The following is a 72,089-nucleotide window of genomic DNA, read 5'->3' as shown; positions in this document are numbered from 1 at the left end:
GAGATTTGCAAGATCTCTCCAAGTCTGATAATTTATAGGTTGAGTTTTGTAAGCTCCCCCTAAATTATATTCAAGTTTATTTAACATTCTAAATAATTTAAGAAATAATTAATCACAATTACTTAAGTTGATTATATAGAGTTCAGGGTCTTAAAAATATTATAAATTTTTTTACACTACAACGAATAACACTTTTTATGACGAAATTTTCGTCTCCAACATGCTAAACACCGAAAAAATATATCATATGAGCTCAATGTTTTATTTTTTAATAAGATAAACAACATGTTACGTCGGTGTTATAAAAAGTCGAGGTAACACAGCTATAAGTTAGCGCCTTAATTTATCCAAAAAAATTAATAAAAATGTTATATCGGTTTTCTTGAGAACTGAGGTAATATAGCTATAAAAACCTCGTGTCGAATTCCCGTTTCCGCATTTAAAACTGTGTTATCAATAAATAAGAATAGACAATAATATAAAAAAGAGATATTTCATTAACAATAATAAAAAAACATCACAACAAAGAAAACTACTCAACAAATTCAAACTTCTCAGTCCACTCAACTTCAACATTACCGCTAACTATCCCTAACTTATGGAAAAGTTCAGAAAGAACTCTTCCATAAGGTATGAGGAAAGTTGGTTCCTCCCGAGAAGTATTTATCATTTCATTCAAAAAGTTGAAAATGGTAAGCAAAAGATTAACTCTCATGTTATAGGTGAGGAATAACAAGAGATGCTTCTTATACCAAGTAAAACATGACTATCAACGCTGAAGATATTACCATTAGTGATCCGCGTAAAACATAAATAAATTCCATTATAAAAGCATTATGAAACATCATAAATCCCTTGAAACTTCTCCACTTTAAGATTTGCAATAGTCTTCAAGAGAAACTTCTCCATTTATTTATCTAACCCTTTTTTTGTTCCCCAGAATTATCAAGGATTTGAATATCCAACATCATGAAGAGTTTAAGGTTTGCAAGAGTGTTTGCCATGAATAATTCTCTACAATGGATTGCAAGAGCAGAAGATTAGTTGGGTTTAAGGTTTGTGTTCTTAAGTATTTATTTGAGCGAAATTTTTTTATTTATCTAACTCTTTTTTTGTCTAACCTTTTTTTTCTTCATATCAGAAACAAATGCAAGCAAAAGTCATAGAGAATACCTTTTTTTTTTAGAATATCAAGGGATTGAAGGTCTAACATTTGATCTTCATGGACAATTAATTTTTTATGTGTAAAAAATATAATATTCTAAATAAACATTATAGTTTGTAAACAAATTATTTTAATAATGTTCTTTGTAGACAATGTAACGAGTTTTATTATAAAAAAACTAATCACCCCTCAATTTTCTTAATAAACCGATATAAAAAAGGCGTGAGATTTTGTAAATAATAAAAGTGCAGAAGTTGGAGTTCGAACTCATGCGCTAATAAAATTAGACCTCGATATTTTAATCACCAAAGTCTTTATTTTTTTTATGACAACCTCGTTTAGCTCGCTTCTAATGTCGAGGTAAAATGAATTTCACGTTCGACGTTAGATGCGTTATTTGTAGTAGTGTTATAAAAAATTGCTCTCATATTTCTCCATTATACTAGGTTCAGGATCTTAAAAATATTACAAATGTTTTTATTATTCTCTTTAAAATACTCCCTTATTTCTCCCCCTTTTTATCATCAACAAAAAGTAAAATAAAAAAGAAAGAAAAAGAATAATAAAGAAAAAGTACATAGCAGAGAGAAAAGACTGCTCTGAAAGACCAATTAAAGTTTTTCTAGAGAGAAAAAATAGTAGCCGAACATTAAGAAAACATGTTGATTCATTAGCATGCAGACTACAAATTTCCAGATGGTCATGACGAGATGTTGATAGAGTAGCATATGTAACAAGGCTTGAGAAGTATGGCCACAAGATTATGAATTTATGAGGATCCATTTCCAAGAAAAATTTCTCTATAAACATAGGCCATACATCTTAACCAGCTCATCCCTCTCTTTTAGGTTTATATCGTTCACTAACATGATTAGGGAAAAAGCATCAAAGCTAGAGATAGATTCTAAGAAGATTGTGAAGCAAAAGAAGCTAGTCAAAAATGAGAAGCAAAAGGCTAAGGATGCTTTTGCTTTTCTAACTCATGTTTATTTTGTTATTGTCGTAGCAGGTACTTATACTGAAGTTACTACTCAGAGCAGAAGCAGAGCTATTGAAGCAATACAAAGGAATAGGAGGGAAGAATCACCTCCAACTGAAGGCAAAGTTGACCAAGACTATTTGGATTATCTAGACGAATTGATGAACCATCTAGAAAGCTCCATAGATAGTTCTTAGATTTCCTTGTCTTTATTATGTAATAGCCTTAAGATCCTCTTTGTACTAGTTTTCTTTTAATGAAAGACAGTCCTTATGTTACCATTATTTTCTCATTTTTAACACTCCCATTAAATTAGGAAAAACTACTTATACATCAATCAATTTTTTTATTTAAAAAACCTTAAATAAGAATAAATAGTAACAGAACATAAGAAGTTAAAACTTATTGGTTGGAGATGGAGGAAAGGCAAGTACTATGTTCATAAGTTATGAGATAGATAAGATTAGATCTTAACAGACCAGCTTCTTAATGCAATTTGTAATGCTGATTTGAACGATACCCCATATTTTCTTCTATAAATATATACATTATGTGTGATCATTCTCATCTCATTTTTTTCAAAGAAAATAATGGAAAAGCAAAGTAGTTCAAGGCACATAAGAGAGCTTTTCAGAAGGAGATAACAAATCTGATGAAGAAGCAGGCAAGAGAAGAGAGGCTTAAGGAGATGGAAGCTTCAAAACCATTGGTCTTATTAACTGCAGGAGCATCCACATCATCAGAAGTTTTTCATGTGAAAAGAAATTCAGAGAGACTTATGAAAAATATCGAAAAGAAGAAGAATGACTCAGAAGACGAGTGGGACGAAGATTGGGTAGCTTATGCAAATTCATTAAGCATAACATATGATAGATTTTAAGAAGGGTATTCTTAAGAAACTCTTGTAATAGTATTTGTATTACTTCCTCCCCTTTTTTAATTAAGAAAAGAAAAGTTTCTCTTGTCTTTACTTATATTGTCAGGATTTTAATTTATCATATTCATAACTTGTGATTAAGTTTGTCAAATACCCAATTAATAAGTAATAAAGAAAGAGTTTATTGTAAAACACAACAGATACAAAAAAAAACTGTTGTGAATTCAATACCAAGAACAAAGTATAATCCAAGGGAAGAATAAAGGACAAGGAAGAAGAGGAACACAAGAATTGGTTATAACTGCTATTCTTTCACTTTCTCTTAAAACAAGATTACAAGTTTACAAGAATAACAAATAACCTCTCTCACCCTAAATTAGGATTTGCAGCTTAGCAATGATGAGAGACTAGTATGCTATTTATAATAAAACCTAACATACTAACTAATGGGCTTTTTCAGCAAGGCCCATTACACAAGCCAACTTAATAAACAAGCTAACTTAACAAATTAGGGTTTAAACACTAAAACCTAATTTAACATGCTAACAACCCTAGCATCTTCGACATCTGCATGCTAGACCCATCTTCGACTACAGCATGCACACTTCGACACCAGCATGTGAACAATCCTTCGACTTCATGCTTAACTCTGTCGAACTGTCGAACCAAGAAACTACCCTTCGACAATACTAGAGTTCGATCCAATATCTCACAAATCTCCACCTTGGACCTAACTCTACAACGTCTAGGAACAAACTAGCTTTCTTCATGCAGCTTTATCAACTGCATACAGTGGAAAAACTTGCAACTCGGCAATGTCTTGGTGATCATATCAGCAGCATTGTCTTCAGTCGAAACCTTCAGCACTTGGACTTCTCCACGCTCGATTACTCCTCTGACGAAATGCAGCCTCACATCAATGTGCTTAGTTCGCTCATGATAGGCTGAATTCTTCGACAGGTGTATTGCACTTTGACTATCACATTTAACAGTGATACCTCGACCTTGAAGTTTCAGCTCCTTCGCAAAACCTTCAAGCCACAATGCTTCTTTCACAGCTTCAGTTAGGGCAATATACTCCGCTTCAGTGGTTGATAGAGCAACAACCTTCTGAAGTGTTGCTTTCCAACTAATTGCAGTGCCAAACATAGTGAAAACATATCCAGAAATAGATTTTCTGGAATCCATACAACCTGCATAATCAGAGTCGACATATCCTTCTATTACTGCTTTACTATCTTCACCCAAGGCTCCACCATAAATTAGGACTCTATTCAGAGACCCATTTATGTACCTTAAAATCCACTTCAATGCTTGCCAGTGAGCCTTTCCAGGATTCGCCATGTACCTGCTTACAAGACTTACTGCGTATGCTATGTCGGGTCTAGTACAGACCATAGCATACATCAAAGAACCGACTATATTAGCATATGGGATGCTATTCATATAGGCTCTTTCGACATCAGTACTGGGACACTGATCAATACTCAGCTTGAATTGAGGGTTTGTTGGAGTCACAACTGGCTTCGAATTCGACATACCAAACTTTTCAAGAATCTTCCGTAGATATGCCTCTTGAGATAGACATAACTTCGACTTCTTTCTATCTCTTCGAATGTCAATTCTAAGAATCCTAGAAGCAGCTCCCAGATCCTTCATATCGAACTCCTTATTGAGTTCAGCCTTCACCCTCATCACATCTTCAACATTGTTGCTTGCTATGAGAATATCATCCACATAAAGCAACAAAATAACAAATGAATTACCAGGTCGAAATCTGAAGTAAACGCAGTGGTCGAACTGACTTCTAATGAAACTTATGTGTGCCATGAACTTGTCGAATCTCCTATTCCACTGTCGAGGAGATTGTTTCAGACCATACAAAGATCTCTTTAACTTGCACACATAATCTTCCTTCCCCTTTTCGACATACCCTTCAGGTTGCCTCATCAGGATCGTTTCATCTAAATCACCATACAAGAACGCAGTCTTCACATCCATTTGTTCCAGTTCAAGATCGAACTGTGCCACCATGGCAAGCAACATTCGAATGGACCTATGCTTCACAACAGGAGAAAACACATCATTGAAGTCGACACCTTCTTTCTGAGTGAAACCCCTTGCAACTAACCTTGCCTTGTATCTTTTCGACGTCACTCCTTCAATTCCTTCCTTAACTTTGAAAATCCATTTACAGCTGACTAACCTTGCCCCAACAGGTTTCTTGATCAGTTCCCAAGTATGATTATCATGAAGAGATTTCATCTCATCATCCATGGCCTTCAGCCATTCAGTCTTATTTCGACTCCTCATAACTTCCTTATAGTCTCTAGGTTCTTCGTCTAGAACCTCACTTGCAGAGATTAAGGCATAAGCTATAAGATCTGCATATCCAAGTCTCTGAGGTGGCTTGATGACTCTTCTCGACCTATCTCTCGACAATAGGTAGTCATCGTCAGTTTCCTCAACTTCAGCATCTTCTGCTTCTTCTTCGACTTCATCTGGGATATGCAATTCAGCATCAACATGCTCCACCTCAACAGGAATCTCTACCTGTTCCAGCTCTTCGTCAGATGTTTCTGTACTTCGACCAACATCATCAGTTTTCTTAAAAGCCATTTCAGCTTCATTGAAAACTACATCTCGACTGGTGATACACCTCCTGTGACCTGGCTCTAGGCACCATAGCCTATAAGCTTTGACTCCTTCAGGGTATCCCATGAACATGCATTTCAGAGCTCTAAGTTCGACCTTGTCTTGCCTAATGTGAGCATAGGCTACGCAGCCAAATACTCTCAGTTTGTCGAGATCTGGTGGATGTCCCGACCAAACTTCTTCAGGTGTCTTCATATCTAACGCTGTCGAAGGACATCTGTTTATCAGATATGTTGCTGTCGAAACAGCCTCAGCCCAGAACACCTTTGTTAACCCCGCACTAGTCAACATGCTTCTGACTCTCTCCAAAATAGTTCGATTAAACCTTTCAGCCAAACCATTTTGTTGTGGAGTACCTGCAGTAGTTCTATGCCTTGCAATACCAGAGGCAGCACAAAAACTGTCGAATGCCTCATTGCAAAATTCAAGGCCATTGTCGGTTCTCAACCTCTTGACCTTTCTGCCAGTCTGATTTTCAACCAGAGTCTTCCAACTTTTGAAATTCTCAAAAGTTTCATCCTTAGTCTTCTGGATGAATACCCATAATTTTCTGGAATAATCATCTACTATGGATAGAAAATACCTTGCTCCTGAATGTGATGGACACCTTGCAGGCCCCCAAAGATCAGCATGGATGTAATCAAGGGATCCATGTGTTCTTTGTTTGCCTTTGTTGAACTTCACTCTGCAAGATTTTCCAAGTACACAGGGTTCACAAAACTTCAGCTTTTCGACTTTGTCTCCACCAAGCAGATTTTGTTTCCCTAATTCGACCAGACCCCTTTCACTGACATGGCCCAATCTCATGTGCCAGATTTCTGTTTTCGACAAAGGTTTCGTGGATGCAACATTTGTCGAACCACTTACAACTTCAGCCTCAAGGGTATACAAGCCTTGTTTCTTCACGCCTCTCAAGACTTCCTTCGAACCCTTCATGACTCTTAGGATACTTTTCTCTCCTTGGAAAACATATCCTTTCTTGTCGAATTCACCAAGAGAAAGCAGATTTCTCTTCAAATCAGGAACATACCTGACTTCAGTCAACAACCTTATTGACTCATCATGGAGCTTGAATCTCACAGATCCAACACCTGCAATCTTGCAAGCCTTGTTGTTTCCCAGCAATACTGATCCACCATCTTGATCACATAATTCCTCGAACAAGTCTTTGTTTGGAGTCATGTGCCAAGTGCAACCTGAATCCATAATCCACTCCTTCTTAGAGTCACTGCTTGAAACCACAAGAACATCAGATGATTCGAAATCATCTTGAACAATGGCAGCGTTGCCATTATCCTTACCTCCATGATATTTCAAGCGTTCAGGGCACACCTTTCTTGTGTGACCCTCCTTCTTACAATGGTAGCATCGAATGCCAGATGCTTCGCCACTGTAAGTCTTCGACTGGCTTTTTCCTTTCTTCTTGTCGAACTTACCATCCTTTCGTAAGAGTTTTCCTTTAACGGCCAAACCTTCGCCAACGGTCGAAGGTTTATGCTCCTTTCGTTCATTCAAGTCCTTAGAGTACAAGGCTGATTGAACTTCTTCAAACGTCAGGGACTCCCTTCCATACAAGAGAGTTTCTTTGAAGTGAGCATGTGATCGAGGCAAAGAACACAATAGTAACAGCGCTTGATCTTCATCATCGATCTTCACATCAATATTTTCAAGATCAAGAATCAGCTTGTTGAACATATCCAACTGCTCAGCCAATACTTTGTCTTCAATCATCTTGAATGAATACAAAGCTTGCTTCAGGTAGAGTCGATTTACCAGCGATTTGGTCATATACAAACTTTCAAGTTTCACCCATAACCCTGATGCCGTCGTCTCCTTTGATACCTGCCGGAGAACCTTATCACCAAGGCTCAGCAAAATTGCGCTGTGTGCTTTCTCGATCATATTCGTCTTCTCCGCTGCCGTCAATTCTGCATTCATGGCTGCCTCTCCCTTCAACGCTTCCAAACAACCCTGCTGAACCAGTAGAGCTTTCATCTTCAAGCGCCACAGACCGAAATCATTCACTCCGGTGAACTTTTCAATCTCATACTTTGTTGAAGGCATCTTCTCCACGCTCACCGCACCAATTTGTTGTGAATTCAATACCAAAAACAAAGTATAATCCAAGGGAAGAATAAAGGACAAAGAAGAAGAGGAACACAAGAATTGGTTATAACTGCTATTCTTTCACTTTCTCTTAAAACAAGATTACAAGTTTACAAGAATAACAAATAACCTCTCTCACCCTAAATTAGGATTTGCAGCTTAGCAATGATGAGAGACTAGTATGACCAAGAAGAGATAGTATCCAAGCTTTAGAAAAAATATCCTTAGAGGTTAACACTATGACCAAGAAGAGAGTGGAGAGGAATCAGAAGATGAAAGTGACTAAAAGTCTCTTATGTGTTTCCTTGTGCTTTTTATGTTTTGCTTTTATGTATAAGTATTATACTAGTATCATGCTTTTAACTTTCCGTTTAGTTATCGTTTTAGTTATGTTTTGTATTATACTTTGGTATGTAACTCTAAGACAAGGTTTATGTTATGTTATGCTAAGAAGTTTATGTTTTGATTTTATTGTATGTTTTTAAGTTTCTATTTTGGTTATCTTATGCATCAATTTAATCTCTTTCCCCCATCCTTTTTGTTAATGACGGGATATATTTGTGCTTGTCTCTAACTTTTGCAACAGCAACAAAGTCTTCAAATTCTCTATTTTGATCAAGGAGGAGCATTCTCTTAAGAGCTTTTCAATAATTACAATGTTCTAAGAGATTCAAGCTTCTCAAATTTTCAATGGTTGTCATCATCAAAAAGAGGAAGATTGTGAAGATAAGCTTCTCCAACATTGTGTCACAAGCAACAATGTCAAGATAGCTCCTACATTGAAAAGACGGGTTTAATCTCTCAATATCATGTGCATTATCAAAGGATGAGAAAAATATCCATGTTCAAAGCTATATGGGAACAAGAATTGTGTCACAAGCAACAATGTCAAGATAGCTTTGGGCCTTAGAAAATTGATCAAATTGTTAAGGTACAAGTTGCAATTTCATCATGTGTTCTACCACAATGCTCAGAATATCTTGATCATTTCATCTTAATGCATAAAATAGTTTTTAATATCAAATGGTTTTGCATCTCAATTATTTTTAAAGTATTTTTTCGGTTTTGCATCAGGTGTAACCAAATACACTATATAGTTAACCGGTTACACAAACAAAATTTTAACTATTTTTTAAAATTGCATCAGGTGTAAATGGTTAACCAATACCTATAACCGGTTACACCTTTGAAAAATTTGAATTTTTATAACTTGCTTCAGTTGTAACCCATTACGATTATGTGTTAACTGGTAACTACTGAAGCATTGACACTTTTTGGTATAAAATATGATTCCAACGAATTTTAAAATGCATCTATCAATCATGGTATTGTTTCATGATATTAGGCTTCTTCTAAAAGTATTGTGCTAGTATAAATACATGCGATATCATATTTTTCATTCCTCGCCTCTTTTATTATAATTCAAACTTAAACTTTCTAATTCAACCAAGTGTCTTGTGTCATAAATTTTGTAAAACTTTCTGCATTCATTTTTAGTGCATCATTAAAAGGTTTCATCAATTCATTTATGAGCACTTGTGTAACATACTTGTGAATTGCTTACTTGAAAGAAAAAATTAATTCTAGTCATTGATAAAAGTCATATAACTTCAAACTTCTTACAAAACTCAGATTTGTGTATATACCTTGTTGCCCAGGATTGTTGGAAACAAGAGAGTGAAAGAGAGAGGATTGTTTTCTTTTTCTACTTTGTAAATTCATAAGGTATTTGGCCTTGTTGATTTAGTTAGCAACTTGTGTATAGATGCTAGGCTTTGGCTTGTACAAGGTTCTAGAAGTACTTTCGGACTGTGAAATGAACTAGTATAATCCATCGGTGTTCTTTACTTTTATATATTTTATCGTTTTCATAAACACCATCAAACCAGAAAATCAAAGTAAGACTTTTCTAAGATCAAAAATTGTTCAAAGCACCTATTTCACTCCCTCTCTTATGTGCACTATGTACTTACAACATGATATCAAGTACATGCTGATAAAATTGATAGGAAGATTCAAGAGAAGCTAATACAGAAATCAGGCTATAACTGTGATTAGTTTATGTGGTGATTAGTTTGTCAAACACGGGCATTAAATAGAAAAATACAACGGCCAAAATTCCATACTAGGGACTCTTAATTTAATCAGTGTGTATTTAATTGGTACGTATTAAATCAGTTTAATTATTTTTGGGCTTAAATATTGGATCAGTCCGTTAACTCAAAATATATGTCTGGATTAACCCTAAACTGACTCTTGAATTGGACGAAAATGGATCTCCTATTGCTACTCACGGTTTGGGCTGAATGGAGGTTTTGGACCTGAAACTGCCCAGCCCGCCCCATTATCCCGTCCTACGCAAACACCGATTTAAAATTTCTCACCAACACACGTCTCATTTTGATTCCAAAAAGAAATTATATATTTAATTAAAACTATTTATTTATTAGTGACTTTTTTAAAATGTAATAATTATTTATTCATTTTTTTATATTTTATATTAGTTTATAAAATTTTAAATTATTAAAGTTAATCATTTCAAGACGGCAATCTTCTCACTTAAATATGATATATATCTTGATATTCTATGCATGTAGGATTTATTATCATATGTAGTTTATATTTTATCATGTGCTAAACGGGTCCTTATAAGTTGTTACACATGATTCAAATCTCAGTCTCACAGTAATAATAATATCATTGAAGTGAAATATCCATAAAGGATAAATGAGTGTCCACTAATTTAACAAATATATCATAAAATAAAATTTGATAAATAATGGAAGAATCTTTGTTCATAATTGTAGGTCTATGTTTTCTCTATTAAAATTTGAATGTATGGTTAGTATGATTGCGAGAGACAAGTGAATCATATTGCTCTAGCTTAGTATGATTGCATGAGACAAGTGAATCATATTGCTTAGTCTCTTATACGACAGCATCACTTTCAACTAGTCCCCTTTTTTTTTTTGTCATGTATTGCATAGTTGATTATTAATAAAATGCATTGATTCATTTGGTGTTTTTACACAATTTTCAATATATAATTTTTTATTTTTTATTGTAAATTGAATAATTTAACTTTATAAATAATATTAAAATTTTGTTTTTTATTGATATAGATAAAATTTGAAATATTAATCGTCTGATCTTAAATCAACAAAAGAAACTATCTTTATTATTAAACTGAGTGAAATAAGACGACTCGTTAGGACCGCTCCTTTTTGCTCCAGTGTTATACCTCCTATTAATAATATTTTAGACGATTGCATGCTTCTTTTTTATTCTTAGAATCTTTTGATGAAACTGTTGCAGGGGATTCAGAAGAGGTTGTTGAAACCATATACATCATCGGGAAGATGGAACCAAGATTAGGCCTTAAGTTGAATATTCAGAAATTTGAGATCTTTTGGTACTCATATGATGCAAGTAAGCATTTGCGGGGTACCTTTGGACAGTGTAACACCAGTTAGGGGTGGAAATAGGCTGGGTAGAGCTAGGTTTTGCCAAACCTGAGCTGGCCTATCAAAAATTTCAAAGCCTAAGTCTGACCTGTGGCCTATCAAAGGCTTATTTTTAGGCCTAAGCCTGGCCTTTTCGAAGACCTGTTTGACCTAAGAGCCTACACAAAAGCCTATTTTATTTGAGCATTTGTAAATAAGAAATTTAACTAATGTTTAAATAGACTAACAAATTAAAAGATCAACAAGACTAAATGCTTCTTTGCGTTGACTTATTCAAGTTTACTTATTAACATAAATTTTTTGATAATATTTGTTTGAGAGAAATTAAGAAAACAACTTATGGCGTTCTTCATAAAGTTTTTGCAGTTAATTCTCATTCGTTCATCAAAATGACTAAGCTTGATTTTTGTATTTTAATTCAAAGTATGAATACATTATTATAATAATAGTTAAATGATTCATATGTATTTAAATAGGCCAGCCTACTAGGCTTAAAAGACTTTTTGTATGGCCTGTGACCTGGCCTTTTTAGCTAAATAGGCTTTTAAAAAAGCCTAGGCCTTTTCTATTTGAAAAAAAAATCTGGTCTGTTCTAGGCCTGTGTAGGCTAGGTCGTAGACCTCTGTTAACATCAGTAATGGAGATGTAATTTCTTAGAGGTGTTATTAGTCGGGATAACTGTTTTTTCGAGGGATTTCCATGAAGACAGTTGTTAGAGTTGTTGAGTTTATACATCTTCTTCCATGGTTAAAGCAACCATGGAGTGAATGTCTTCTACTTCAATTGCAAATTAGTATTGTACTTACTAAAAAAGTACATATATATGGTTCTCGTATGTTGGTAAGGGTGGCCAGAGACTTGAGAGTTTGTGGTAGTTTAGGGCAAGCTCACGGTGGTGAGAAGTCATGTTTTAAGGTGTTTTCTATAAAGTGAGAGCAAGCTCGCGAGGGTGAGAAGCTCTGCATTTTGGGGTATTTCGTGATGTATTTATAACTCCTCTCTCAACCCTAAGGTAATATATTTATAAAGCTCTATGGATCTGGTTTTGGGGAATTCTAAAAACCAATAACTGCTCCACCTTGACTAGAGAACCTGTTGACTACCTACTTCTTAGAGAATAATGGTCATGGCTTCTTCCACACATGATTATAGACTACGTAAACATCACCATCCACATGTCTCCTCAGGGCCAACAATCTACTGAGTGGGAATCTTTCCTAGGAGACACGTTATAGGGAGGACGCTTGATGAGGGTTGGTTTTGGATCTCCTTATTGTGGGCCTGACAATATTTTAAAGCATGTGGGTTTTTCCAACCCAACATAAAAAAATCGAGGGATTAAATTCATGTTCAATAAGAAGTAGTGGGTTGAAAGGTGATCCCTCTTAGGGAGAATCTTGTCTCGTAAGTTTCCTTTCTGCTTCTTTTTTTCTTATATCCAGCTGTTGTGTTAGTCTGCCTTTGTTTGGGGAAACTTGTTCTAGTCTCAGGTCCATTTTTAATGTTAACATAAATGAATGAAATGTTTGTCTTTCCGTTTATATGATGTTTCCTTGTTCTCTTCAAGAATGAAAGAAATTTTTTCGTTTTGGTAAACAAAATATATGACTTTTCATACATGCTTTATTTCTTAAAGGGGAGATTTTACAATGGTTTAGTCGAATTGTTAATTTCCTCCTGCTCTTCACTGTCCCAATTTTGGGGTTACCGTCCTGGTTCTTTTTTACTTCCATGAAAAATGGCACTAGGTTGATTTGCTGGGCATCTCTAAGGAGCATGTGCACGTCCGATTAAGAGTCATCTTCTTTTAAGGATGAGAATAAATCAGATTGACTAACAGGGGCATGTGGTCTAGCCTACACAAGCCTAAGTCATGCTAGAATTTTAAAAAATAAAAAAGATCTAGGATTTTTAAATTCCTATTTAGTTGAAAAGGCTAGATTACATGGCATAAAAAAATATTTTTAATCCTATATAACCAACTTGTTTAAATAAATATGAATAATATAGATATTGTTATTATTATTATACTATATTTACACTTAAATATTAAAATAAAAAACATATTAACTTTTTCAGTATTTTAAACTTTTAGACCAATACTAATGTTTTACATATCTAAATATATTATTTTAAATTATAATCTTTTTTATTTTTATTTTTTATTATAAAATATCAAGTTGAATACAAAAATAGAGCTTAATTATCATGAAGTACTAATAAAAATAGTTAAAATTTTCCTATAAACATTATCATAAGTTGTTTTCATAAGTTCTCACAATCAAAAAATCTTGCAAAATTTATGTTATCATATAAGTTCAGATAAGTCAATACCAACAAACTTTTAGTTTTATTGATATTTTAATTCATTAATTCAATTAAACATTACTTGAACTATTTTTTTACTTATGTTTAAATGAAGTTATCTTTTAAGTAGCTAGCAAGTCAATCTGATATTTGAAAAGTTCAGACTCATGCTTAAAAATAAGCCTATAGTATATTATATGTCATGCTTAGGCCTTGGCATTTTTAGCTGGTTAGACTTAGATTTTGAAAAGTCTAACCCTAACTTCTTTTCCATGTCTCAAAGCAAAAATTTTGGTTATCGATCGACGTTAGAGGGGACTTTGCCTCATGCACTATGAGGGTTAGTTAACATGAGTGGGGTGATCCAAAAACACCACTTTTACATTCAAGGTTAATTGTTTGTTTGATAGTACATTACCTTCGCGTTCAAGGTTTGATGCCTTTGAGTGCATGCATCTTCGCGTTTGGAGTTCATGGTGTCTTAGCATATATTTAAGTTTTAGTCTATCATTCACATAGTAATAATATGAGAACTTTTTACATAAAATCTCATATTTACATTGTAAAAGTTTAGACAAAATACCCATTAAAATATTTACAATGTTAACACTCCAACACTCAAATTAGTAAAATAAAAGAGATAAACCTTGTTAATATGTAGTGAATCGTTCATTAATGTGACATTAGTCATACTTATATAAAAACGACAATTAAAATTGAGTTCGATAAATATAGTCTCTCGTGTGGGAGACTCTTAAATGAATAACACTTATGAAATGAAATGACACCTTACTTTAATGCGGAGTTCTTTAATAAGAAAATACTTGTCGGCCAATACGAGTGAGTGTAGAATTTGAATTGAGTTAAGTTGAATAAGTCTTATTGAATTTCTTGGAGAGAGATAAACACTGTTGAAATTGAAATAATAAAATACTGAATTGATTTAAAGTGACTTAAAGGAAAGAACTCCCCTATGCCACTCTCATTATAAGGGTATTATTACATTTACAATGTGTGTTGTCACCGCCGTACGCAACTGGATCTGATTGTTTAGACTAATATTAATCAATAATATTAATGATGTTTTGATTATAAATATATTGCATAAATATTAGGGCATGTGATACCAATTGACAACTTAATATGACGTGGCATTACTTATCTGATAGTCGAAAGTTGTTATCTTAATAATACTCATCGGTCATCGTCATCACCACATATATATTATAAGAAGGACCCATCAAAAGCTCACTTATATTTTTTTTACAAGATTTTGCACTTAATAAAGAGATGATATTCGTAGTTTATTTTTACTTAAACATAGTTTCGTTCAAATTACGACAGTACAGTATATAAATAATAACATTAAATTAAATTAGTAAAATTAAAAATGATGAATTTGTGATCAAACTCATAACATATAAATGAATGGCTTAAAACGGTAAAATACCTACAAATATATTTAAATTAAGTAACACAAATACAGGTGTGTTCTGATTTGTAATATTGAAAAAAAAATTTAGATAGACTTAACATAACAATAGTTATAAAAATAATCAATCACTATCTTTTTATTAATTAAAAATTAAAAATAATATTTTCTCTTCTCTTAATTATTACAACCACCCATATTTCTAACCAAAAAATAAATTAAATTTTAAATAAATTTTAAATTTTTTCACTTTTTATTAATTATTCCTAAAAATATGGATAAAAGTTTGTTTTCATACAAGTATTTCTTGTAATATTGATAATTAATAGTTTGTTTCAATTAGTTAGTTAGTTGTGAGTTATTTAATTTTTGTTAATTAAAGTCAATTATAAAATTAAATTTGTTATAGTGTTTTAAAAATCAGACCGAATTGACCGATTGAATCGGTCAAATCGAGAACAGAAGGGATCAAAGGTCTGGTTTAATCATTAGACCGGATAAACTACTTAACCAGTGGTAACCGTCAGAATCGACAAAAATTGGTAAAAAAAAACAATGAATCTGCAGTTTTCAAAATCGATGAGTTAAATGCCTGCATTTTTCTAAAATAAAACGAGGTCGTTTTGATAAATTTTTTAAAATATAAATTTAAAATATAAGTAAATTTTATTCAACATTTATTTGGAATAACATTTCCTTAAAATTAAATTTATTAGACATTATAATTATTTTATTATTCAATTTATGTTGCAATTAGATTTTGTTCAAAATTTATTTGAATTTATATTTTGTATTATTTTATTATGTGTGATTACTCTGTTTAGAATTTAAATTAAAAAAATAAATTCGAAATTATGATATTTTGAAAATTTGTAGGTGTCGTGATATTTTTAAATATTAGGTCATTCGGTTCAATCATTTTAATAATTATAAAGTTTTTTTATAAAGATCAATTTATTCAATCAAACTATGCGGTTTAATTTGGTTTACTCATGCGGTTTAACCAATAATTCAGTGGTTCGATCAAAAAACCAGTGAGTCAGTTTCCTCACTGGTTTATTGACCGGTTCAATTTTTAAAACATTAATTTGTTTAGTTAAAATGAGATTGAGTTTGTTTTTTATTAAATTTTAAAACAGTTATTTTATTAAAATTTAAAATTAAAAAAATATGTTTTATAATTTCTATTTTTGTTTTAACATAATGTCACCGCCAATAAACCTCAACAACAAAACTCCAACTATCATTATGGCATCTCTATATATTACTATGAGCATTATTTCAACCACCACGAGCACTATTAGAACTACCTTCGATCATCATTTTATCTATTTATAATTTAACATTTGACCCTCACTTCAACCAAAATCAATCCCATTCATGGTCATCACTATGACCACTTTTGATCACCATTTTATCCACTTATGATATCCAATCTGATCATCACAACTACCATTATGATCATCATTTAAATTCTATCAACCAACACTAACAACAATCGGTTGCCACTTTACCACACAATCATAATTGAACACCATTTCATATGCCTTTGGTTGTTGTTGATCACGTCATGACTCTGATTATTATCAACCACCATTATGTGCATCGTCGACCACTATTCATCCATTCTCAATCACTAATCAACACTCTGGCTATAAGTGACCACCACGCTACCATCGCTGACCATAATTGAACATCGTTTCATATGCCTTTCATCGCTGGCAACCATAACACCACTCTGAACGTTGTTAACCACCACTTTGTCCATCTCTGACCACCACCGTGTCCACCTCCGACCAGCACCTTGCCAAACATGAAAATGAGAGAGTGATAAGAAACTTTCTTTAACTTCTTGCACTTGAAATCCTTTGCAATAACGAGAGGATAAATACCTCCAGACTTACCATTGACTTTCTCTCTAATTGTAATGTCTTTCATGCGAACATTATGGGTATTCGTGATAGCTTCATCCTTTTTGGGAACTTTATTCAATGTCTTTTTGTCCTTACCAGAAGTATTAGTACCTTTCCTAGTTCCAGCCCTATTATTAAAGAGACTTACAGCGATAGAGGGAGATGAAATGTTAGAGAAAAAGTTTAGGCGCAAAAATGAAAGATCAGAAAATTTATTTTTTTGAATATTAATAAAATGAAACATTTATGTGTTGTACTGAAGGACATAAGATACTATTTTCTTGATACAAGTGAGCTTATAAGATTTTTATTGGGCCCAACTACTCTCCAGCCACACATACTTAGATTTCTATAAGTCAATAACACACAGACCTAAAGTTGATCTAAGAATTTAAAATTGGACATCATCAAGAGCTTTTGTGAAAATGTTAGATAGTTGTTTGCCTGTTCTAACATACTCAAGGGTGACTTTATTTTCTTCTAATAGTTCTCTAATGAAATTACGTTGGATATCAATATGTTCACTCCAGCTATGTTGGACATGATTTTGGGTCATAAATGATCATGTCATTTTGGGTCATAAGCACGATTTATTCTTGGTCTAAACCTATGAGACCCTGTCAACACCTCATAGATTCCCAAACATGACAGATGAATAACAATCATTAAGAAAAAGAATAGATATCAAATATGTTGGATTGATTAAACCTGACATAATTACATGATCACATCAAATATATATATAAGTTATAATAGAGTAAAAACATAACCTAAAAAGGTGAATTTACCTACACGTGGTTGCAATGCATAAGAAGTAGAAATAGAATAGCAACATATGATCTCTCAATCTACAAGTGATTCTAATTCTGCAACCCTTCAGAATATAATACATACTACTTTATTTTACTCATAATATTTAAACTAAAAAATATTTAAACTAAACAAAGAGTAACTAAACTACTAATGAAACTAATATCTCAAATGATTGGTTTCTTATTCATAGACTTCAGACAAGTCCTCATTCACTATCAAATGATTGGCCTCATATTCATGGACTTTAGACCAGTCCTCATTCGTTGGGCAAATATTGCTCACCCAACAAATTAGTCTTTTTTTTTCACTTTCCTTTGTGCCAAAGCAACCTTCGCAGTCTCATTTCCATAAATTTATTAAAAAAATTGAGGCTCTCCCAATGAATGTTCTCTTCTTTGGACCTAAAACTCTCTAGTTCTTAAATAATTGAGTTTCTTGCTCTATTTTGGACCGCTTTTGATCCTTTTTTCTATGCTATAAATCCTTTAAACCTAAAAACTCAAAAAGTAGATAAACTAGGAGATCAATGTATTCCTTGAGGGCAATTTCACTATTTTCTTAAATTGGAGGGCTTTATATGTTATTACATGTGCAAGTAAGCTAATAAGTGGGTGATTTGGATGGTGAAAAAAACTAATAAATCTAACAACATTCTTGACATCATATAGATCTACATATGATGTTATAAATGATCATGTCCTTTTAGGCATGCACGTGATTTATCCTTGATCTAAACTTATCAATTCATAAACGTGATACAAGTATAACATGCATTAAGAAAAATAATAAAGATCATCTATGTTAGATTAACTAAACTAAGCATAACAACATGATCACGTCAAATACATATAAGTTATAATAGGATACAATTCTAACCACTACAAAAGAGAATTTAACTACACATTATAGTAATGAAAAAGGAATAGAAATAGCATAACATTAGATGATCTCTCAATATTCAGCTTATTATATTTCTGTTATCCTTGGGCATATAACACCTCTCAACTCTCTTTTAATGATAATATTTGAACTAAACTTAGAGAAACTAAACTATTTAAAAAACTGATATCTCAAATGACTACATTGGCTTTCTATTCATAAACTTTAGATCAGTTCTCATTGGATGGGTGAAATGTGGATCTCCTAGTGAATTAGCCTTTTCAAGCATTCCTTCGTACCAAAACAACATTGATCTCCACCTCAATTGCCTTGAATTTGCTAGGTGAATCGAGGATTACCCATCAAATTCTCCCTCTTTGGACCTTAAACTCCATGTTCTGATTTGGCTAATCAAAGATGATCCGCCCAACGAACTTACTTACTCGCCCAGTTGTTGAAGAACAAAAGTAAGTATATTTGTGTATCGTATCCACATATACTAGTGTGATATTATAGTCATTCAAAAATCTTTTGATTTCAGGGATAGTGGTTTGAAAGATGTTTATTTATATAACTAAAGTAAAATAACAAAAATTAAAATAAGTTTAACAGATGAGATGAGAATGATGGGGTTAGGTTTCATTACGTTATTCTAATGTACCATCGAGATGAGTTATACATATTCTAATTAACATTTAATATTATCATATATGGCTCTGCAAATATTATTTATGTTTAAACAACAATGTGATATCAACTATATTGCTTAATTAACAATCTCTTAGTCGAGTAATCCATATGATAACATTAAGTTTCAATAGTGTATATGATTGTTAAATCTAAATCCATCTCTTGAGTTTAGTGTTTAACAGATGAAAATCCAGTAATTGGTTATGAAAATTATTTCTTAATAGCATTTCAAACTCATATACCAAGTTAGAATTTGTTAGATTATAACAAGCATTAAGAACGAGGATAATCAATCATATTAATAAATAACTAGAACATATATAATATCTTGAAAAAAAGGAATACATGAGTATTTTGATAATTATATATAACCCCGACAAAAAGAGAATTTATCAACTCTTACTCACAATAGCTTTACACTGATGATAAAGAAAGAGATGAAAAAGCATTAGTGATCTCAATCCCTCTAATCGGATGAAGCTTCCCCCCCTTCGACCTTAATTTCTCCTCTTAAGATTACTCTTTCTTTTTGTTCTCTCTATTTTTTGTTATTTTTTGTATGGAATGTAAAATATGAATATCTCTCCAAATGGGATGTTCTAACCTCTATTTATAAGGGTGTGTTGAGGCATTTTCTTCAAGCGACCAAATCAACTCGCCCAACAAATTGATTTCTTCCTCAAGTTTCTTCCAGATCACCCAAGTGAGACTCTAAACCACCTTTGTTTTCCAGAAAACGCTTCCTTTCTTTACCATGAAATACCTTAGTCTAAGGGTCTCTAAAGCGTCTTATTTTTGCTCAACGACCTAGTAGTTTTGCCTAACGTCACTAAATTTCTTCGCCATGAAGCAAATCAATCAAGTAGGTTTTGAATCCCTATTTTTCCCAGTGAACAAATCAAATCACCCAGCAAGAATGTTTTATGGTAGATCTTCCACTCACTAGCTAGATTTCTCTAATCGAGCACTTGCATCGAGCACTTGCTCGTTCAACAAGCCTTGTTCTATTTAGAGTCCTTTGTTATGTGATCATTTTGCCATTATAAGTCTGTTTACCTGCATTTGAGAAAGGAATAGTCATAGTATTTATAAAGATGATAAAATTTAAGTCTATCCACTATTTATACTGAATTTGAGGATTTTCATAACATTATTTGTTAAATATACTAATAAGAGCCCTGAATTATATATATATATATATATATATATATATATATATATATATATATATATATATATATATATATATATATATATATATATATATATATATATATATATATGTAAAAACACGTAATTTTGGCACTTATCAACTATGTCTAACTTAGCATTTTGTTCGCCCTCAAACAAAAATCATACAAAAATCAAATAGTTCTATACAATAAGTTCAACCATGCATAATTCATTTAAGGTTTGTGATGAATCAAAAACTTTGGAATAAATCATTTCAAGTTTGCTTGATTCATAAATGCAAATTCAAAATCAAATTCATAATCATCAATAAATCAAAACATTAATATGAATACATTGTTTATTCATAGTATGATTTCAAGACAGGTTCAGATAAACGATAAACTAACATAATCATAATTCTCACTTCTTTTCAATTTAGGTCATTTCTTCGGTGGGGAATATAATAATGATAAACATGTAAATTACACTTATCAATTATCTCATCTTCTATTTGGGAATTCCAAATTTTCTAGTACTTTAAAGGCAAGTTCATATAAACGGTAAATTAACATAATCATAATTCTCACTTCTTTTCAATTTAGGCCATTTCTTCGGTGGGAATATAATAATGATAAAGATGTAAATTACACTTACCAATTGTCTCATCTTCTATTTAGGAATTCCAAATTTTCTAATACTTTATGACCAAGGTGTTGGGTCATCATGGGAAGCATCCATATTGGAAAAGCAACACACAAGTGAAAGAGACACCACATAGTCACCCAAAATCTTAAGGTGATATGTGTATGGGTCATCTCACTTATAAAGTGTTCAACCTTCACTTTTTCAAGTGTGAGTCCATCCATTATGCTCTCCCTTAAACAGAAACTATTTCGTTCACATACACTTGTATAGCCGTTGCAGGCACTACAACGGAACATGCCGCCTAACCACCACATTTTTAATACAAGGAGTTTGTCCCTTAATAGAACCATCGGCTCTAATATCACTGTTAGGTCATCATGGGGAGCATTCACATTGGATCAAAAGCAACACACAAGTGAAAGAGACACCATATAGTCACCCAAAATTCTATGATGATGTGTGTATAGGTCACCTCACTTATAAAGTGTTCAACCTCCATTTTTTCAAATAATATAAAACTAATAACTCACTCTTGTACACAACAGAAAATACATCCTCTAACTATTATAAGATAAAGGAAAGATTTTGATATCTTCATAAAATTTATTGGGTCAAATGTAATACTATGAGATTGTTTTAATAGCTCAAATTCGTCTTCATGTAGAGGCATCTTTAGAGAAACTTTTGCTACTACTTTAGAAATCTTTTGCAACATCTTGACATCACTACAGCTCTACATATCAAGCTTATTAAAGTGATGTTGGCCATTGAGATTTCTTACATCAAGGATTAGAACTTACTTCGAATAGAATCTGATTTCTTAATATTAGGCCTTGGAGCATAAAAAACAAATGACAAAATTGTTTGGTTCTTTATGACTCATATTTATGAGAAAAAAAACAAAATGTGGAAACATGTTATCAAATTAAGATTTACTTTAAATTCTTATCATTGGTGGGACACAATTTTTCATAATGTTATCTATGTGTTTATTAGATACAATTTTTGACTACCTGAATATAAATTTTACTGATAAATTTTGACACACTGCATTCTTTTTTCTTCACATGATTTTATTTCAATGTTAATAAATTTTATAGATAAAATTTCTCTTAACTAGCTACCCTTGAGTTTAAATTCAACTTCTTATTTCATAGGCGTGTAATCCTTAAAGTCAACCACAGATTTGGATCTTATCATTTATTATTTAGATTCTATTTGATAAAAAAAAATTATCAGCAATTAATTAATAAGTTAATTGATAATTTATAATTTATGATTGATGACCGATGATCGATAGTTTATAATTTATAGTTGATGACTAATGACTAATAACGAATAATCTAATTGTAGTGTTTGATAAAATTAATTGTTCAACTTAACCCATAAATATAAAATGATATAATTGTTTGATTTTTTTCATTTAATACATAATTGTTTTATTTTAAATTAAAATAAATTATAAAAGATATAAATTATTTTTAGTTAAAATAATAAGAATAAAAGTGGAAGAAAAAAAGATAAACTATATACTAAAATGCTATTTTAAATAGCGTCTGAAAAATAAACTATGAACTAGTAAAGTAAGTTATAAACTCGTGATGAAAATATAATTACTAAACAGGTCTTTTATTCTTTTATTTAGATTTTGTTTAGTAAAAATTATGATTGATTTGATAAGTCAGTTGATATCTTATAGCTTATGAGTGGTGGTTCAATGATTGATAATTTATAATTTAAAGCTGGTGACTGATAACAGCTAAACTAATTGAAGTGTTTAATAAAATTAACAATTTAACTAATTGATAAATTTAAAATAGCATTATTACTTAGTATTCTTTTCATTTAATACATAATTGTTTTATTTTTAACTGAAATAAATTATAAAGGAACAAAGTAAATTTTAATTAAATTAATAAAAATAAAATTGGAAGGAAATTATAAATTATAAGTTTTAAGCTAAATTATTATTTGAAATTGTGTATGAAAAATAAATTATAACTCGTAATAAAAATATAGTTATTAAATAAATATTTTATTATCATTTAAATTTATAAACTATAAATTATAAACTCAAAATATGTCAAATATATATATATATATATATATATATATATATATATATATATATATATATATATATATATATATATATATATATATATATATATATATATATATATATATATATATATATATATATATATATATATATATATATATATATATATATATATATATATATATATATATATATATATTGATGCATTTGAGACTAGATTACAATTTAATATGATGTGGCTTTGCTTCACTGTAGTTTGGTTGAGAAGTTGTAATCTTGTGACCCATCACCCTACATGTCTTATCAATAGGAAATTTATTTACATTTTTTTTAAGTTTAATTAATTATAGCTTGTTGTCCTCGTATTCATGAAATTAATTTTGTTATTTTAATGAAACAGTTTTAATTTAACGATATATAAATTTTTAAATAACATGAAATTTGTAAAATTTGACAAAACATTGTATATGAACATTTTGTATAATTTCATATACAATATATATATATATATATATATATATATATATATATATATATATATATATATATATATATATATATATATATATATATATATATATATACACACACAACTAAGTTAATAATGGATATTAAATTAATTTTTAGTGCAAAAAAATTAAAATAATTTACTAAATTCGATAATTAAAAAAGTGAAAATAGTTTAGCAAATAAAACGTTTTTTGAAATTAAAAATGACTTAAATTTTCGTATAACAGAAAACAAATTAAAAAAAACATAAATATTGTTTGAATTTAAAAAATATAGATATTTGTCATTTATATTAGTTTATAGCAAATATTATTTAAATTTAAAAAAATATATTTTTTTTGGATCAAAAGAAGAAAATTTTATTTCCAAAATTCACGAAAATACAAAGCCGATCAAAAGATCCAGGGACCACAATGACAAAATAACTTGTCAAACAACTAAAGCTCAAAACGATTAAACTACTTACAGAACTTGCTCAACTTCCTATTACTGCTAGCTCTCTTGATTATAATATCAATCACATCACTACTCTAGAGAGAGACCACATTCTTGTTCTGAAAAAATATCTTGTTTCGAGTTGTCCTAATTGCATATACAGTTTCAGCTATAGCAATTTTTATGATGTTGTTTTTTATACCTTTTCCTCTAACCTTCTGGCACGCCCAACTCAACTTAGAATTCCAGCCCCCCGGACTATGACTCACGGTTATCCACTTGAGTACATCGGATCAGATTTTATGTGTGTAAGTACACTCAAAGAAGAGATGGTTGCAACTTTCATGTAATCCACAAAAAAGCATACTTATTATTAGTAACGACGCCAAAGCGATGAAGTCAGTCTTTGGTGGGCAATCTATCTAGGCAGGTCAACCACGGTATAAATTTAGCTCTCAGTCTCCCCTCTAAACAAGTGATAGATCTTTCTAGTCACATATCTTCCTGTGTTTTGAAATCCCTCTCATTCCTCAGATTGCATAAGGATGTCTTGATGTTTGAACATTGCCTTAAGAGTCCAGGAGCAATTCATACCAGGACAGAAGCTCGCGGGATCCGAATTTTTCAAATAGTACGAGTGTATCCGGTTAATCTACAACTTATCTTTCTTTTCATACACATTCCAAAGGAATTTCCCAATTGTCGTTTTATTCCATTCCAAAAGAGAGATCAAGTTCAAACCTCCTGCAGAGAGAGGGTCACTAATTCGATCCCAGACCACTGGAGCCTTTTTGCTAATCTTTTCCTTGCAGTCCAAAGAAAATTTTAAAAATATTTAAGATTTAATAATTTTTGTTTATCAAATTATATAAATAACTATTTATTATCAAATTATACGAGTCATGTTGTCATGGATATCAAATTTATCATACTTATAGTTACATCTCCCATAATTCTTTATAGACATTAAATAAATCAACTCAAACATTGAATTATCTAATATTAGCATAATCATCTTAATATAAACTTTTCAATAATTTAAAAATAACCAATTTGTTTTATATAGAGATTAATTATATATTCATACAATTTTATAGATATTTGGCATCAATAACATAGGTAAAAGACTTGTATTAGTATATCCTTCAAAGAAGTAACTAAATTGAATACGAGAATGACCAAGTAATGACTTGTATTAGTATATCCTTCAAAGTAGTTTATAATATCAGAACTCTATTGAATATTTTGTTTCAAAAACTATTGAGAATTAAATAAAGCTTGAACAATTTTAATTAATAATATCAATATTTAATGTGCAACAATAATTAGGGAAAGTTGATATGGACCATTCAGTTTTAGCCATAATTGCTATAGCAATGTCCCTAGCATGAGCAACCACTACAAAGTACAAACTAAATCCTTTTATTTTCCCCATCCTAACTGGCAGGCAAGTTAACATGCATTGTTATAGTCTTATATAGACTGTTCATAAGGAAAACTTGATATAGACCATTCATAAATTCATAATAGAAGCAAATGTCCCATTTAATCCCATTTGCATGTTTCATTTAATCCCATTTGCTATAATAATCTATAAAAATGGCTCTTTCTTTAGTTGGATTATCTGAGCAAATGTCCGAACCAAAATATGTTAATGCTATGGGAGCAGGTATGTTGAATACCGGTCTTATAACGTGGACATGCTAATTCATTTAGATGTCTATTTGTCAGGTTGTCCACCTAAACCAGAGAAATTTAAGTCAATCGGATACAAAAAATGATTCAATTCATTGGCATTGGAATTGAATCACTTTCTTGTATCCGATTGACTTCCACAGGTATCGATATTGGGATTGCAGTTCCAAGTACTTCTTGACGAGTTTTAATATGATCAGATTTATAAGTCAGCGTCCCTTTTAAAAATATGAGCAACACCAAATCCCTCGACAGCCCAAACCTCGAGTAAATGATACTGGCGATAACATACAAGTTTATTTGTAAAATGACATGATTAGTTCCATAGAACACTTGAGTTTTACTAAAACTATGTTGAGGTATACCAACTAATACAACAAATGAACACCATTTCAGCATTTGCATATCAGAAAATGCACAATGAAATTTACATATCTCAGTTCATATGGTTACATATTCCCATTTCCATGCCCCATGCACCAAAGAGGCAAGGCTCTTAAAACTTTTGAGTAATGGGAATAGCTAGAATTTTACATTTGTTGATAAAATTTTCATTTTTACATTCATATACAAGTTTTTTTTTTTTTATCCTAATTAGTTATTAGTATGAATTTTCTGAATCCAATGATCATATCATTTTTGAATTACCAACATACTGATTAACTTCTGAGGCTACCTCAGTGACCCAGTCCACTGTGGTGCCGAAGAAAAGCTCCCAAAACCACAGATCCAACGCCAACACGGACGAAAAGATGAGCAACGCTAGTGTCTGATAGCGATTCAACGGCCAACCTGAAGCCTTGGCCATTGTCTTCAGAAATGGAAGTGATCTTGTATTAAGTTTTCTTTTCCTTATGGACCATGCTGTTATCCACTCCACGCCGGACGGGATTAAATCGAACTCCTCCCTCAATCTCCTCCCGAGATCCGGCATGTGGCCACCCCCGTAAAGTATGGCAATTCTATTGTTTCCGTTGTCCAGTGCCGTTCTGAGGGCATCGATTGCAACTCGGTTTCGCTCGCCAATTATAACTGATTTCTCTTCTATATCTGCTGTAGCTTGTGTCAACCTTTACAACAATAGTTTTATCATCAATACTCAAGTTGGTAACTCGACAAAAGTCGGTAGCACCATTCAAAGAGAAAATGAGAGAGACTTACTCGGATGTTAGTCTTTTTGCAAGGAAGATCTTCATGGCGCCACTAAAATCAAGTCTTGACAATGCCTCAATTTCAGGATATTCAGATACTGGACTTTCCACATTTGCACAGACGCTTCCGATGAGAAAAAGGCCAACTAGCGGCATAGGAAGTACACGTGCAGCCCATAAAAGCTTGGATCTCCACGGATCAAGATCTTCTCGAATTGAAGGTTGCAACATCGCCTTTGTAGATTTAAGAGTCATCTTTTTTGCAAAAGAAAAGAAACTTTCACCTTTTGCATCCTTAAATAAAAAAGAGAAAAATTAGATCCGAATAACGGAAAAATGTATTGATCATTACTCATAATCAACTAAAAAATTAGTTTCACCTGGAGTAATCGGAAGGTTTCATAGTCAAGATCCGCATGTTGAAAATTTTCAGACTGGTAATTGAGACAATCTAATTGGAAATCAAGCCTGAGAATTTCAGCCATTTGTCTTTGAATGCATCCCAAAATGGTAAAACCCCTAGAGTGTGATCCTTTTAACCTGTTTATAGGGTTTCTCATATTCGCTAAAGTTTCCCTGCTAGCTACCATTTCATACAGAACGCAATCATAGGATTCGAGCTCCTTTTGGAGGGCCAGAAAATACCTGCTCGTATAAATTAGGATCATCCAAATTAATAGTTGATATTGCTTTGGGAAAAATGTAAAAATATAATAAACAAATTAAGTTGATGCATCGAAAAGCACTTGTATAATTATACTTTCTTATGAGCATAAGCCCAAATGAAAAGTCCATCTCAAAACACTAGTCCTTTGGACTTAGGTGAGACACTCCAATGTTGACCATAAGTTGTTTACAACTCAATTTCTTAACATTTCTAAAATAATAGATACAATGCATAGAATTTATCTTCATTTTCTCTTGAATAATGCCGGAATAACTAAGAGCCTGTTTGGATCGGGTTACTAGAAGTCTAGAACCTATCTACTAACATAAACACTTGTGAGACCCTGACTCAGAGATAGCTTGTGGAACCAGCTTAGGACGTGTCGATAAGTGTATGTTTGGTTTAGTTTTTGAAAGAGCCAATAGCAGTTCTAGAGGTGTATAATTGATTCTAGAATGATTTTGAGGTGTTTGATTCTTCTAAAGTATAATTGATTCTGCCTCCAGAATTGATTATACCTGAAGTTAAAATTTGTAGCTTTTGAGTTTAAAATGTAAAAATATAATAAACAAATTAAGTCGATGCATCGAAAAGCACTTGCATAATCATACTTTCTTATGAGCATAAGCCCAAATGGAAAGTCCATCTCAAAACACTAGTCCTTCGAACTTAGGTGAGACACTCCAATATGTGACTCATAACAATGCACTATCGTTCGATAGGTGACTTCCTCGGCAGCTTATACTCCGCAACACTTAATTCAGTGACAATTTACCAAATTTCCTCCTTGGGGAGAACTAAGAACCCTCCACCGGTCATAACCATTTGTAGGTAGCCCTTTCCGAGAAATCAATCCTCTCAATGAAAGCACCAATCTTAAGAGCATAAGGCCAAAGGGAGAGTCTATCCCAAAAGAGTAGTCCATTAGGTGAGAGGACACCGGTGTCACTTAGGTGAGACTCCCCAATGTGAGAATCATAACATACTCATCGAGCGAAAATCTTAAGGAATGTTAAAAACTAGAAAAGTAGTCATATTCATGACTTCACAAAAGGTGTAGCGAGTCTTTTAGTATCTCAAAAGCTAGTATATTTGTAGTTAGGTTGGGATGCAGTTCATCAAAACACCTCAAAAGGTACATCCAACATTATTCTTAGGAAGAGTTTATATGAAATCATCTAATCACAGATATTTGTATAAGTATCTAGAAGAGTTAACAAAAACAGAAAATGTTATGAACATAAGTTCTTTACAACTCATTTTCTTAACATTTCTAAAATAATAGATACAATGTGTAGAATTTATCTTCACTTTCTCTTGAATAGTGCCGGATAACTAAGAGCCTATTTGGATGGGGTTACTAGAACCTATCTACTAACATAAACACTTATGAGACTCTGACTCTATGAGATAGCTTGTGGAAACAGCTTGGGTCATGTCTATAAGTGTATGTTTGGTTTAGCTTTTGGAAGAGCCAATAGTAGTTCTAGAGGTGTATAATTGATTTTGGAATAGCTTAGGATGTGACTATAAATGTATGTTTGGTTTAGCTTTTGAAAGAGCCAATAGCAGTTCTAGGATTGTATAATTGATTTTGGAATGATTTTGAGATGTTTGATTCATCTAAAGTATAGTTGATTCTACCTCCAGAATTGATTCTACTTGAAGCTAAAATTTGTAGCTTTTGAGTTTAAACTGATTTTTACACTAAAATTTGTTGTTCAACTCACTTTTACATAAATATATCCAAACATAAATTGTTTTACATCGAACTCACTTTTAACCAAAAACTATACAAATTCAATTCAGTCCAAACCAATTCTCGTCACCGCACCACAAAATCAAACACACACTAAGTTGTTTTCAGATGACTTCCATAATCTATCTATGATAGGTTATGAAAACAGCTTATAAATACTATGAAAACAGATTGCCAATTTGACATTATTTTATCTTTTGTTATAGAAATAGCTTAAATATAAGCACTTATATTTCTATTTAGGAGTTTATCCAAAGAGACCCTAACTAAGTTGCTGTTGAAAACTAACAAATCCAAAAAGCAATAAAAGGATAAAGTTCAAGATAGACAATACATACTCTTCATCAGCTATATGAATTGTTGAAATCAAATCAACCTACAACAACAACATCAACAACATAGAGAATGAAGAAACCAATTTAAATAACAAAAAAAACCCAATTGAGATAAACAAAGAAAGACACAAACTTTAAATCAACCTTAACAAAAGGGTTCAAAATGGACCAAGGTAACTTCCTCTTATAGCTAACAACAGCAGTTTGCAAGACACCAGTAGCACCATCAATCCCTTTCTTGAACCGCATGAAATCCGCAATGGAATTGTTCTTAAGAAACCGTTCCGGCGACCCATTGTCTTGTTGAGTGGATGAAGCGGAAGAAGACAAGGGTTTGAGTCTGAGGGTTGCATTTGAAAAGGGAGGTTTTGGGAATCCAACAAGGAAGGAAGGGAAGGTTGTGTTTCTGAAGAGAGTGGAATTGGAAGTGGAAGTTGAAGGAGAATCGGAGAGGAATGAAGAAGATGGTGTTGAAATTGAAGTTAACACCATTTTTGGTTGTTCTGTGCTCTGCAATGTAGAATGGATTTGTGTGAGAGAGGAGTGTTGATAGCCAGAAAAATTGGATTTTTTTTGGGAATTCACCGATATGAAAAACTGATTTTACTATATTGGGTAACTTCATTTGAATACTAGCACTACATTCACCCTTATTATTATTTTATGTTTTTTAGGTATATTTTTTCAAACTAATATGAATTTGAAAGCAATCTTTTAAAAATCGGACCGGTCATCAAATCGGTGAGGATATTGGGTCACTGGTTCATTGGTTGAATTATTGGGTTATTGGTCGAATCTCATGATTAATCGAATAACTCAGTTGAATAAATTGGTCTCTATTGCAATACTATATATTTATTAAATCGATCGAATCGGATGACTTAGTCTTTAAAAAATATCACAACACCTACAAAATTTTACAATTTTAAAATATCGTAATTTCACATGTTTATTTTTTACATTCAAATTTTAAATATAATCATCACTCACGACAAAACAATACAAAATGTAAATTTAAATAAATTTTAAACCAAGTCTAATTGTAAACAGAGGAAAAGTTGTTCCAAATAAGGTTTGAATAGAGTCTAATGATATTTTTTATAAAAAAAATCATGAAAACGGCGTCGTTTTGTGCGGAAAAAAAGAGAGTATGCATTTGAACCACTGGTTTTCTAAAACCGCCGGTTCATTGGATTTTTCCAGTTTTGACCGGTTTTAGCAGGTTCTCACTGGTTCAATAGCATATCTGGTCCAGCCATCAGACCAGACCGATGACCCCTCCAGTTCCCAGCCGACTGATCGGTTCGATTCGGTTTTTAAAACACTCTTTCAAAGCTTGAATTTAATCTTGAGATTGAAATACGAATGATTTTGTTTAAGTAAACACATATCTCTCTCTTCACATTTTCATTTTTGCAAAAGAGTAAAAATAGAAAATATGAAAATAGGGTTCTCATATACAATTACAGAACATATTCCCCACATTTTTTAGTCTTCTCATTGCATTTATCCAAAGCTTATCACATCGCTACTCCGCTGCATTGCACTTATTTAAAACTCTTCTATATTCTATCGCTAAAGTGCTTATTCTCTTTTCTTTTGTATTTCACATTAATGCATTCTTGTAATTAATAACAATAATTAATGAGCATGGGTGTGTTTTAAAATAACAAGAAAATATATTTGTAAAGTCTTGGAGTAGCCAATTTATTTTTGAATTCGGAAATAGATAACGATTAGTGAAGTGTTATAGTAGGCACTTTGTTTTTTGAATTTGGAAATAGAAAACACTTGTGAAATGCTGCAGTATGCGGTTTGTTTTTTGAATTTGGAAATAAGCAACGACTTGTGAAGTGCTGCAGTAGGCTGTTTGTTTTTTGAATTCGGAAATAGAAAACGCTTTGTGAAGAGTTGGAGAATGCAAACATAAATAGGCAGTGCTTCTAAAGTGTTGCAGTAGGGAAAAAGTTATAACACTAAGCAAAAAGTGTTGATAAGAATTTATTGACTATTTACTGACTACTAAGGTAACTTAAATAACAAGTTAACTTAAATAGCAAGCTAACTTAAAAATTTGAGTTAACAGACTTGCTCAATTCGACATGCTAACAACATAGCATATTTCGACAATTATATGCTTGAACGGACTTCGGCTACGGTTTGCAAGACTTTGACTTCTGTTGAACTAACCCTTGTCGGGAGTAGAGTTCGATTCAATTATAGATGCTTTTGTTTAAGAAAACACCTCTCTCTCTCAATCTCTCTCTCTCTCTCTCTTCACATTTCCATTTCTGTAAAAGAACAAAAATAGAGAATATAAAAAAAGGGAACTCATATATGATTACAGAGAGATTTCTCCATATTTTTGTTAAGATATTATTGGGATTTGTTGAGATATTATTGGGATTGATATTATTAATATAATATCCAATCTAATCTAACAATATCAAATATAATCTAAGTTGTGTAAGTCCAAGCCCAATCAGGATTGTATATAAATAGTCATAGTCTGTATCATTATTTGTACAATTCAATTCAATAATATAATCCTTATTTCCTTTATTCTCTCTATTCTCTCTATTCTCTCCTCACTAAAAGTGTCCCACGCACTAACAATTTTCTATCCAAAACTTATCACATCTCTACTACATTGCATTGCACTTATTTGAAACTCTTCTCTATTCATTGGTAAGTTGCTCATTCTCTTTTCTTTTTTATTTTACATGCATGCATTGTTATAATTAATAAAAAATAATTAATGAGCATGGATGTGTTCTAAAATAACAAGAAAATATACTTGTAAAATGTTGCGGAAGAAAATTTATTTTTGAATTCGGAAATAGGAAACGACTTGTGAAGTGTTGCAGTAGGCAGTTTATTTTTTGAATTAAGAAATAGACAATGACTTGTGGAGTGCTACAGTAGACAATTCGTTTTTTGAATTTGGAAATAGACAACAACTTGTGAAGTGCTGCAGTAGGCGGTTTGTTTTTTGAATTCGGAAATAGGAAACACTTTGTGAAGTGTTGGAGAATGTAGTCAGAAATAGGCAGTGCTTCTAAAGTATTGTAGTAGGCGAAAAGTTGTAACACTAAACAAAAAGTGTTGACTGGAATATTCTAGATATTCCTGTGCGTTGACTTTAAGACATTTGAGAGTGATTGAAATACTACTAGAAAAGTGATTTCGTTCACGGTTTCAGCCTTGATCCATTTGACATAGAAACTAATTTCTAATAATCTAATTGTATTACATATAATGGCAATCGAGGTTTATGTTTCAAGCATCAAAGTGTTGAACCAAGACAAGATGTTTTTCCTCCTTACTGCCTTGAAGATCTTTTATTTGTGATTAATATTTGTTGTAACGAGAGCCGTCAAGAAAGTTTTAACTATGAGAAAGATTGAGTTTCTTGAACAAACACAAGAATCCTTCAGTTTTATGAAAGAGAGAGAAGAGGAAAAAAAGAAGAAATCAGGATTGGTGATAACTATTTTACTATTCACTTTCTTAATTAAGGTTAAAAGATTACAAGTGAATAACAACAACCAATGCTCTTTCAACAACCTGAGAGAACCGGACTATTTATAGACTACTAAGCTAACTTAAACAACAAGCTAACTTAAACAATTAAGCTAATAACCGGTCAAATTCGACATGCTAACAACATAACATATTTCGACAATTGCATGCTTGAACGGACTTCAACTACAGTTTGCAAGACTTCGACTTCTGTCGAACCAACCCTTGTTGAGACTAGAGTTCAATCCAATTACCATACTATTAAAGGATTCTACTTTAAAGAAATGATAACAATTATCTATGATGATGAAAGGTATACAATTAATTCATAATGTTTTATCCAGGGTCGGTCCTGGCTTTTTAAAGGCCCTAGACAAATCATATAAATTGAGTCTCTAATAAAAAACTGAGCAACTAATCTTGATTTTTTTTTAGTTTTATTTTTTCCTTTCGTGGCAGAGAGAGGAGAAGGTCATAGAGTTAGACTAAAAGAAGAACGGTGGTCGTGGTTGTTATCGGAGTTGGTGGCGACGTAGTGCGGTGGTTGGCACGTGGGAAACAAAAGTTCGACGGTGAAAAACTAAAACGAGATAGACACGTTAAAGTATGAATGCGTATTGACATCGATGTAATCAAATCAAATCATTGCATTGGATTATATGATTGTATGATAAATTTGTAAATATTTAATTATGAATAGTATTCAAATTTATTTTTAAAAATTAAAATAAAACTTAAAAATTATAAACAACAATAATTGCTAAAGAAATAATTTTAAATATTTCGATAGAGTCTCTAAACTTTAAGAGCCTCAAAATTTTACTAAAATCGATATATAAGTATAAGGGATGCTAAACTAATTTTACATCATTATAAAATGTCACGCCTCTTATCACTAGGCTAGCCTTTCATCGTTTTATAATTTTAGTTATCATAGTATTTAATATTTATTTTATATTAATTTTTTTAACCGATTTTTTGAAGCCTTGGACCTGGTTGCCCTGACCCAAAGTCGGTCTTTGCTCTATCAAAAACTATATTTCTATCTAAATTATTAATCTCAAAACTTTTTCCATTATATTTTATCAGGATCATCCTTCTATCTAAATAAAGTAACTTCGGAAGAAATTAAAGATGACAACAACAAAAATTATTTTAAATGCCCAAATCATTCAAAATATATTATCAATAGTTTTGTCAAAATACACTATTGCGTTTTATGGTAAATACTCTTCATATTACTTTTGACAAACTAAAGGATCTTAGAAATACTCCTATTATTTTTGAGGTGTACTCCTTCTAGTTATTAATATGAGGCGTACCACTTAAAATTTAATATAATTTTTTTAATTATTATAAACTAAATATTTAAAAAATTTAAAATTTTATATAGCTATTTTACAAGCTAGTGGTGTGATTACTTGTTAGAATATGGGTCAATCATTGTTAGTTTTTAATTGTATTTTAATTTATTTTCTAATGAGAGACACTTTAGCCGATTTAATCATCACTCTTCTGATTTGTCACGATGTTAATTATTTGTTTTAATTATGTGAATTGATGTTTTTGTCTTAAGCTTGTTGGTTTTGCTTTTAGGCAATAACCTCTTGTTTTAAGCATGTTTTTTCTTGTTAATGTGTCTTATTATTGGCTTCCACGCAATCTCCAAGATTAGTATTTCTACTACGTTTTTTTTTTAATCATGTAGACTAGTCGCAAGTTCAAATCGATGTTCTGCAACGGTTCATATTCAGCTATCAATTGAACTGACTTTTCAGCTATCAATTGAACTGACTTAACATAACAAGACTGACTATTAAATAGCTAATTGAAATACTTTAGGACAAAATTAAGAGTTATTACTGCCCTATTAAAATGAATATAACCTACAAAGAATACAATGAAAGATAATAAAAGCCAAGTGCATCAATAGAATCTACATAACATTATCAATTACACAAAAACCTTTTCAAAGAATGGTGAATATTAAATGAATCTCTTCAAAATATCTAATTGCCTAACAATGGTTACTGTGACAATAGGCCAAGACCTGCTTCTAAATCTTCCAATGTAATGGTAAGAAGTTCTTCTGTATCTATACAGTCATAACTAAGTCTTAGATCCAAACTTTCTCTTGCATTAACCAACATGGTATCGACCAAACCGCCGTTCGCTTCCTTACGTTGTTTTTCGGTCGTTTCCCTTTCTATCAAGGCTGATATAGCTTCTATACTGCATTCAGAATGCAACTTAAATCCAAATAGCAAACTATCTTCTGATAAGTTGCTCATCTTGATGTGAAGGATTGTTGCTAGTTCCTCTGAACTGAAATCGATAAAATGAAAAAACTTGGTCACCCTTCTGCAAAAACCTTCGTTGGAAGCTATTACTCGTTTCATCGGTTCGCTGTACCCTGCAAATATTACTACGATTTTTCCACTGTCCATGACTGACATTATCTCCTCCAGGGCTTCCAATCCGTAGTCCTTATCGTCTGCCTTCTGCATTGGTATCAGTCTATAAGCTTCGTCGACAAAAAGAATTCCCCCTTCTGCTTGTTGGATCTGTATAAAACATGATTATCGATCGAATCGAGAATCAAATCGTAGAAAAAGAATTTCAAAAGCCTGGTGAAAATGTACAAGAAAAAGAATTTCAAAGCCAATAACGTACCTTCCTCCTGGTTTTCGGACCAGTATGACCAACAAACTCGCCAACTAAATCTGTCCGTTGAACTTCTGTCACTTTATCAGTAGGTAGAATTCCTACCAAATGAAGTAATCTCCCGAGGATCCGTGCAACCATAGTTTTACCTGTTCCAGGATTTCCGAGAAAGGCCATATGAGGGGGTCGTCTAGTGCCAACATGCAGACCAAGAGCTCTACGCCTCTCATCCAAAAGCATGCCTTTCGCCCACTTCCGCAGTTGTATTTTTAGATCATATAGACCTACAATATTTGAGAGTTCCTTTTCAAGTTCATCCATCTTAGCTTTGGTTTCACCGCACGCTTCAATAGCTCGTCTCTTTCTCTGCTCTTCAAGATGCTGGTTTAATAGTTGCCTAAGCTTCTCATTTCCAGGGCCTTGTGAAAGATGATTCAAAGGCGTCATTTCCTCCTGCAATTCATAGGCTTTAATCTAAGCATCTACTGTGATTGACCGAAAAGCTATTCAGCAAAAATAAAATTAGAGATAAAATTTAATACATTGTCCTTTGCACTGCAATCTGCGTTATGTTCAAGCAGTGTTTTCACAGTTAAGAATTCTTCGGCTCTTAATGAGTGCCAAACTGCAAGGTGCAAGGGTGTCATACCATTCTGCAAGAAAAAGGTCATAACAAACTTTTCAATGAATTATTACGAAGCATAAAAACAATTCTTGTTTGATTTTTAACTAGATTATTTGAACTTTCTTATTTGAGCTTATCTACTAGCATAAACACTTGAGAATTTGTTTGGTAGAGCTTATGGAAATAGCTTATGATATTTACATAGGTTGTTTTCAGCATATTTCTATAAACTCTCCAAGATAACTTATGAAAACTGTTTGATTTGATCTTATCTTCTGCTATAGAACTAACTTATACATAAGCACTTATATGACAAGCGTTTATAACATAAGCTTTTAATTAAAGGATAAATGAAGCGAGAGAAAAAGCTACATTTGCTCTTGCTTCCACAGAAGCGCCGTGCGCAAGAAGTAACTGTGCTGCTTCACTACATCCGTTCTTTGCTGCCATGTGCAATGGTGTTTCTCCATACTGCCGAAGTGATATAAAGAAAAGTTTTGACAATTACAAACAATAACCAGAACTCTAGATCATACATGTAAAAATTCGAACAATAACTTGAATAGAAAAATTGATGGCACCAACCATATTCTTAGCCTCTATCTCGACTCTCTCTGATCCTTGCCACTCAAGAAGAAATTTAACTATCTCAGCCCTATTGTTACCTGCAGAAACGTGAAGAGGTGTTTGTGCCATCTGCATTCAAAACAGGTAAGATCTTAGCATATAATTCGAATTCAAGATAAACCAAAAAGTAATAAATCACAATGCAGGTACATAACTACACAGATCCGGATCTGCTGCAGTAAAAAAACACGCAGTTAGACACGTTAATCAATCTCAGCCATCAATTTGAAATCGGTCAACCAAGATCAATAACCGTGTCCCACAGTTACTACATGGAATCCAAATCAATAGTATAAACCCGAAAGGATCAATGTCACATCTATGTCACATAAACCCCAGAAGAATCTTCAACCAAATACATAAAAATCAATTGCCATTAAGACATACTCTCCTAAGCAATCTCTAGTGTGGCTAACCTATTCAAAACCAAAGGCACCATGCATATCTCGCATTTTTCTTTTGATCAATCAATTAAGCATTTTGCATTGTAAAAAAATACAAACAATTCTAATCCAACGGGACCAATCCCACTGACCACCTGCGGAATTGTTAGCACCTAGTAGTATTAGAATCCGAGACCTTGAGAGGATCAGACTCTCGTTTCTCAAATCTTCAACAACGGGTCAACCCTTGGGGTTAGCAATAATCAATCTACGTAGCACTGACACATTAGATTGAACACCAAAATGTGTACTTAATCAAATTACACAGTGTTGATTAAGCCACAAGTTATTATTACCAAGAAGATCTAAATCAAATTCAAATCATTCCAAATCCTCAATTCACAATCACAACACAAGCATGAACATTTTTTCTTAAAGATCTGATATTTTAAAAAGTTCAGAAAGATCATACAAAAAAAAAAAGTACAACAACAATAACAATAACAAAAAAAGATGAAATTTTGGAGATACCCAATTGGTGGAAATGAAGGGATAACAAAAAAAGATGAAATTTTGGAGATACCCAATTGATAGAAATGAAGGGAAAATGGAAATCTTACAACAGGGTTTCTCTCATTGAGAAGATTAGGATTGTCACGGAGTAGCTTCTGAAGTCCGATAAGATCACCTGAGAGAGCACATGCATGGATTGTAGGTGGTTTTGCAGGCCTTGACCTTTGATCTTGAGACCTATTCATTCTGAATTTCTCAGAGAAGAAGAAGAAAGTGAGAAAGAAGAGAGAGAAAGAAGAGAGAGAAAGAGAGTGTATTGTTGTCGTTGTTGTTGTTTAATATTAAGAGCTAAATCTGCGGCGTAAAAGTGTTTGATGGCACACAGAAAATTGCGAGTCCTACTATAACGCGTCCTTAAATCCATCCAAAATCAAATCTTTCCATAATATTAGCTTTTTCATATTTTCACATTACACCCCTTCTCTTTTAACACCTAACAACTCTTCATCTAATATATTAAATGTTAGTTTAAATATTTTTCTTTTCATATTTAAATATTTCATACGAGAAATTTAATATTAAATTAGAATTATTTTAGCGTTAAAGATAGCGAAACATTTAGGAAGACTTGTTTTTGTGTAATTGTTGGTTAATATGTTTGTGCTCTAATTGTAAATAAAGATAGTGGCATTCTCTCGTAAACATTGATATCATTATAAAAGTTGCAAGATGAATCTAGGATAAAAGCATAGTGTTGAAGGTTATGGGATGATTATGTGATAAAAGCTATGTTGTTATTTGAACTCTAAAGGAGAAATTCTTGGAGACTCGGGTAAGCTTTATGGTTTAAAGTCGAACTAGTATAATTTCTTGTATGTTCTTTCATTTTCTTTATCTCTTTATATTTTTGTTATTTATTCTTCGACGCATAGTTTGTGTTTCTTCTCGTTTCTATAAATCAATCAAGTATAATCAATTTTTTATATTAAGTTTTAAAAATGTTTTTTTTATCAAAATTCACCCCCTGTTGTGTTTGAATTCACGTGGATAACAGAGGTATTAAATCCTTAGTTTGGCTTGGTGAGAGAGCGGAAAATGGATCTTGTATTGGAGCTTATAATATGATGTGAGAAATTACATTTATCAAGGAAATTGTTGGGTACAATTGTGAGTGGTTAAGTCTCACATCTTCTATGAATGAGTGAAATGTTGGATTTATAAGAGATGTGACACGTTTTGGGTGGAGGATATGGTCTCTCTCTCTCTCTCTCTCTCTCTCTCTCTCTCTCTCTCTCTCTCTCTCTCTCTCTCTCTCTCTCTCTCTCTCTCTCTCTCTCTCTCTCTCTCTCTCTCTCTCGTGGTCTTAGAGCATAAGGATGGTTGTTGCTTCTAACTTCACTGAACTTCTAACTAAGTGGTATTAAAGCTTACTACTTCTTTAAACTTCCAACTAAGTGGTATCAAAGCCTAAATCCTATTTAAAGATTAATCATCTCAAGAGGTAGAATGACCTTGAATAGTTCACTAAACAAGCCTCCATCTTTCGATGGTTAAGGGTATTCAAAAAGAGAAAATGAAAAAATGTATTGAAATGATGGATTGTGATATATGGGTTGGTGTTAAAAATGGTCAATTTTTTCTCAGACATCAAGATGATAGTTGTGGAAAATAAACATAAAAATCTATAGCCCGAAGAAAAAAAGAAAAAATGCAGTGTAATTTGAAAGTTAAAATTATCATCACCCATTGTTTTATGCATGAATGTGTATTTAAGTGTTTCACACTATAATATTGCCAAAGAAATATGAGACACCCTTCAAATTACTTATGAAGGAACAATTGAGAAAAGGTGGCTAAAATGAACACATTAACCTGTGAGTATGATCTATTTAAAAAGAAACATGGAAAAAATATTCAAGACATAGAAAAATAGTTTATTCCTATTTTTATTCATTTAAGAACTCTTAAGTAAAAAAAAATTAAAATGAAGTTTTAATTAACAAAGTCCTTATATGTTTAAATTACAATTGGCAACCTAAAGTCAGTGCAATTAATGAATCTAAAGATTTATTTCTATGGATTTAACTACTTTATTTGGTAAATTCCAGAAACAACAACTAAATTTTATTCCACTAAGTGGGATCATCTACATGGATCAACTTCCGCCGTAATATTCTATCAGGGCCATGCTCTTATCCAAATTGTTAATCTCACGACCTTTATTAATAACTTCTCTTATATTTTTCCTATGTCTTCCTTTACCTCTAACTATTTGACTTATCTCCATATGATCTACTCTCTTTATCGTATAGTCTACATGTTTTCTCTCTACATGCCCTAACCACCAAAGTTTATGTTTTGCCTGTTTTTCAATTATAGCTGTGATGCCAATACTCTCTCTAATATTGTCATTTCTGATCTTACCACATATCCAATTCAACATATGCATGTGAGGCAGAAAATTCAACTATCTCAATCATATGCTTTCTCAAAATCCACCTTAAGATTAAGGCAAATCCTTTTAGATTTCTTAGCCAAATCGGTCACCTCATTAATAGCCACCACTCTATTAACCAACATTCTCCCTTATAGAAAAGCCTATTGATTAAGGAAAATGATTGTATCCACCACTAACCCATGTCTAATGGTCAACCCTTTAACCCCTAGTTTGTATAGAGACCCTACCAAAGAAATGGGCCTAAACTATCCTAGATAAAAATGAGAGTTTACCTTGGGGGATTAGATTCATAAAGTAAGATATAAAAGTATGAGGTAGAGACGCAAATCGATGAAATTGATCAAACATAATCCCAAGTTAACTCTTAAGAAGTCCCATAATTTCTTTTGGAAGGAAAACTTAAAACCATATGTGCCTTGTCTTGTATAACGATCACACGTGGAAACTGTCCAATCTAGCTCCTTGAGACTAAAGGAAACCAACAAACAAAGGTTATCATTAAGTGAAAGAGAGCGAAAGAAATGTTGAACATGCGACTTCTTACACAAGAGGGGGTGAATTATGTAAGTTTAAAACAATATCATTTGAGAAATCAGAGTTTGAAAAAATTTCAAAATAATTGAGTAAATAAGCAACGAAAAAATAAAAGAGATAAGGGAAAGAAAAGAATACCAGAGAATTATACAGGTTCGGCCTTAAAGTAACATACTCCTCTCACCACGAATTATTCTTGAGAGCATCCACTAAAACTTGAGAGCTTTTAGAAGGGTGTGCCCACAAACTCCCTTATATAAGGAAATGAAATTTTTAGGCTAACTTCTAACCAAAAAGTGAACAACGCTTAGATCGGCTAGTCTCTAAAAAAACTGAGATTTTGCATAACCTATTCTCGAACCAAGACAGAGTTTTGAATTGACTACCCTTTGAACCACATCGAGTTTAACACAGGGTGACCACAAACTGTACTGAGATTTTTTCCGGGCTCGAGCCTATTGAGCTTTTACACCTGGATAAAATCAAGAATCAAGAGAGATTTTAACCGGAATGATCTCAAACTGATAGAAATTTTAATCGGGCTGAGCTCAAGAACGGTTGTGGAAATTTTTTATTGGTTGATCTTCATGAACTAAGAGAGAGATTTTTCTCCAAAGCTAAGCTCACGAACCAAATAAAGACTTTCCAAGATAATCCCCTAAGAAAAAAGAAGAGGTTTAACTAGTTAAGTTCATCAGATTACTTCATGAAAGATTAAACCTTATTGAGCTTTGTAAGTCTTAAATTAATTCATGTTGGTTAACATCATTTAAGAGTTTGAAAGATTAAACCACCGATGATCCTTAAAATCTAAGTCTTCACTTGAAAGTCATTCGACTATAATGTTGACTTTAAACAAATGTCTTAATCTTCAAGAGCATGACTTGATTCAACAGGGTAGCTTGATCAACCATCTTCTACATCTTTAATTGCCTGAGCTACCTTTAGGAGTTGCTTGACTTCAAGTGTTATTGTCATCAAAACTAAGAATCTACTAATTGACTTGTATTTTTGTTATCCATAAGCTTCGTTATCTTATATCACTTTTTTACTATACCTGAAAGCACATAGATCCAAACACAACATCATACAAACAAGACCTACCCAAATTAGGTTTTCTAAATAAACTCAGTGAAATGATTCACTACCTCTTGTCTAATGTCCGACACCCATTAAATCCACACATTTTCAGCCATAAGAGTTATGATGGTATTCTTTCTACTTCTAATTTTAACATAAGCAAGCTAGCAACCCGAATTAGAATCACTCTCCTTAAGCCATTTAGTCCTAGATCTTTGAACTAGATAAGAGTGTGTAATCCTAAGCAAGGACCACAAATCCACAATCTCTTTGAATTTTGACTCAACCTCAGCAATAGATGAGGCCTAAAATCAGTCAAAAAATCCACCATATTCACTAGGGGTGGCAAACGGGCATGCGTGCCCCGTTTAGGCCCGCTCTACAAAATCCTGCACGAAAAGGGCGGGGAAGGGCGGACCTAGTTGTGGGTCCAGACCTAAAACATTAGCTCGTTCCACACTAAAAATGAGGACGGGGCGGTGAGCCTGCGGGCACAACACCTTTTAAGCCAAAAATACATAAATTTATGTTAAAGCTCGTGTATGCAAAAGTCCGCAAAAATAAGGCAAGGTAGAGAGGACACATTAGAAAGTGTAAGTCTACATCGTTGGCCAGTCCCCCCGCACTAAAGTGGGGGCAAAATAGGTATGCCCTATGGGTCAGGCTCGTTTGCCACCCCTAATATTCACCTCCTTTTTGAACTTTTCTATCTGAATCAAGAATTCCAAAATAACTATTTATTCCAAGATTTAAGCGCCAATTTGAGAGTTTTTAACTTCTCATTCAAAACAAAAGCTTACCAACTATGAATCTTACAATTATTCCAAAAGGAAACCACTAGATCAAAAAAGACTACAATGGGATGAATAACGATTATTAAATCTTAAGGGTCTGGGGCACCACAATTGATTAAAGTACTAGAAACATCCATTGAGAGAGCCCATTGATAAGCCCCGCCCTAGTAATCCCAACACCCACTAAACATTCAAACACGATTAATTCGACTAACGACCCCATTCTTAGGTCGGAACCAATTGAACTTTCTCCTAAGCCAAGGTAAGTCTATAAGCTCTATTAGAGTGATAAAGTTTGAAAAATTCAAATGATTTAGTCTTCCTAAAATACTGGATGGATTTCCTACACCAAGTCTCCCTTCTGAAAAACAAATAGAATTGATATCACCCAATACACACCACACAACACCTCAAAAACTAGCTTTTATGGAAATTAAGTTTGCCCACATGACTTTCTTATCAACCAAAGAGCACTTAGACTACATATTAATCATGAAACACGCATAATTAGTCAGGGCCCATTTCAGACAAGTACCCAAGAGACTCGTACCAGAGAAGGATACAAAGGTCGAAAAGAGACCATCATTTCTCTCAACATACTAAAACTCCAATCACAAAATAAGTTAGCGCACAAGGAGTGAACTAGAGAATTGGAAACTACACTAAATTTAATTTCTTGAATATCTATAAAATCCAAGGAATTAGGCCTAATAAGAACCCTCACAATTCTTCTCTTTATCTTACCCCTTAGACCTCTACAATTAAAGAAACAAATTAACATCAACGAGAGTTCCTTGTTAACCGAGCTTGTTTATGAGACCTATACCTTTTCTCTAGCTCCTCTAATTTCCTTATTTCAACCTCATCATTGAACACAAAAGTACACCTTAAGTGTTTGTTCAAAATTCGTGTAGCACTTTTCTTTCTACCACATGGGAAACCCAAACTAAAGATGTCATTGGAGTTACAAAAAGAGGAGACAACAAAGGAGAAAGATGTGTGTGGTAACTCAACTGATATGTGTGAGTTGAATCAAATGAAGGTAAATTGCATGTCTATAATTTATAAATGACTTACTATCGTTTTTGTTTCCCTAACTTCAGAGTTCATTTTGATCCCTTAACCTATAAAAGATCCATATTGAACCTCAACTCTTCAAAACATACAATTTTAATCATTTTCTTTTAATTAGCGATAGAAAAATTAAAAACCAATCACTAAATTTGTCGCTAATTAAAAAAAACTAACTTAATACATTTTAAAGAGATAAAAGACTAATCAATATTTTTTAAATTAAAAGAATAAAATAAACCTCAAAATTAATATACGGGACAAAAAAAAATACTAAACTTTTATAAATCAATAACTTTAAAAAAAAATCTAATTTAAACTGAAAATTTTATCTAAAATATTATCCTAATCAAACAATTAAAATATAACAACACACAAATTAAAGTAAGAAAATTATGCAGCTTACATAAAATTCATATTAACCTAGCTATGAAAAAAAAAGTCAAGATTTCAAAACCAAATCTAAATGTTGGAACAAGTATCCATCTCATCCAACTTGTTTCAACCAACTTCATCCTCCACACACCCAACTTACACCTAGATTTTGTAATCATTATTCATTCACATGTATTTCTTTCCCCTAACTTAATTATTTTAACTAACTTCAATAATTGACCATAATTTAATTTAATTTTTTTTTTAAAAACCTTAAAAATTGACATCCATATATTTCCTTAACCTTAGTTTTTACAAATTGATTAATGTATTCATCTTTCTCACCATGTTCTTGTTTGTTTTTTTACAACTAAAACATGTCCTAGTTGTTAATTTTCATTGTCTTTTCTATTTCTGTATTTTTCTGTAATCTAAGATATTTTTTCTCTGAAATCTAAATCTAACAAAATTCAAAAAAAAAAAAGAAGTTCATTTTTCACCTCATATAACCAACAAAACAAAAAGCCACGTGTCAAGAGACCCACAATGCCACGTGTCCTTAACCGATGAAGATGAGGTTCCTTAACGTGTGGTCATCACATTCTACTATGTTCCTTCTTACGTTACTATGCCTTGTTACATTTCTCAATTCATTCAGATATTTTCACAAAATTACAAAAGACATGTAACAATAAATAAACCAAACACTTTTTTCTTATTTTCTTCATTAGTTTGTTCCGACATTTTCATCAACATGGCTACAACAATTGTGAAGCTTCATGTTTTTCCAGAGTGTAATCTGAACCAGCACAAGCTTAGGAAGGGATTTGGTAGTAATTCTTCATCTGGGGTGTTTGGTTTTGGCCATAATTTTGATGGGTTGTCTTTGAAAAAGTGTAGGGCTTTCAAGGGTGAAGATGGTGGTGACAGAAAGTTTAGAAATTTGAAGAAAAATGAAGTGAAAGTTGAAAGGAAAAATGGGTTTTGGAGTTCTTTCAGGAATGTTTTGTTGGGGAAGTCCATGAGGAGTTATAAGTTGGATGATGATGAGTATCGTCAAGCTGTTGTTAGGGTTGATGAGGTTCTATCTAAGGTGAGTTTTTTTATGTTTGTTTTGTTCTATTAATCTTGAATCTGTTTGGATAATAGTTTACTTAAGTGCTTATATATAAGTTGTTTCTATAATAGATATTAAAGATTCAATCTTTTGTCATATAATTTATAGTGAAATAAGTTGAAAACAGTTTAGGAAATAAGTTGAAAGTTGAAACCAATAAGTGCTTATCTTGTCTAGATAAGCTCTAGTTAAGCTCTAGATAAGTTCAATTAAGTCAATTCAAATAGCCCTTGTTGTGTTATTTCCTTTTTATCATGTTGAATGTTGAATCTAACTATGTAAAATCTATTTGTGAAAATAAGATTGCTATTCAAATTGGAAGATATATTGTGACCATGATGAGCACTGGTGTCATCCTTGCAATTGGATTTCAGATGTCAGGTTAGTTAACTTTCCTAATTAAGAATGTGTGTTTGAAGTCCGCAAATCCTAGCTCAACTGGCTCGGAAGCTAATATTGCTAGGGTGAACGCCAATCTTGATATTCACAGTTGTGTGTGTGAGTTTCCAGTGGTTATTACTACTTCATCTGTAGACAAAAAAAATGTGTATATGAAAATATTTGCACTTATTGTTATGTGGATATGGAATTAATATTTTTGGAAAATTTGTGAAGGTGGAGATAGTCAGATGGATGCACTGATATGGTATAGTTGGCTTGGAGGAGTTATCATTGGGACAATGATAGGTGCTAATTGGGTGTTGGATGATTATTGTCGCGAAGGTCCGCGGAATGTTGTCATTACTGGAAGGTACATCAACTCAATGCTTTTATTCTAGAAATTCATTTCCATCATTTTTTTGCTATTGAATAAGCCTATGCAATGCATTCAATATACACAATTATCAACGCGGTGATGAGTTGTGATGGATCCATGCGGAAAATCATTTTACACTGACAGTGCATGCCAATTAAAGTCTAGTTTGATAACATCTAAAATTTTCTTTCATAACAATGTTTGTTGCATCTTTATATTGTTTGTGCAGTACACGGGGATTAGGTAAAGCCTTGGCGCGGGAGTTTCTTCTTTCGGGAGATCGTGTAATAGTTACATCTCGAAGGTGGTATTATAAACTTTGAGAACACTTTATAGAGATAGAATCAAATAATATATTTTGTTGCTCACATTCTTGAATTTTGTGAAGGCAGCCCTGAGTCGGTGCAAGCAACTGTCAAAGAGCTTGAGGAAAACCTAAAGGAAGGCATTGCCAATGCAGTTGGCTCATCTTTGACTAAGCTTTCTCAGGCAAAAGTAGTAGGCATTGCTTGTGATGTTTGCGAGACTAACGATGTTCAAAGATTGGCAAACTTTGCACTTAATGAGTTCGGATATATTGACATTTGGGTAAGTATCGTAGTTCTTGCTGTTGAGCATCATTAAGATAGTTTTTGGCACCATATGAAACACTGGACACAACACTATCACTTGTTTGATACCAGACGTGCCGTGAATCTAATAGTTAGTATTGTTTTTTATTCAAATTACTTAACAGATAAACAATGCTGGAACCAATAAAGGTTTTAGACCCCTGCTTCAATTTAGTGATGAAGATATTAAACAGGTATATTTGTTAATGAATAATTTCTTTTTGAAAGTTCGTTCGAATTTCATTCATTCTGTATAAGAATGCGATGTTGTAGAAGTTCTTTTCATGAATAATCATTTTTTTTATCTTCATCCTTAACGTGAAAAGTTGGTATTTTTCTGTAGATTGTCTCAACAAATTTGGTCGGTTCTATCCTTTGTACCCGAGAAGCCATGCGTATTATGAGAAACCAAGCAAAGCCAGGCCACATATTTAATATGGACGGTGCAGGTTCCGGAGGTTCTAGCACACCTCTAACAGCTGTGTGAGTTATTCTCTTGAGAACAGTAGTTTCTTATCTTATGGGAGGATGTTAATAAAGCCACTGAGCTTTTTTCGACTTTAGGGCTCATGTACTTTTTCATTTGATGTGTAGCTATGGTTCGACAAAGTGTGGTCTAAGGCAATTTCATGGATCACTATTGAAAGAGTGCAAGCGATCGAAAGTAGGTGTCCATACAGCGTCTCCAGGCATGGTTCTCACAGAACTTCTTTTAAGGTACTTCTCCATTTGCATACTTGTTTTGTTGTTTTGCATGAATCGCTTTCCGAAGTCTTCTTTTCTGTCTTCAACCATACTCTCAGCTTGTCGTGATCGTGCTCATTATGAATATCATTCTTGTGTTTGTGTTTGTCTCACAGTGGTTCAACTGTTCAAAACAAGCAAATGTTTAACATTATATGCGAGCTTCCTGAAACCGTTGCTAGAACGCTAGTTCCGCGGATGCGAGTTGTTAAGGGAACAGGCAAGGCCATCAGTTACTTGACTCCTCCAAGAATCTTACTTGCCTTGGTCACTGCTTGGTTACGGCGAGGCCGCTGGTTTGATGATGAGGTATGTAATGGTTGTTATTCTGTGATCAAAAATTGCATGTTCTGTTTGTGTACGCGCCGTACGTTTGAACTGGGTTTCTGTTCTAACACATGCATATATATTTCAGGGAAAAGCATTATACGCAGCCGAAGCAGACCGACTTAGAAACTGGGCCGAGAATCGCGCACGGTTCTCCTTCACCGACGCAATGGAAATGTACACAGAAAACACTTGGTTATCAGTCTTCTCACTCTCAGTTGTCTGTGCCTTCATAATTCTTTCTAGCACTGCCAGCAATTTACCAGGAACATAATAATATCTTGATGATGCAAACTTGAAAGTGCAAAGTGCTTATATTGTAGAGGCATGCAATTCATGCCTTAAATCATCAAAACAAAGTAGAATGAACCTAAACCATAAAACAAGGTGGATCATTTTTTCCAACATGTCCACCTAGACAACTTCAAACAGTTATCTTTTGACAATTTTTTTTTAGTTGTTTTGTAATCTTTTGTGGTATGTGTATTGTGTAAGATCCATGTATAGGCTTTAATGTAATCAAGCATTCCCCATTGTGATGCTTATAGTCATAATACCAAGTTATGTACTGTGTAATGTATAGATTTCATTAAATTTGTAGACTGTAATATGATCTCATTTTCATGCTTTGATGTTAGTGTTTATGTTAAGGCATTACATGTGCTATGACATGTGATTGTTTCACATAACAGATCATATGAAGCATGTGCATTTGAAAGGTTGCATTTCCGTTCTAGGACCTTTTATGTCTTCAACCCTTTATGTCTTCATGTAATTTAATATTATGTCTTCATGTAATTTAATATTATGTTTATACATTTGCGTGATCCGAGTGGCATTTTCCGGAATTCGCTCTTGCAATGACAAAAGTATGTGTCTTGGTGGAACATGACGTTTTGTCAAATCAACAATATAATGTTGCTCATTTGCATTTAGTCGATCTACAAGCGAATGACCTTCAAATCTATCTGGTAAGTCATGGCTGTGAAGTCCACATTTTACATCAATCTTCCATCTAGAACCATCTTTTAATGGTGTTGACCTAATTTTGAAAGACAACCTCATTTCTTACTAGCACTTTGTGTTTCACTATTTCCTTAGTATTTTTCACCTCTAGCACAACCAAATATTAATTTGTCAATCCTTCCTCTCTTGCTTGTTTTGGTATCTAAATGAGTTATTATAATCATAGTTTTATTCCTGATTTCAACTTTCCTAATCCATCTTGTCGTCTCTTCTCGAATAGCAAATCTTTATGTCGTTGAAAATATTTTAGTGGTATATATACATGTATGATTTTTATCGCATATCATCAAAGAAATATCCATATCTATTAACTATAAATTTAAAAAAATTAATAAATGAAAAAAATTGCGTATAGGAATTCTTATCATAAAGAAATTTGGTTGGTAAATAAATCATCGCCGAAAAACATGGATGAATGTTTTTTAGTTAATAGTATAACGAACTAGAAAATACAGAGAGAAGTTATCCGATTCAAAATTGTGAACCGGATTTCTACAGAGAGAAGTTATCCGATTATAAATTGTGAACCGGATTTCTACAAAGCAAGTTATCCTATATGTGCAAAAAGTGAATTGAAATTAATTTAGCAGTTTAGAACCTTAACATATCAAAATTTTGCAGTGTGAAAAAAAGTGAGTGCCGGAATTAATTTAGCAAAATTATCCAATTTAGAACCTAAATATATTGAAATTTTGCGGTGTAAGTTATCCTGTATGTGCAAAAAGTGAATCGGAATTAATTTAACAAAGTTATCTGATTTAGAATCTTAACATATCGAAATTCTACTGTGTAAATTATCCGGTTCACATGAGTGGGATTACACAATTATCAATTTTAGATGTCTCAGATGAATGATAAAAAATAAAAAATAAAATGAATGATAAAAAATAAAAAATAAAAATCAAATTAAAAAAGGGTAATTTTTAAATATTTTTAAAATTATTGTAGTAGGAAGATAAGTGTCTAGGAGAATGAGATAAATTTTCCAAAAATGAAATTGATTCTTCAACAATGTGACTCTATGACTTGACTCTAAAGTACCATTGACGTTTGTTTGTCATATCCAATATCCCCAATGGATTAGGTAGCAAAATCATTGATCCATACTCAACTTAGGGTTCCATTCTGTCCCCAGAAAAAAGAGACCCTACACAGGGTGTTAATTTCTTTGAGCTATAATGCTGAAAATTAAAAGAACTCAATGCTAAAAGACCATACCCATAAAGTTATCTTAGTTTCTTTGAACTAGACAAACAATGAATTGGGTCCCAACACCATTCATAATAAAGTCAAGAACTCAATCCTATCCTTCTTCTAAAATATCTAATATAAACCTTTTTTAGTTTGAGAAGATTTACTCATATTCCTAGTTCCTACTTTTCCATACCACACAAAGAACATTTTATCATGTAAAAGTATATCTATCATCACAGCGGAGTCAGAAATTTTAAGAAGTCTGGAAAAAAAATTTACATTCTGGTTTTACTAATTTCGTCATTGATTTTATCCAAAAATTTCACACCTTATTTTTACAAATTTTATTCTTAATTTTGTCTAAAATTACTAATTTTTGTCTCTGGTGTTGTCTAAAAATCGACTACTAAATGAGAGAGTATACAACGAAAGGAAGGTTGAGCTCGGACGCGTGTCCGGATTCGCTGGGCTGTTATCATATTTATTTAGCTTCTTTAAATGAATTCATTCAATTTTTTACATGATTTAAACAACTCAATTTCATTTTTATAATATTCATATAATTCATTAAAAGATTTAAAATGAATATACCAACAAATTCCACATATACTCCACATTAATACTAATATTTTTATAATAAACTTAAAAAAAAGAATATTAATTTTCTTTCACCAACAAGAATGGCCTGTAATGCCAGCCTCACCCACATGTTGGCGTGACATGGCATACAACTTGGCAGCAAAATGAAGAAAAAAAAACAAAGTTAAATAAATATATTTTCCATGTTCATCCAACAACATGCACAACAATCAATTTCTCACTTCATTAAAAAATGTATAACAAAAAATTAACAAATATATATATGACAAACATTCTTCGTATATATTGTCTGTAAAATTAGAGTATATATAAAATAATGTTGATCAGCTTTTTAGGTTCATATAATACTCATAGGTTCTGGCTAATATTTTCAAAACAAAGATGTCTTGTGCTTTGTTTTTGTGTGTGTCGATTATCAAGCACATTATTAGTAATTTATGGTAGTTTCTTTATTAATTAGCAATTTAGCATACATTCAAATTTAAGTGCATATATAGGGTAACCAAACACGATATAAGTATTAGCATAGATATAAAAAATCTTCAAGTTAATCACCATTATCCAAAAGTTTTGAAAGATATTACCGCCGACTTCAACAAGAATAAGAGTTGTCGTCACCAAAATACCAAGAAGGTGACCAACATCAAGATCATCAACTTCATACTAGAAAGCACATATGTCCACAATATTTTGTATACTTGTGTGATACTTGTCAAATTCTTTGAATTCCAATCTTTCAATGTTCCTATTATGAAATCGGTGTTAGTGGTACTTTTTCATATCATTCATAAGATATATTTCATTAGCATTTAAACGGTCAAGAACGTCAATACCATCTAATTCTATAATATATCTTTGTTGTGAATACCACATCGAACCTAAACACCCTAACAGCTATCACTAGACGTTTATCTTAGCTTAATCAATCGAGGATACCAAGATTGTATAAGGTCTTTACTCAATATTGATTATGAATACCACGTCGAACTTGAACACACCAACTGTCACCACTAGGCATAGATCTCAACTTCAATGACTAAGGATATTAAGATTATCTAACGTCTTTTTTACATGTGACAATTGAATTTGTATTGTTTTTAAAATTTTCGTCTTTCTCACAACCAGGGGCGGAGCCAAGGCCCAGCGAGCCCGGGTAGGCGCCCGGGCTCAACCCCTATTTTCTTTGTACTTTCCCCAATTTAATAGTCGATTTTAAGATAAAATCAGGGGCAAAATTATAGGCAAAATTAGTAAAAATAGAGTGTAAAAATTAAAACAGATGAATAATCAATGGTGTAAAGTTTTTGCCCAGACTGCCTAAAATTCCTGGCTCCGCCACTGCTCACAACAGAGCACTAACATGTAACTCTTGTCCATTCTCTTGTTGAATATATCATAGTAAATAGTAACTATAGTAATATCATTATTGTCATTTAATACTTTGTGACCATAATAATACCTTTTCTAGATCGAAAATATATATAAAAAAACATAAACACAATTAAAGCTAACAAATAAACTTATAAAATTCAATCGACCAAATTATAAATCTTAGTTAAACATACCTCTGTAGTTGGTGAGCACTGTATAATTTCTCCACGAGCTTCGCACATTCCGTCTACATCTATTTTTTTGTAGGGAAATTCTACGGTGCATTCGCCCGTTTGACTTCAGTGGTGAAGTCACTGTCTGACCAATCAGAATTAAGCCCTAAGCCCTAATAGTGCCACAGTGGACTGAAGCATTAAATGACCTTATTGACACTTACTGTGGTAATTTTATAGTTTATATATTGCAACTTAGTCCCTAACATATTAATATTGTTTTTAAAATGTAATATTTTTATAGACAAAATCAATTAAATTAAAACAAATTAATCAACTCAACAAATTAATCAACTCAACAAATTAATCAACTCATCTCCATCTCCCTCACTTCATCATCGTGAACAGAAATTGAAAATAAAAATTCTTCATCCATCATCTCATCTTGGCATTTTTTCCCAACTACAAACTCAACGCAACAGTTATCGTCTCATCTTGGCATTTTTTCCAAACACTGCAAACTCAACACAACAGTAAGCGTCCCATTCACAGGTTCGTATTGAGCACGCTGCTGCAAATGTAAATGATAAAATGGTTGTTATATTTGTTTGAATAGTTAAGATTTACTGATTTCAAATTGGGAATTAGGGTTTAGGATTGGGAATTAGGGTTTATGATTGAATTTGTTTTATTTACATGGGATTTATATTTGATGATTACGAAATTTTAATTTTGGTGGGTACCTTTGAATCAGGTCGATTGATTTAATAACGTAATAAGGAATTGTGATTGATGCTTGAAATTGTTTTCTGTACATGGGTTTCCTATTTGATGATTTGGAAATTTCAATTATGTTAAGTATCTTTGATTTGAATAGGAAATTAGGTACTGTGATTTATGTTGATTTTTGGTGTGTTAACAAATGTGTTAATTCAGGTTTACCATGAAAAACACCGACCATTATGATTCGTACGACTATCGATGCCGTGACAGTGGTACATCTGATTCTGAATCCGACAATGGTCGGGATGACAGTAATTCGGTGTCCAGTGCGTACCAAGGTTCAAGTGATGGTGATGGCGATGGCGATGGTGATAGTCACGGTGAAAAATTTGTTGAATTTGATGCAGTTGTAGGTGATAGAACAGTGAAAATTAATGCCCTTACTGCTGATGAAATTCGTGCTATGGAATTCGGTACAGTTGATGAAGCTAATGTGTTTTATTTCAAGTATGCTAAATGTAAAGGGTTTGCCATTAGGAAAAGTGATGTTAGGACAAGATCGACTGAGGATGGACAAACAATTATAATGAGGCAGTTTGTATGCAATAAACACGGTCTAAGAGATACAAAACACTTAAGGAGGCTTGATAGAAAAAGAGAACACAGACCTACGACCCGCACTAATTGTCCCGCTAGGCTTCGTGTGCATTACAACCCCCAGAAGGATATTTATGTAGTGACATGTTTTGAAGAGGCTCACAACCATGAATTAACACCATCTAGGTTTGTCCACTTACACCCCATTTATCGTGAGATTACTGCAGCAGATAGAGCTCAAATTGACGGTCTACAGTCAAATGGAATTAGAACTTGTCATATAATGGGGTACATGGTTGCTCAGAAGGGTGGACACGATCGTGTTGGGTTTACAAAGAAGGATCTGTACAATTATTTTGATAGTAAAATGCGTGCTAATATTAAAGATGGTGACGTTGCCGCTGCTATAAATTATCTAACTGTGAAGTCATCTACTGATCCCATGTTATATGGTAAATATGCCGTAGACATGGATGGACGAATGAAGTCTCTTTTTTGGGCTGATGGAAGCAGTAGATCTGACTATTTTTGTTTTGGCGATGTGATTGCGTTCGACACGACTTACAAGAAGAACAAATACAACTACCCATTGGTTATATTTTCAGGGTGTAACCACCACTCTCAGACAGTTATTTTTGGTGCTGCGTTGGTGTCAGATGAAACGACAGAGACGTATAAGTGGTTGTTGGAGTGTTTTTTAGAGTGCATGGAAAATAGATACCCAGCAGCAGTTGTAACAAACGGAGATGGGGCGATGAGGGAATCTATAAAACAGGTGTTTCCGGATGCGACACATCGTTTATGCGCTTGGCATTTGAACAAGAATGCGTCTGAGAATGTAAAGAACTCGGCATTTTTGAAAGATTTTCAAAAAGCCATGTACTCTAATTTTACAAAGGATCAATTTGAAGAGTTTTGGTCAAAAATAATTAAAGAAAACGGACTTGAAGGAAATCCTTGGGTTGCAAAAACGTACGAGAACAGGTCACTATGGGCAACTGCATATCTACGTGAGAAGTTTTTTGGACGTATAAGAACTACGTCTCAATGTGAAGCCGTCAATGCAGTCATCAAGAGTTATGTCAGGAAGAAAGGCTGCATTTTTGAATTTATGCACAATTTTGATCAGGCTATGAGATCTTATAGAAACAATGAACTGATTGCCGATTATAAATCAAAGTTTTCAGAACCTGTGATGACTACTCAACTGCGTGCCCTTGAGAGCCATGCTGCGAATGTTTATACTATGGAGATTTTCAAGGAAGTCAGAGATGAAATAGTGAAGGCTGGATCATTGATTGTTAAGGAAAAGTTAATTCGCAACGGATTTAAGACTTATCGATTTACAAAATATTGTTGTGATAACTATGACGTAGAGGTTGTGTATGATGGTGAAACACTTCAATGTGAGTGTAGGTTATGGGATTCTCATGGGATTCCATGTTCTCATATGTTTGGTGTCATGAAGGAAGAACATGTTAGTCTCATTCCCACCGGTTTGATTTTGTCGAGATGGACGAAGGATGCAAAAATTCAGTACTTGAACATGAATTGTAATGGTTCTGATGATTCTAAAATGATTGAGCTAGCTCGGTTTGGTGCATATTGTTCTGCATTTACTGCCTTTTGCAATGAAGCTTCAAAAAGGGAAGGTGTTTATGGGGAAATAATGGGTGACATTCTGAAGTTACACAAAAAGTATTGCAGTACGGACGATCCTATTTTGGCATCGAACTCAGTTGTAGGTGATCCAAATATTGTGAATAGCAAAGGTGCTCCAAAGAAAAGAAAGAATGACATAAAATCTATTAGGCGATGTTCTAAATGCAACAGTAGAACTCATAATGCAAGGAGTTGTTCGGTAATTTCGAAAGCTATATTCTGTTCGTTTGAGTCAATCTGTTGCTCTTTTGATAAACATAGTAGTTTCTGTTGTATAATTTGCAGGTTGCGGAAAACGCGCCATCTGAACAAAATGTTGGTATGACGTCGCGGCCAGTAACTGATTCATTCAGCCAGGTTGTGAAGGTATTATGTTTTTTTTTAATACAAGCTCTGATATGCTGTATTAATTATAACGTGTTATTATTTGTATCACAAGAATAATTTGTTTGTTAAAACAGAACAAGAATGGAAAAAGAGGTCGCATTGGTGGAAGTAGTGTGCAAAATAAATGTACAGAACCACCGAACTCTCGTGGCGCGAATGTGACAGCGACTTCTCGTGCGGAAGTTGGAAGCACAAGCATACCCATGCCTGCAATGTATGGATTGCAACCCGTGTTGCCAGCGGTACAACCGATGTTGCATCCAATGCATGTACAACCGTTAATCCCACTATATCCAACGACAGTTGCGGAAAATTCGGGTTCGTGTTTCGGTAGGCCACAACGACTGATGAACAATGGTGGTACTTGAACGAGCAAATAAGTAGCTGTAATTTGACCAGGCATGACTTTGGAGGTGATTTTTAGTGGTATGACAAGGTTTAGGTTAGAATACATGCATCTATATAGGTTTTTTGTGTCATAGCATATAGTTTGTAAGTTCAGTGGAGTCAAATCAACACTGATACAGTTTATATGTTCTACTGTCAGTCACCTAATTCTATGAGTGCAGTAGTGGTTATATTACCATCATGCATTAATATTTTTTTCACCTAAAGTTAATGCCATTGAATGAGGTTTAGGTTAGGTGTAACTATACCTATATAAATTTTCCAATATATATAGTAGTAGTACCACCAAGAGAGGAAAAAATAACATAAGGAAAAAAATCTTGTTATAAAAGTGAATTGTTAAGTGTTCTTGCTCTTGAGAAATGTCCAGTGGTGAATCCCACTCAGTGACTTCAAGTGATACGTAATTATGTTTATCATTTGCTTACATATTTGCGTTTACGTATAATTTCATTGTTTGCTTTGTAATTTTAATAGTTGCATGTTTATCTTTTTGAAGGATGGATGAACAATGGGCTGAGTATTTAGGTAATTACGTTTACGATGAGGTTGAACAGAATGTCGATCTCAGTGACATTGAAAGTGATGAAGGTGAAGAAGAGATGGATGAAAATTTCGGTGATCCCGTGGTTGAAGAAAATGGCATTTCATTCAATTATCGTGTCACTGCTGCTTGTGTAAGAGGAAAGAATGTTTTCGTAAGTAATCTGGACCGGTTATTTTAATCAACATGTTGGTATGTTAGATATGCATGTATTGATAATGATTTTGTGCTATGAAACATATATAAAATGCAGCACTTTCCATCTAATGTTGCTGCCGATTGGTTATTGCCGTTGCAAACTGAGATAGACATTGTCGATGTTCATACCGATGCTGTTTACCCATGTGTGTTGAAGACTGGTAGGAGGCCAGGGGAGAGATATCTTTGCTTAGGTTGGTATGAGTATGTTAAAGCAACTCGTCTGAGGGCTGGTGATGTTCTTGAGTGCACTGTGGCAGATCCTCCTACAAGAATGTTTGTTCGTTTTATGATGTAATACGAATAATTTTAGGCGTATAATTAAACTTGGTTGAAGATGGAAAGTAATTTTCTTTGATGTTTTGTTAAGTAGTTGGTATGTAGTTTGTTTTGATGTTGTCTGTTTTGGTGTTGAAATGAATCAAATGTTGAGTTTCATTATGTACGTTTGCAGTGTAATGAAGTATTGTATCTCTTGTGTATAATATTAAATTAAATCTTAGCATTTTGCATCATTCAGTTAGCAGTTTACTCACTACAAATATTTCAGATGAGAAGTTTCTTTTTTCTATAAATGAATAATTTGTTTTCTGATAAATCAAGGCATTAGTAACAAAAGCATAAACAACAACAACAACCATAAATTAGGTCATTAGGAACAGAAACGTGAACAACAACAACCATAAATTAGGTCATTAGTAACAGAAACCTTAATCCGGAAAATACTTTGCATATTCATGCTTTTTCATTTTTGCACCCCCTGAATTTTGAGCATTGCATGGGTTTTTGCATGGATCCTTACTCCGTACAAATACTTTTTGATATAAAAAGTATATAAATCATGCAGATAAACAACAGAATGTGCTATGATTAATACAACCACAAAAAGGGCCCAATCTTAATAAACTGGGGTCAACCATAAAATTTCCCAGCAATAACAATCACTTACATTAAAACTTAACAAACACATACAAAATACCCAATATACTTCACTTCACATCACAACTAACATTGTATCTGGAACATTATAAATAAAACTTAATAAACTTCCATAATTGTTTACAATATAAAATTATAATATTACAAATAGTAACTTTCAAAAAAACCATTGCAACTATGATCCTCCTCGGTGCCCCTATGGGGTTGCAGCCCTACGCTCAACATATACCAATATTTCCTCCACCGGTGGGTATCGGATGACAAAATGGAGTTTGTCACCGACCTTCAAATCAGCTTTCCTTACGTAATCAAACCACGCCCCACACAGATATGTCTCCTTCTTCTCTTCCCTCTTCTTTATCTCACAGTAGTATGGTTCACCCTTATCACAGTCAAGTAAAACAATGTTTGAAATTTGGCGGAGAAGGCAACTATCAATCACATTTGCTGGAAATTGCTGCAAAGGTTTTCACAGAATGTCAGATTCTTTAAAATAAACAACTGACTTCTGCTGTTATAGGAAATCAAATAAAAACAAGACATACCATCACATTCTTGCGCATCTTCTTTGCATCAAACACTTCTCTAACCCAATACTCTTCATCCTGATTCACAATGATCGTAGTGTACACCCTGTACCAAAGCCAAAACATCATATAAAGCCTGTTTAGAAACTTCCAACTCAACATCGAAGCAACTTATTTCAATATAATATACGTTCAAAATAGATTTACCTATTGCTGTCGGATGATATACTTGTGAATTCATAGTCGACGCTTTGAGCATCGGGGGCTTCCGAAGAACCTATTGCCTTACCCTTTAGTTTCCCGTTACCTCCGGCATCAACTTCGCGATGACCTCCTCTCTTGCGTTTGCCTTCCATGCCCTCATCGATCACCACACCTTGGGTCGGACGAATTAACCTATCTTCGCTCTGCCAAAGTTTATTCTTTCCTTTCTCCACGGAGAGCTTGTCGTTGATCGTAGAACTGGTAACCTCTTGCACACAACGTTGTCCGGAAACCCCCTCGCCAGCTACACCCTTTCCCTTCGCTTTTCCCGACACCTTACTATGTTTATTACTCCTACACATGGTCCAATCAAGTAAAGAAACGTTAGTATCATACTTGCTCCCTAATCATACAGGTTTTTATGGTAAAATACATGTTCATATTCATAAAACACACTTCAGAGTTACCTCCTGGATGCAGCATTTTGGAGAGAGGCTCTGTAAACAGATGCATGGTAGCTTTTTCTTGAATCGACACCAGTACTGACTGGAGCACTTTGAATGAGCTCCTTGGCAGGTTCCTTTAGTGGATCAAGTCTGTATTTTGCTCGAAGATTACACACTTCCACCTCGACGGAGAGCCTGTCGTTGATCGTAGAACTGGTAACCTCTTGCACACAGCGTTGTCGGGAAACCCCCTCGCCAGCTACACCCTTTCCCTTCACTATTCCCGACACCTTACTATGTTTATTACTCCTACAAATGGTCCAATAAGTAAAGAAACGTTATTATCTTACTTGCTCTATAATCATACAGGTTTTTATGGTAAAATACATGTTCATATTCATAAAACACACTTCAGAGTTACCTCCTGGATGCAGCATTTTGGAGAGAGGCTCTGTAAACAGATGCATGGTAACTTTTTCTTGCATCAACACCAGTATTGACTGGAGCACTTTGAATGAGCTCCTTGGCAGGTTCCTTTGGTGGATCAAGTCCGTATTTTGCTCGAAGATTACACACTTCTACCAACTGTTTACAAAATTCTTCGTAGCTATACATTTTCCTGATGTTTTTTTTCTGGAGCAATCGTTTTTTCAGATACAACTTATGACATAGGTACAGCTGTTGAAGTTTCTTTTCATCAAAGTGTTGAAGATTGAGTTTCTCAGCTCTGCAACATTATAACATGCAACAAAATTGTTTATAAAATCCTGAAGATTGTATCAAAAACCCTAAAGTATGTAAAATCTATGATATTTAAATCAACAAATTTGCGTGGTATTCAATGGCATAAACAAACACAAATTACATAAACCGTAAATGTGTACCAAAAACCCTAAAATTTGTAAAATCTATAACATTTAAATCAACAAAATTGCGCTACATTGTATGGCATAAACAAAACACATGTTACATGAATCCTAAAACCCTTTCGATTTGGATATCAGGAAAGCAGAGATGAGTTAAAAACGAAGAGAACAGATACTAACCTATTTGAAGAAGACATGATGTCGTCTGAAATCCAGTGTTGTTGTTGGAGTGGATGTTGCGCAAAGAACAACAGTTAAACGGTGAGAGAGAATGCAAAAGAAAGAAAGTGGAAGAACCGAACAGTTTGCATGCAATGTTACCTTTACCAACTAATGATATACCAAATCTTTGGTCAGATGAAAAGTTGCAATGTTACGATTTACCAAGTAATGATATATCGAATCCTTTGTCATAGGCGTGATATGTTTTTTCAATATATTAAATACTTAAAATTAATCAAGATTATCATTTTCTTATTAAAAACAAACACAGGTATTCATTTTTCATTATCAGTTTTCTTTTCTTAAAAAATAATTAAATAAGTTAGAACATTGGTAACTTAAACATAAACCTAGAAATTAAAAACCATAGATTAGGTTGTTGTTCCAGAAATTACATTAGATAAATTAATCAGACATTTTAAAATATGCCATGACAATAAAAATCCAAGAAAATAAAAACAAAGTCTTAAAAATCTTGGACATTTTCCCTTCATTTTGCAGTTTCATCTCCATCTGCTCTCCTGTCTTGTCTCGAAGTTCTTTAACAATGCAATGCAAATCCTTCAAAAGCTCTGAGCAGCTGCAACATATTGACCCACTGTGTGTTGTTGCGTCGTGCGAATCCAGAATTACATTTCTTGCATCCATAGTTATTTTCCGATTATATGGAGGTCGACCATCAAGTTCATCATCCCAAATGAACAAACTACAACATCGCCATGCCTAAAAAACATCATAATTAACCATATTCACTATTAAATTAACCAAGTCCATTTTATAATACAGATTATAAAAAACGAAATCGTGTAGCATATTTTCCAATCAAACTCACCTCCACATTTGCACATTTCCAATATCTCCTTTTAGGGTTATTTCTTGAGTTGGATATAAACAACTTCATTGGTTTATTGCAACCACATTCAGGGATTTGGGACGCTTCGGAGTTTGCAACAGATGAAGATGACATGGTTTAATGGAAAAGGGATTTGGGATGAGATGGTTTCAAAACGTAACATTCTCGAACTCCATTTAAAGTGGCCAACATTAAAGTGGTATAATAGGGTCCAGCGATGGGTGTTGAGGGAGTATATAATCAGCCGTCCGAATTAAATCACCGGTTGATATCTATTAGAGACAAAATGATCACAACCGTGCATGAGATCTATATTTTACCCAAATTGATCACAGCCACCCACTTTATATTGATAGAATTGGACCACATAAATAAATCCAATCTATTGAGAAGTTTTTAAGTACAGTGGATTTGATGCTTTAGGCTGTTTTTAAGTATTATATTTTGTTACAATGCATAACATTACTAAGTATTGTTTTTTAATACTTAGTATATCTTGATAATTTATAGAATTTTTTTAACAAAAAAAATTCACCTAAAAAATTAATTACTGAATAACCATAACCATAATAATAATATTTTGACCTATAATAATAATCATAATAATCATAATAATAGTAGTAATAATAATAATAATAATAATAAACTATATATATATTAGTAATAATAATATTAGTAGTAATAATAATAATAAACTATGTTAACCATGTCAGGGAATCAACAGATGAACGGATGATGGTCAACTGTGTGTTAACCATGTTACAGATGAACTGGCGATGGTCAACTGTGTGTTAACCGTGTCACAGATGAACGGATGATGGTCAATTGTGTGTTAACAATGTTACAGATGAACTGGTGATGGTCAACTAGGTGTTAACCATGTCAGGGATTCAACTGATGATGGTCAACTGTGTGTTAACCATGTTACAAATGAACGGATGATGGTCAACTGTGTGTTGACCATGTTAAAGATGAACTGGTGATGGTCAACTGGGTGTTAACCATGTCAGGGATTCAACTGATGATGGTCAACTGTGTGTTAACCATGTTATAGATGAACTGGTGATGGTCAACTGTGTGTTAACCATGTTACAGATGAACTGGTGATGGTCAACTGTGTGTTAACCATGTTACAGATGAATTGGTGATGGTCAACTGTGTGTTAACCATGTTACAGATGAACTGGATGATGGTCAACTGTGTGTTAACCATGTTACAGATGAACTGGATGATGGTCAACTGTGTGTTTACCATGTTACAGATGAACTGGTGATGGTCAACTGTGTGTTAACCATGTTACAGATGAACTGGATGATGGTCAACTGTGTGTTAACCATGTTACAGATGAACTGGATGATGGTCAACTGTGTGTTAACCATGTTACAGATGAACTGGATGATGGTCAACTGTGTGTTAACCATGTTACAGATGAACTGGATGATGGTTAACTGTGTGTTAACCATGTTACAGATGAACTGGATGATGGTCAACTGTGTGTTAACCATGTTACAGATGAACTGGTGATGGTCAACTGGGTGTTAACCATGTTACAGATGAACTGGATGATGGTCAACTGGGTGTTTACCATGTTACAGATGAACTGGTGATGGTCAACTGTGTGTTAACCATGTTACAGATGAACTGGATGATGGTCAACTGTGTGTTAACCATGTTACAGATGAACTGGATGATGGTCAACTGTGTGTTAACCATGTTACAGATGAACTGGATGATGGTCAACTGTGTGTTAACCATGTTACAGATGAACTGGATGATGGTCAACTGTGTGTTAACCATGTTACAGATGAACTGGATGATGGTCAACTGTGTGTTAACCATGTTACAGATGAACTGGATGATGGTCAACTGTGTGTTAACCATGTTACAGATGAATTGGTGATGGTCAACTGTGTGTTAACCATGTTACAGATGAACTGGATGATGGTCAACTGTGTGTTAACCATGTTACAGATGAACTGGATGATGGTCAACTGTGTGTTAACCATGTTACAGATGAACTGGTGATGGTCAACTGGGTGTTAACCATGTTACAGATGAACTGGATGATGGTCAACTGGGTGTTTACCATGTTACAGATGAACTGGTGATGGTCAACTGTGTGTTAACCATGTTACAGATGAACTGGATGATGGTCAACTGTGTGTTAACCATGTTACAGATGAACTGGATGATGGTCAACTGTGTGTTAACCATGTTACAGATGAACTGGATGATGGTCAACTGTGTGTTAACCATGTTACAGATGAACTGGATGATGGTCAACTGTGTGTTAACCATGTTACAGATGAACTGGTGATGGTCAACTGTGTGTTAACCATGTTACAGATGAACTGGATGATGGTCAACTGTGTGTTAACCATGTTACAGATGAACTGGATGATGGTCAACTGTGTGTTAACCATGTTACAGATGAACTGGATGATGGTCAACTGTGTGTTAACCATGTCAGGGATTCAACTGATGATGGTCAACTGTGTGTTAACCATGTCAGGGATTCAACTGGTGATGGTCAACTGGGTGTTAACCGTGTCACAGATGAACGGATGATGGTCAATTGTGTGTTAACAATGTTACAGATGAACTGGTGATGGTCAACTGGGTGTTAACCATGTCAGGGATTCAACTGATGATGGTCAACTGTGTGTTAACCATGTTACAGATGAACGGATGATGGTCAACTGTGTGTTAACCATGTTACAGATGAACTGGATGATGGTCAACTGTGTGTTAACCATGTTACAGATGAACTGGATGATGGTCAACTGTGTGTTAACCATGTTACAGATGAACTGGATGATGGTCGACTGTGTGTTAACCATGTCAGGGATTCAACTGATGATGGTCAACTGTGTGTTAACCATGTCAGGGATTCAACTGGTGATGGTCAACTGGGTGTTAACCGTGTCACAGATGAACGGATGATGGTCAATTGTGTGTTAACAATGTTACAGATGAACTGGTGATGGTCAACTGGGTGTTAACCATGTCAGGGATTCAACTGATGATGGTCAACTGTGTGTTAACCATGTTACAGATGAACGGATGATGGTCAACTGTGTGTTGACCATGTTACAGATGAACTGGTGATGGTCAACTGGGTGTTAACCATGTCAGGGATTCAACTGATGATGGTCAACTGTGTGTTAACCATGTTACAGATGAACTGGATGATGGTCAACTGTGTGTTAACCATGTTACAGATGAACTGGATGATGGTCAACTGTGTGTTAACCATGTCAGGGATTCAACTGATGATGGTCAACTGTGTGTTAACCATGTCAGGGATTCAACTGGTGATGGTCAACTGGGTGTTGACCATGTTACAGATGAACGGGTGATGGTCAACTGTGTGTTAACCGTGTTACAGATGAATTGGTGACGGTCAACTGTGTGTTGACCATGTTAAAGATGAACTGGTGATGGTCAACTGGGTGTTAACCATGTCAGGGATTCAACTGATGATGGTCAACTGTGTGTTAACCATGTTATAGATGAACTGGTGATGGTCAACTGTGTGTTAACCATGTTACAGATGAACTGGTGATGGTCAACTGTGTGTTAACCATGTCAGGGATTCAACTGATGATGGTCAACTGTGTGTTAGCAATGTTACAGATGAACGGATGATGGTCAACTGGGTGTTGACCATGTTACAGATGAACGGATGATGGTCAAGTGTGTGTTAACCATGTTACAGATGAACTGGTGATGGTCAACTGGGTGTTAACCATGTCAGGGATTCAACTGATGATGGTCAACTGCATGGTTAACATGTTACAGATGAACTGGTGATGTTAAAAAATTAATAAAATAATAATTTAGAAAATAAATCCACTTTGCCATTAATGAAAAACTATTTTTCCCTGTTTGTTTGTTTTGGAACATCAAAACCATGAAAATTAAAAAAACAAAAATAGAGGTTAATATGTTTGCATAAAAAGTAAGGGTGAAATTAGGGTTTATTTCCATCTTCAATCGATACTGCTACTGCCGACGGCATTGTGCGAGATTCACGGACACACACGACCATGGCTGAATGGGGAAGGTTTGTTCCAAAAATTTGTTTAATTCCTTGATCTTAAACTGTTCTTCTTCTTCTCCAATATCGGGTTTTCATGTAATGTGTTTGTATTGAAGTGGTTGTTTGTTAAAATGCAGGCTGAAAGAAGGAAGCTGCGATGATGATGATTCCCAGGAAAGGAAAATACCTGGGAAACGCACAAGGAGCTTTATTTTGAAGCAAATGTTGGAGGAGATCGCCAGGAACAAGAAAGAAAGCAAAGTTAAAGGTAAAGACGGTCAAGGAGAGATGCCATCATCTGCATCCCAAAGGTACTTAACTTGTGATTTTTAATAACATGAAAACCAATTTCTCCTTGCCATTTCTTGTTGAGTAGGATGCAGGTATGTTGTGACCATTAAGTGTTTTATTTGACCCTGATATGATGAACTCACTACCAGGAAACATAGTCTGCATGAGGATACTTCCAACATTAGTAAGGAAAAAGGCACCATGGAGAAAGGAAAAAGGAAATGTGAGGTAAGTGGTGAGGTAGAGAAAGGGAATCTTAAAAGAGAAGGATGTGCTGAAGGTGGTGTTGGTTGCAGCCACACACATAAGGGTAAGAACATGGAGTCTTCGGACCTCCACGACATTCAAAGAGACGAGCATGAATACACAACTATATCATCGGATAGCGAGAGGTAAATCATATGTGTACTATAATTGTGTTGAAGTAACTGCATAAGCAATCGTTTGACCTTTTTAAACATTGTGTTCGTATGAAGCGCCAACACGCCATTCAGAAGGTGTGTCGCCGCGTCGGACATGGATACTCGCACGACACGCGTACGACACGTACATTGCATTGTTATATTAATATATAAAATATGTTATTGCCGTGTCCGTGTCCTATGTTTTCTGTATTAGCGGAGTCCTCGTGTCCGATGATATGTCCCGTGTCGGAGTCCGGGATTCATGTTAATTGTGATTTTGTTTCAGTGTCAGGGTGTATAGCCCTATAATTGTGGATCAGGACGAAGAGATGTGGACGCGAGAAGTAGTTGATGTGAAGAGGACGCGGAGTAATGTTATGGTAGGAAATGAAAAAATTTGATCTGTTATATTATTGCAATTGTGTTTGAATTGTATTGAAGCTGATAATGATTTCTACTTAATTTGCAGCAACTTCCAGCCAACGTCATCGACAGCTGCCAGATGCGAAACTTATCAAATATTGAGCTCTATGACTGTGACAACAATGAACCCTATGACTGTGAGATTAAGAAGAATTCGACGAAGAAGGAGTGTTATTTGTGTGGGGCTTGGTTTGCCTATATAAGGCGTGCTGAAGTGCAGGTTGGTGACAAACTTCGCTTTGCCATCCGTTACCCACCTGTTGACCAAATTATGGTTTATGTTGAGCGTAGGGGTGATACCGCAGGAGGACATTGAAAGGATCCGTCGCGAATGAATTGCTGCAGAATACTCTGTTTTTTTTTTTTTGTAAACTGTATGTTATGATGGGTGCAGATGAATTGCTGCAGAATACTCTGTTTTTTTTTTGTAAACTGTATGTTATGATGGGTACTGAAATACTTGTAAAACATAAGCACTCATATTGAATATTTCAGGTTTAAAAGAAAAATGACAATGTAGTTTATTTGTCTGTTTTATCTATTAATATATCTAAAATTTGCTTTATGTGTATAGTTAATTTTAATTTTTCATATTTCAAAAAATTAAAAAAATAAATAAAAAATAAATATATCTATTAATTTGAAGATATATGTACATTTTTTATTTTAATACAAGTTTTAATCTAAAAATATCATCTACTTGCTTACAATTTGTATTTTTTAAAAATACAAATAAAAAACTTGAAGGTTGAACTTTAGACAAACATCTACTTGTTTATATATTATAAGTGGAAGGCGTGTAAATAAATGAATACATTGTTTACCCTAGTGGCTCAGCTCTTGAACTTAGTCTCCCCACTTCTCCAAGGTCTGGGGTTCGATCCCCTCCGAATACTTATATTTTGGTCAATATTATGAAGCTTTTTATTTTCAACTTTTTCTTTTAACAATTTATTTACTTATACACAATTTTTATAAATAATTTAAATTTTAAAAATGCTAATTTTACATTGATAATTAATAAAAGTTTACTTTAATTATTGTTATAGAATTTAAGTTTAATTAAATTTATTAGTTATTTTATTTTATATTAATATTGATTTATATAATTTAAATTAATATTTTGATTTAGAATAAATTATTAATATATGAAATAAAATTGTGGGACCCAAAATGGATTCTTTAAAGTTGCACTGTTGGAGTAAAAATTGAATAAATTGCTTGAAGATGATGGAAAACAGTAACAGTTGCAAAACAACCAATATTAGCACTTCCTTGATGAAACGTTTCCCATAACACATTTACTTCTCCAACGTGATTATGTTATGCCAATAGCTGCTAAGGATGTTTCAGCTTCCAAGAGAACGTGTGTCATTAAAGTGGTTTCAACTTTCCAAATTGTCATTCATTCCAATGTACAATCATTAAGTGTAAGAACTATTATAAATAATTTTTCACCATCTTTTATTTTTCACAATCGTCACACAAAGTTGGAGCAGAAGAAGAAGAAGAAGCAGCAAGTTGCGTACATTTGAAAGTAGCGGAAAAAGAAGCAATATGGACCAAACCCAACAAGCTGGAGAAAAACAGACCGATGAAGTTGTTCAAACTGAAGTTGTTCAAACTGAAGTTGTGAATCAGTTACATGCAGTCGAGGTGTCTGCACAAAGAAGAAGAAACAAGAGGAAGAGGAGGAGAAGAAGGAGACGAACAAGGAGAGTAATCAAGATGGAAATCTTCGGTTCTTCGGATGAAGACGAAGCACCATACGATTGGAGCAATTTCCTTTCAGCCAGGCGGCTTCGTTTTGGTGATTAGGGTTTAGGGCATTAGGAAAATATTGTTTTCATAGTTTGTAATTTCTGTTGTTTTGTTTTTTTTTTTGATAATCAATGAATATCACAGAACATGCTCTTAAACATTTGAGTTACAGATTTCAGCCACCATATCCTCTGGCCTTCACCCCCCGTATTACATATATTCTATAGGTCTATGGAATCATAAAGTTCTGGAAATCAATTTATCAGAATACTTTATAAATCATTTCAATTAAAAATATGTTGTTAAATACAGCAATGCTAAATGATACGAAAATTTAATTAAAGAATTGCAGAAATAGTCACTGAAAGCGTTTTTAAAAGAAAAGACTAATTTAAACTTTTTTCAACTTTTATTGTGCACAATCATGATATTGAAATAAATGCTATTGGTTAGGCATGGTTTTTTAGGCACAATCATGATTACCTGCTTATCCCTATAAGTTAAGCATGCACTCTATTAAAAACTTACAACTTCACAACTACTGTGTGACTCTTGTTGTTCTTACAACTTCCCTATCAATGATTTTTATGTTTGTTTTGTCTTACGTTTTCTTTTATTGTTCTTCAGATATTTTTACTTAATCATTAAAAATCAACTAATGATCTTAACTTTTTTATAATGACAAAAGTAGGGAGAAAAATAATGATGATTTTGATTCATATCTAACTCTCTAAAAATATCACTGCTTACATTTTATAACATTATATGTTCAAAGAGATTTAAATTGAGTTTCAGGAACTCACTGACTCTACTGAATGAATTAAATCCTAAAAAAGATCAGATAAAGAAATTTGTTCTTCATTCTATTAAAAACGAAGTCTTGTTTATATATTATAAGTGGAAGGCGTGTATATAAATGAATACATTGTGTGCCCCAGTGGCTCAGCTCTTGCACTTAGTCTCCTCTCTTCTCCTCCAGGTCTGGGGTTCGATCCCCTCCCAGGCCTTTTGTTCATTTTATTTTTCAAATACATACACATACATACACTGGAAAATTGTTAGTTATTCTTGGCTGCATATAAAAAACGAAGCCTTGTTTATATATTATAAGTAGAAGGCGTGTAAATAAATGAATACATCGTTTGCCCCAGTGGCTCAGCTCTTGCACTTAGTCTTCTCTCTTCTCCTCCAGGTCTGGGGTTCGATCCCCTCCCAGGCCTTTTGTTCATTTTATTTTTCAAATACATACACATACATACACTGGAAAATTGTTAGTTATTATTGGCTGCTTATAAAAAACGAAGCCTTGTTTATATATTATAAGTAGAAGGCGTGTAAATAAATGAATACATCGTTTGCCCCAGTGGCTCAGCTCTTGCACTTAGTCTCCTCTCTTCTCCTGCAGGTCTGGGGTTCGATTCCCTCCCAGGCCTTTTGTTCATTTTATTTTTCAAATACATACACATACATACACTGGAAAATTGTTACCTTTTGTTCATTTTATTTTTCACAACTTTATTTGTGAACCGAAACGTTTTTTTTTATCTTTTCTCCAAAACAGAAAAGGTTAAATAAATGCTATTGGTTGGGAAATATTCCTATTGGTGCCATTGGTTGGGCATGGTTTTTTAGGCACAATCATGATTAACAACATGTACAGGCTGCTTTGTAGTATCCCTATAAGTTAAGCATGCACTCCATTAACAACTTAAAACTTGCCAACTACTGTGTGTCTCTTGAACTATTATTCAAAACCATCAAACGCAATCTGACAAGATGACTCAAGGTTCTCCATTAACAATGGGCACCCCACGTAGAAGGAGTAGAAGGAATACAACAACAACTTCTACTCATTCCATTAAAATGACAGAGGAGTTTTCTGTGACCAAAAGGAAAAATTACAAAGCTGAGATTATCCTGATATCATCAAGGTAAATAACTCTTGTTTTGTTTTTAATTTTCTACTAAGTCCATCATTTTCCTGTAAACTTGCTTTAAAGAACCTGTTAACAAGTAGATAAACCTGAATCAGTTACTGTTACATAAGGAAGCAGTTAAATTTTTTAAAACTATTTTGAAATCTTTCTTCAAAGATAACAAACTGGTTATAAAACCTTCCCATTAGTTTATTAATCCTTTTCTTACCATTAATAATCTGGTTTCTTAAACTGTTTTGTAGTCATCAAACTACTGAATCTGAGTTTCATGGAGACCCCAACACAACAGATTACGATTCCACGGCTTCAACACCCAAGGTGGATCGTAACAAGCTGCTTAAAAAAAAATCAGCCACCGAGAGGAAACGTTGCCAGTCGAAACGTTCAATGTGTTTGGGCACAACGTCAGCCCCTCCGAAGTTCAAGGGTAAAAAAGAGGTGACTGGTATGCTGCAGGAAGAGCAGTATTCAAGGATTAAGCGGAATCTGTTCATTACGCCTGAGGATATGGATGATCTTGATTACTATCTTAACAATCAACCCGGATGTTTGCTTGGATATGATGGAACTCATAGTCCTTCCGATATTCCTTCTGTAAGTATTGACTATTTTTTTTAAATCAAACCTAATATAACATTATATCCATTCAATAGTTACAACAATGTCATATTTATTTGATGACAGTGGATGCCGATGAGTTTCAGACCCAGGTCAGAAATGATGTTGGATTCCAGGTGTGCGTATCTAACCGTGTACACATTTACACCTGATGATGGGAACACAGCTGAGTATGTCTTTATAATTCCCATGCTAAAACCTAATTGTAAAATTTCTTTGATCACATTTATTTTGATAGCAGCTGAGTAATGACACTGCATAAATTTATTCTTTGTAGTCATGAGGTTCTGGTTAAAACAAAATCAGATGTATATGCGGATAGGAAGGCACTGAAGTCTTTGATGCCTATGTCTCCTGTTGATGAAGAGGTTATATTTACATGTTTTGAAATAAGAAAAAAATTGCTGTTGATGTAAAATGTCGACCTAATACCATTTTCATTCAACTTTACAGATTATTAATGCGGTTGTTGACACCCAGAACTTTTTGATAAGGACGTTGGGAAAAACTCAATCGGTTTGGTATTTGCCTACAGACTTTGCGGTGATTACCTTTACCACTACTCATCCAACTATTACATTTACATTCATTCAGAATTAATTATTGACGTAAACTACATTTTCTTTTAGCAATACGCTTTGGACAACACTCATTCGGCTGAGTATGTGTGTAGTATTTATAAAGACAAATACATGACTACAACTGCTCGACATATGTCAAAGGTCATTTCCTGCTACTTTACAAAAACAGTTGTTACATTCGAATTTGTTACCTACCACTTAATTTAGTTTTATTTTTTACAGATTTTTATTCCGATTAATGACGAAGGGATGCACTGGTACCTACTGGTAGTTGATTTTATAGAAAGGAAACTGGTTTGGTTGGACTCTTCGCCTTCGGAGGAACGGTATCATTGGAGACGCCAAGCAATTCTTAAAATGGTATGCATGTTATATAATTTGATTTACTTTTCCGAAATGTTGTTTGTTTTTGATCGATTCAAATATAGTATTTACTATTGTGGTAGGCACTATTTCTTGAAGAAATGTTTCTTCATGGTTCTCTTGGTCGACTCTTTCCATTTTCGGATGAAGATATAGTCACAGCCTTCAACATTGTTCAAGTGATGCGCCTCCCAAGGCAGCGTCCGTATTCGTAAGCATTCTCAACCCTTACCATGTTTGCCTATTTAATCAAAACTTCCTGATAATGTGAGACTAATGCATTTAAATGGATGACCATAGGAATGACTCTGGAGTGTGGGTATGTAAGTGGATGATTGAATGTACCTTCAGCTGTTCTTATGATACCGTATCTGTAAGTTGCCTTGGTGTGAATATTATTTCTCAAACCTTGTCACTCTAATTAGCTTTCGTATTCACCTAAATGTTTATAATTATGTGCAGGTTATCAGTGCAACCAGGATGAAACTTGCACTCTACCTACTTCAATCATCAAATAATGTTTTGTTGAACGAAGTCCTGGGAAAAGCTGCAAGTTATTGGGATGATCAGGTGAAGAAACACAAGTTGTTGATGAAGGGATTGTTTAGCAATTATTGAAGAATTCGGGCAGAGATATGGTGGTTTTGACTTTTGATGTAATAGTTAGGATATTTTCAATGTTTTTTGGATATTATGGCATTAATTTGCTTGCTTTGGATTTTATGGCAGTAATCTGCTGGCTTTGGATATTATGGCATTAATTTGCTTTTTCTGGATATTATGGCAGTATATGCTTGGTCCTGGATATTATGGCA

The 72,089-nt window shown here is 33.5% G+C and overlaps 4 protein-coding genes across 4 annotated transcripts; 2 read left to right on the top strand and 2 right to left on the bottom strand.

Annotated features, from left to right (window-relative positions):
- Nucleotides 1-26,169: 26,169 nt before the first annotated feature.
- On the bottom strand, nt 26,170-30,294 carry LOC131636652 (uncharacterized). Its single transcript, XM_058907260.1, has 5 exons — nt 29,857-30,294; nt 29,716-29,753; nt 27,332-27,596; nt 26,962-27,245; nt 26,170-26,870 (listed from the first exon to the last, which is right to left on the bottom strand). Exons 1-5 carry the CDS (start codon nt 30,202-30,204, stop codon nt 26,429-26,431), a joined length of 1,377 nt encoding a protein of 458 aa, XP_058763243.1. The 5' UTR covers nt 30,205-30,294; the 3' UTR covers nt 26,170-26,428.
- Nucleotides 30,295-35,135: 4,841 nt separating this feature from the next.
- On the bottom strand, nt 35,136-38,448 carry LOC131636680 (protein CfxQ homolog). Its single transcript, XM_058907298.1, has 6 exons — nt 38,154-38,448; nt 37,109-37,219; nt 36,896-36,994; nt 36,441-36,551; nt 35,908-36,351; nt 35,136-35,798 (listed from the first exon to the last, which is right to left on the bottom strand). Exons 1-6 carry the CDS (start codon nt 38,289-38,291, stop codon nt 35,262-35,264), a joined length of 1,440 nt encoding a protein of 479 aa, XP_058763281.1. The 5' UTR covers nt 38,292-38,448; the 3' UTR covers nt 35,136-35,261.
- A 6,551-nt stretch (nt 38,449-44,999) lies between these two features.
- LOC131636666 (probable chlorophyll(ide) b reductase NYC1, chloroplastic) lies at nt 45,000-48,544 on the top strand. Its single transcript, XM_058907279.1, has 10 exons — nt 45,000-45,451; nt 45,778-45,856; nt 46,091-46,226; nt 46,462-46,536; nt 46,625-46,820; nt 46,969-47,037; nt 47,187-47,326; nt 47,438-47,560; nt 47,704-47,896; nt 48,003-48,544. Exons 1-10 carry the CDS (start codon nt 45,113-45,115, stop codon nt 48,186-48,188), a joined length of 1,536 nt encoding a protein of 511 aa, XP_058763262.1. The 5' UTR covers nt 45,000-45,112; the 3' UTR covers nt 48,189-48,544.
- Nucleotides 48,545-52,378: 3,834 nt separating this feature from the next.
- On the top strand, nt 52,379-57,255 carry LOC131636675 (protein FAR1-RELATED SEQUENCE 5-like). The gene is made up of 6 exons (XM_058907287.1): nt 52,379-52,830; nt 53,215-55,459; nt 55,546-55,626; nt 55,722-56,073; nt 56,555-56,753; nt 56,853-57,255. Exons 2-4 carry the CDS (start codon nt 53,222-53,224, stop codon nt 56,013-56,015), a joined length of 2,613 nt encoding a protein of 870 aa, XP_058763270.1. The 5' UTR covers nt 52,379-52,830; nt 53,215-53,221; the 3' UTR covers nt 56,016-56,073; nt 56,555-56,753; nt 56,853-57,255.
- Nucleotides 57,256-72,089: the final 14,834 nt, after the last annotated feature.

Source organism: Vicia villosa, unplaced genomic scaffold, assembly GCF_029867415.1.
Source record: "Vicia villosa cultivar HV-30 ecotype Madison, WI unplaced genomic scaffold, Vvil1.0 ctg.001801F_1_1, whole genome shotgun sequence".
NCBI classification, from domain to species: domain Eukaryota; kingdom Viridiplantae; phylum Streptophyta; class Magnoliopsida; order Fabales; family Fabaceae; genus Vicia; species Vicia villosa.
The sequence above is the reverse complement of the archived record's forward strand: the minus strand, read 5'-3'. Positions and strand labels throughout refer to the sequence as shown.

Bases quoted from the DNA above. Each gene is read 5' to 3' on its own strand.
- LOC131636652 (XM_058907260.1), bottom strand. From the start codon at position 30,204: ATGGTGTTAACTTCAATTTCAACACCATCTTCTTCATTCCTCTCCGAT. The intron at 29,754-29,856 runs GTTGATTTAAAG...TTGTTGTTGTAG, and splicing joins TTTTGAACCCTTTTGTTAAG to GTTGATTTGATTTCAACAAT. The intron at 26,871-26,961 runs GTAAGTCTCTCT...ATTGTTGTAAAG, and splicing joins GCAAAAAGACTAACATCCGA to GTTGACACAAGCTACAGCAG.
- LOC131636666 (XM_058907279.1), top strand. From the start codon at position 45,113: ATGGCTACAACAATTGTGAAGCTTCATGTTTTTCCAGAGTGTAATCTG. The intron at 45,452-45,777 runs GTGAGTTTTTTT...TGTGAAAATAAG, and splicing joins TTGATGAGGTTCTATCTAAG to ATTGCTATTCAAATTGGAAG. The intron at 47,897-48,002 runs GTATGTAATGGT...TATATATTTCAG, and splicing joins GCCGCTGGTTTGATGATGAG to GGAAAAGCATTATACGCAGC.
- LOC131636680 (XM_058907298.1), bottom strand. From the start codon at position 38,291: ATGAATAGGTCTCAAGATCAAAGGTCAAGGCCTGCAAAACCACCTACA. The intron at 37,220-38,153 runs GTAAGATTTCCA...TTTTGAATGCAG, and splicing joins TCAATGAGAGAAACCCTGTT to ATGGCACAAACACCTCTTCA. The intron at 35,799-35,907 runs GTACGTTATTGG...TGTTTTATACAG, and splicing joins GTCCGAAAACCAGGAGGAAG to ATCCAACAAGCAGAAGGGGG.
- LOC131636675 (XM_058907287.1), top strand. From the start codon at position 53,222: ATGAAAAACACCGACCATTATGATTCGTACGACTATCGATGCCGTGAC. The intron at 55,460-55,545 runs GTAATTTCGAAA...TATAATTTGCAG, and splicing joins ATAATGCAAGGAGTTGTTCG to GTTGCGGAAAACGCGCCATC. The intron at 55,627-55,721 runs GTATTATGTTTT...TTGTTAAAACAG, and splicing joins CATTCAGCCAGGTTGTGAAG to AACAAGAATGGAAAAAGAGG.